At 40.0% G+C, this 72,089-nt stretch overlaps 2 protein-coding genes across 2 annotated transcripts; both read left to right on the top strand.

Moving 5' to 3' along the window:
* Positions 1–17,362: 17,362 nt before the first annotated feature.
* On the top strand, positions 17,363–26,774 carry Ca3 (carbonic anhydrase 3). Its single transcript, XM_032898703.1, has 8 exons — positions 17,363–17,641; positions 18,052–18,185; positions 18,838–19,035; positions 21,280–21,398; positions 22,736–22,828; positions 23,603–23,665; positions 24,424–24,579; positions 25,947–26,774. The coding sequence occupies exons 2-8, from the start codon at positions 18,152–18,154 to the stop codon at positions 26,064–26,066; spliced, it is 783 nt and encodes a 260-aa protein (XP_032754594.1). The 5' UTR covers positions 17,363–17,641; positions 18,052–18,151; the 3' UTR covers positions 26,067–26,774.
* Positions 26,775–39,976: 13,202 nt separating this feature from the next.
* Ca2 (carbonic anhydrase 2) lies at positions 39,977–62,216 on the top strand. The gene is made up of 7 exons (XM_032898702.1): positions 39,977–40,489; positions 41,549–41,746; positions 54,908–55,026; positions 55,446–55,538; positions 56,718–56,780; positions 58,298–58,453; positions 61,416–62,216. The coding sequence occupies exons 1-7, from the start codon at positions 40,456–40,458 to the stop codon at positions 61,533–61,535; spliced, it is 783 nt and encodes a 260-aa protein (XP_032754593.1). The 5' UTR covers positions 39,977–40,455; the 3' UTR covers positions 61,536–62,216.
* The last annotated feature ends 9,873 nt before the right edge of the window (positions 62,217–72,089 follow it).

The following is a 72,089-nucleotide window of genomic DNA, read 5'->3' as shown; positions in this document are numbered from 1 at the left end:
TTATGTGGTACGTGAAAATGAAATATTATTTCACCAAAAAAGTGATGAAATTCTGTCATTTGTTCCAAAACAGCTGGGAAATAAATTTTGCATAATATGCATTTGTTATTTTTTTCTAACAATCCCATAAGAGTGGACAAAATTATTAGAAGCTAGGGGATGTGGGGGATCAGGATGTTGACCAAGACCTCAATTCCAGAGTAAGTCATATTGTGATAAAACATAGTGTGCTTGCTGTAGTTCACAACAACCTAGTAAATAATAGTGAATGACTAAAACAAACAACCTTTAATCACAACACAATGATAAAGGAATAAAAGTAATAAATACTATGATTTTATTGGTGCATGTTGTATAAATGTATTGCAATACTGTATTCCACTCACAAATCTGCACAACTATTCAGTGTTGGTCAAAATTTAAGATTTTGAAATTGATAATTACTTTAAATGTAGCAATTTTATACTATATTCACATGTTGAATTATCACACTTCATATATAAAATTTAACAATTAAAATAAGAACTATAAAAATAATGGCCCGTTTTGAACTGGTTTCTTTTAAGCTGAAGCTAAGTGTTGAGGAAGATCCTGAGCACAGATAGTGTTTGGGAAAAATTGTTCTACATGAATTCAGAAAGGCCAAAGATCTTGCAACTGAGAGACTTTATGGTCACACTGAGTGTAGTACAATAATCTGCTTTACTAGGCCTGTATTATGGTGTCATCAATGAAAAAGAAGCTCACTGGAGATCAGTCACATTTACACAACAAATTGACTTTATACATGCAGTTAATATTCCAGTCACTTCACCTATAATGAGAGATTTTAGAGATCCTACCCTAGTTCTACATAATACCCAGAGATTTTTCAACATATTTCAGTCTTTAATCAAAGCCCTGGATAGAGCAATTTCTTTTCTCTAGTTTGAGAGACAATGTCAGCTCCCCAGGGACTCATCTGTGCCTGAGAAGTTCAGGCTCTCACTCCACCTTCCCCTTCCTGCATTCCCCTCATTCCTGATTGTTTATATGTCAAATAACTATCTGACATTAAAAAACTTATATACTTTGTGGTTCTGAACAAATCAGGATTCATCTCTATGAAGCTTACATTTACCTAGGAGCTAGTTAACTGGAATGTAATTGTATTCTACTTTATGGTTCTTTTTTATTATCTAGTAATTATTGAATGCACATTAAAATTCTAAGTACTTTACATGTATTATCCCTTAATATCTTTTAATTAGTCAGTGTTCTATTGCTGTCAAAGACACCGGGACTAAGGCAACTCCTATAAATAAAAGCAGTTAACTGTGGCTACCTTGCAGTTTCAAAGGTTTAGTCCACAATGATCACGACTGGAAGCCTTTCTGCATGGAAGCAGACATGGTGCTGAACTTACAGCTTAAGAATTCTACATCTGTCGGTCTGCACTTCTTTGCTTCATCCATTTTATCTAGTTTGGTGGCTGTATATGTATGGGCCACATGTGGGGCAGGCTCTGAATGGGTGTTCCTTCTGCCTCTGTTCTAGACACACCCAGAATACAGCAAATACATAGGTGAATGCCAGCAGCAATCCACTGAACTGAGAATGGGATCCCCATTGAAGGAATCAGAGAAAGGACTGGAAGAGCTTGTAGGGGCTTGAGACCCCATATGAACAACAATGCCAACCAACGAGAGCTTCCAGGGACTAAGCCACTACCGAAAGACTATACATGGACTGACCCTGTGCTCCAACCTCATAGGTAGCAATGAATAACCTAGTAAGAGCACCAGGGAAGGGGGAAGCCTTTGGTTCTGCAAAGACTGAACCCCTGGTGAAGGGGATTGTGGGGGGGAGGGCAGCAAGGGGGGGGGGATGGGGAGGGGAACACCCATAAAGAAGGGGAGGGGGGCGGTTAGGAGGATGTTGGCCTGGAAACCGTGAAGGGGAATAACAATCAAAATGTAAATAAGAAATACTCAAGTTAATAAATATATTAAAAAAGAATTCTACATCTGTATATACAGGGAGAAGGAAAAGAGAGACACTGGGTCAAGTTTGAGCTTTTGAAACCTCCCAGAATACACCTCCAGTGATAGAATTCCTCTACCAAGGCTATATACCCCAATTCCTTAGGTCCATCCAGCCAAATAGGCCCACTACCTAAGGACCAAGCATTAAGATATGTGAGCATATAGGATCAGCTCTTATCCAAACCACAACAGAGCTTTTTATTTTGTGTGTGTGTGTGTGTGTGTGTGTGTGTGTTATGAGATCCATTTTCACCTTAATATATACTGTTCACCATATGTATATTCAGTGGGCTGACCTTTCTTGAGCCTACACTGTTCTTATCCACATTCTCATAATGGACACTTACATAATTCATAGATGTTTATAAAGATTCTTTTAAGCTCATGAAACATAGTCATAAAAAGCCCTAGAGTTTAATTCTATCTTGAAGTCACAAGTAACATATACTATTCAGAAATCAATATGGAAAAAATCTGTATCTTTGGTCTCAAAAGACCACTCAGACTAATCCACTTTTAAGAGATTTTATTGAGAGAAACTTGAAGGAAACCCACTAAAATCAGGGACTAGACAAGGCTGCCCACTCTCTCCCTACTTAGTCAACATAGTACTTGAAATCCTAGCCAGAGCAATCAGACAACAAAAGGAAGCCAAAGGGATAGAAAGTAGAAAGGAAGAAGTCAAAATATCAGTATTTGCAGAAGATGTGATAGTATACATAAGTGGCCCCAAAACTTGCACCAGAGAACTATTAAGCCTGATAAAAATCTTCAGTAAAGTAGCTGGGTATAAAAGTAACTCAAACAAATCAGTAGCCTTCCTGTACTCAAAGGATAAACAGGCTGAGAAAGAAATTAGGGAAACAACACCCTTCACAATAGTCCCAAATAACATAAAATACCTCAGTATGACTCTAATCAAGCAAGTGAAATATCTGTATGACAAAAACTTCAAGTCTCTGAAGAAAGAAATTGAAGATCTCAGAAGATGGAAAGACCTCCCGTACTCATGGATTGACAGGATTAATACAGTAAAAATGGCCATTTTGCAAAAAACAATCTACAGATTCAATGGAATCCCCATCAAAATTCCAACTCAATTCTTCATCAAGTCAGAAAGAACAATTTGCAAATTTATTTGGAATAACAGAAAACACAGGATAGTGAAAACTATACTCAACAATAAGACAACTTCTATGGGAATCACCACCCCTGACCTCAAGCAGTATTACAGAGCAATAGTGATTAAAATTGTATGGTATTGGTAAAGAGACAGGCAGGTAGGTCAGTGGAATAGAATTGAAGACCCAGAAATGAACCCACACACCTATGGTCACTTGATCTTTGATGAAGGAGGTAAAACCATCCAGTGACAAAAAGATAGCATTTTCAGCAAATGGTGTTGGTTCAACTGGAGGTCAGCATGTAGAAGAATGCAAATTGACCCATTTTTATTGCCCTTTACAAAAATTAACTCTAAGTGGATCAAGGACCTCCACATAAAACCAGGTACACTCAAACTAATAGAAGGAAAATTGGGGAAGAGCCTGGAATAAATGGATACTGGGAAAATTTCCTGAACAGAACACCAATAGCTTAGGCTAAGATCAAGAATCCACAAATGGGACCTCATAAAACTGCAAAGCTTCTGTAAGGCAAAGGACACTGTCATTAGGAGAAAATATCAACCAACAGATTAGGAAAAGATCTTTACAAATTCTACATCCGATATAGGGCTAATATCCAATATATGCAAAGAACTGAAGAAGTTAGATTCCGGAGACCCAAATAACCACATTAAATAATTGGTTACAGAGCTAAACAAAGAATTCTGAGGGTTATCAAATGGCTGAGAAGTACCTAAAGAAATATTCAACATCCTTAGTTATCAGGAAGATGCAAATCAAAACAACCCTGAGATTTCACCTCACACCAGTCCGAATGGCTAAGAGCAAAAACTCAGGTGACAGCAGATGCTGACGAGGATGTAGAGAAAGAGGAACACTCCTCCATTGTTGGTGGGATTCCAAGCTGGCACAACCACTCTGGATATCATTCTGCAGGTTCCATCTAAAGACCCAGATATACCACTCCTGGGCATATACCCAAATGATGCTCCAACATACAACGAAGTCACATGCTCCACTATGTTCATAGCAGCAGCCTTATTTATAACAGCCAGAAGCTGGAAACAACCCAGATGTCCTTCGACAGAAGAATGGATCCAGAAAATGTGGTACGTCTACACAATGGAGCACTGCTCAGCTATCAAAAGCAATGACTTCATGAAATTCATAGGCCAATGGATGGAACTAGAAAATATCCTGAGTGAGATAATCCAATCCTCCCCCAAAAACATACATATACTCACTGATAAATGGATAGTAGCCCAAAAGCTAGAATTACCCAAGATAAAATCCACAGACCACAAGAAGCTCAAGAAGAAGGACTACCAAAGTGCTGATGCTTCACTCCTTCTTAAAAAGGGGAACAAAAATATTCATAGGAGTGGATATGGAGACAAAATTTGGAGCATAGACTGAAGGAATGGCCATTCATAGTCTGTCTGAACTGGGAACCTAGCCCTGCTCCCACTCTCTATTTGCCTATGTCTATGTCTATGTCTATGTCTATGTCTATGTCTATGTCTATGTCTATGTCTATGTCTATGTCTATGTCTATGTCTATGTCTATCTCTATCTCTATCCAAACATGCATACAGCCACTGAAACTAGATAAGATTGATGAAGCCAAGAAGTACAGGCTGACAGGAGCCTGCCATAGCTGTCTCCTGAGAGGCTCAGCCAGAAAGTGACAAATACAAAGGTGAATGCTAGCAGCACACCATTGAACTGAGAATGGGGTCCCCATTGGAGGAATTAGAGAAAGAATTGAAGGGGCTGAAGATATTGCAACCCCATAAGAACAACAATACCAACCAACCAGAGGTCCCAGGGACTAAACCACTGCCCAAAGAGTACACATGGACAGACCCATAGCTTCAGCTCCATATGTAGCAGAGGATGGCCTTGTTGGGCACCAATAGGAGGAGAAGCCCTTGGTCCCACCAAGGCTGGAGCCCCAGTGTAGGGGAATGAAGGGCTGGAAGAGAGGAAATGGGGTGGTTGTGGAGGGGGAATGCCCTTATAGAAGAAGGGGGGGATGGGATAGGGTGCTTATGAACAGGAAACTGGGAAAGGGAATAACATTTGAAATACAAATAGAAATATCCAATAAAAAGGGAAAAGAGAGACATTTCAAAACTAATTGTTGAATTTATTTTAACAAATTTTATTTTGTCTCTTAAATTCTCTAATTTTTTTTTTTTTTTTTTTTTTTTTGGAGCTGGGGACCAACCCAGGGCCTTTGCGCTTCAAGGTAAGCTCTACCACTGAGCTAAATCCCCAGCCCCAATATTAAATTCTCTAATTCTTGATAATTCTAAATCTTGTTGAAAATTGTGTATATTATAAGAATACAACTTAGCATATTATATACTTTGCTTTCTAATTTCTGTGATAAAAATATTCTGACGAAAACTAATTTGGAAGTTTATTTGGATTATACATCCCAATCACAGCTTCCCACTCTGGTAAGTCAGGTAGGAGCTGAAGCAGATGCCATGGAGGAATGTGGCTTACTGGCTTGTCTTCTTGGTTTACTCATCATCTCTTATACAACCCAGAAGTACCTACCCAAGAGTGACATTGAGTTGGGGTCTCCCTGGTCAACATTATCCAAAGAAAGAAAATCCCACAGACTTGCCTTCACGCCAGTCTTTTGCAGGTTTTTCTTGGATGAGGTTCCTTCTTCCTAGATGAACTTAACTTGCTTCAAGGTGACAGAAACTTAAAAATAGCCAGCAGATACACACATACACATACAGCAATAACCACAGCATAGCATTTCTACATGGTTACTTCTTCTGTACCATTTGATCAACAGCGTTCCATATCTCCCCTACTCAGCAGTTCTCTATTTCTGTGGTGCTTCCATTAGATACTGGGGCTTCCTATTGGAATATGCAGTCTCCCTGTCTTTATGTCTTACTGACTTGCTTGACACAGTTACAATCTGAGTCCAATCAGTGTGGTTTCAAGTGGTAAGATTGTCTTCCTTTGCAAAGTCTGCCTAATTTGCTCGCTCGCTCTCTCTCTCTCTCTCTCTCTCTCTCTCTCTCTCTCTCTCTCTCTCTCTCTGTGTTTGTGTCTATGTGTCTGTGTGTTTGTGCTCATACACTTGTATATATACCATCATTTTTCCATTCCTCTATCAAAGAATATTTATATGAATTCTTTTTTTCTTGTCAATTATAAACCTTTTTTTATTTTTATTTTTTTTATTAACTTGAGTATTTCTTATTTACATTTCTAATGTTATTCCCTTTCCCGGTTTCCGGGCAAACATTCCGCTAATCCCTCCCCCACCCCTTCTTTATGGGTGTTCCCCTCTTCACCCTCCCCCCAATGCTGCCCTCCCTCCAACAGTCTAGTTCACTGGGGGTTCAGTCTTAGCAGGACCCAGGGCTTCCCCTTCCACTGGTGCTCTTACTAGGATATTCATTGCTACCTATGAGGTCAGAGTCCAGGGTCTGTCCATGTATAGTCTTTAGGTAGCGGCTTAGTCCTTGGAAGTTCTGGTTGCTTGGCATTGTTGTACATATGGGGTCTCAAGCCCCTTCAAGCTCTTCCAGTTCTTTCTCTGATTCCTTCAACGGGGGGTCCTATTCTCAGTTCAGTGGTTTGCTGCTGGCATTCGCCTCTGTATTTGCTGTATTCTGGCTGTGTCTCTCAGGAGCGATCTACACTTCTGCACTTCTTGCTTCATCCATCTTGTCTAATTGGGTGGCTGTATAAGTATGGGCCACATGTGGGGCAGGCTCTGAATGGGTGTTCCTTCTGTCTCTGTTTTAATCTTTGCCTCTATATTGCCTGCCAAGGGTATTCTTGTTCCCCCTTTTAAAGAAGGAGTGAAGCATTCACATTTTGATCATCCATCTTCAGTTTCATGTGTTCTATGCATCTAGGGTAATTCAAGCAATTGGGCTAATAGCCACTTATCAATGAGTGCATACCATGTGTGTTTTTCTGTGATTGGGTTACCTCACTCAGGATGATATTTTCCAGTTCCAACCATTTGTCTATGAATTTCATAAAGGCACTGTTTTTGATAGCTGAATAATATTCCATTGTGTAGATGTACCACATTTTCTGTATCCATTCCTCTGTTGAAGGGCATCTGGGTTCTTTCCAGCTTCTGGCTATTATAAATTAGGCTGCTATGAACATAGTGGAGCACGTGTCTTTTTTATATGTTGGGGCATCTTGTGGTTATATGCCCAAGAGAGGTATAGCTGGATCCTCAGGTAGTTCAATGTCCAGTTTTCTGAGGAACCTCCAGACTGATTTCCAGAATGGTTTTACCAGTCTGCAATCCCACCAACAATGGAGGAGTGTTCCTCTTTCTCCACATCCTCGCCAGCATTTGTTGTCACCTGAGTTTTTGATCTTAGCCATTCTCACTGGTGTGAGGTGAAATCTCAGGGTTGTTTTGATTTGCATTTCCCTTATGACTAAAGATGATGAACATTTCTTTAGGATGAATTCTTATTTTGAATAATGCTGAAATGAGCATATAAGTACAGGCATCTCTTTAAAATACTATTTTTATTTCATTTGGATTTTTATCCAAAAATTAGATGGCTGGATAACATAGTAATTTCATTTTTAATTTTTAATTAATTTGTTTTTAATGTTTTTAAAACTTCTGATTTTAATTTTCTTAATTGTGAGGTTTTGAAGTCTTCCTGATTTCATTTCCAAAGTAATCAATTAAATATGCAAATGAAATTGATCATATGAACAAGTAAACATTTGTTCTAGAATTTCTATGTCTTTCTGTAGCTGAAATTCTTAGCTGGGCAGTCTCTGGAGAGATTTGTGACTGTGCATCACTGTACTCTGAGCTATATCTTATAGACGTATTTTAGGTTAAGTCACACAATGAAAGTGACTGAGGGAACCATCGGTGGTTTCCTAGATAACTGTTTGTGACTGATAGCCACTCCTCATCTCCCAGTGAGGATGGAAGCAGAACAGTTTTCAACATTTCCACTATCTATTTTACTGTTACCATATTGAAATTTTGAGTCGAGTTTTAAGTCTTTCACTCTTTCTCTTTTTTACCCGTATCAACCTTCTTAATGACCTATGAAATTGCAATCTTAGACATGTAAAGAAAATATTTTGCTAACACATTTATAATGCAAGCTACTAAGTCCTTCTTGCTTGCTGCTGCCATTTCCACACATCCCCTGCTTCAGCAACAGTTAGTTAATAACACTTGTGAGTCATGTGTCTCTCCTCCCTGTTACATCATTCACCAGTGTGCCAAGCTGAAAGACCAGCTTCTCTGTGGTCTTTAGAGCCTCCATGACATGTGCTCACTGTTGTACCTAAGCTTTCCTTACACCTTCTCTGTGGCTCTGCCTCCTCCGTCTATAGTGTTCTTGGGGTGCCTGCCACTGCGGAGACCTTTCCTTGAACTCTTCAAATGATCAATGCCCTGTTCAAGTGTTAGTTCTTTGACTTTATCTCTTCTGGAGGCTGTCTGTAACTATATTTAAGGGGGATCTCTCTCCTCTGGTCTTCTCAGGTCATCATTCCCTAGCTTCGTCTTTTATTCTAGCATGAATCGCAAACCACAGGCTATCTAAATCTGTGAGTTTTTCCCTCTTGTTTCTTGATAGATTGCGGGTGCCTAGGATAGAGACTGATTCATAAGAATGCTGAGTAATGTGCTGAATGCATGAAAAATTGAGTCTAATTCCTTCAGTTGTATTCTTTTAATATTTATTTTTAGTATATTGTAATATCACTCTATTTGGAGTTGTTTGAATCTTGGTATGATGAGGTAACTATAGAAGCTTCTGTGATAATAGGAACACTATAAGTCACCCCTGCACAGTGTTTGTCAGAGAGGTTAAAAGTTTGTGATTATATATGTGATGTCTGTTTATGTCAACTGGAAAACCTAAATTAGGATATCTGATCAAGTAAAAATGCAGTACATTTATAAAATAGCTTTTGCACTTTCTGTTCTTGGTATAATTGAATGATTTCATTTTCAGATTTTTTTCCTAATTTTCACTTCCAAAGAGAGAAATTCTTTTATTTCCTTCTGTAGAAGACCTTGAAAAATCAAAAAAAGGCTTAGGTACTAGAATTCCAACAGTGGGAAAACATGAAGATTGTACTTGAATCAGAAATACTTTTTTTTTTAAAAATTCAGTTCTGAGTTTATGCCAATTTTTATTTGTGTCTGGGGAAATTGGCCAGGTAGCTTTCTTTCATCACCTTGGTAGCACAGGCTGTGTTACTGGTTGTAGAGTCCCGAGTCTTAGTCAACAATGACCATCACTCATTCTCTCAGTCAGATATCAAGGTGGGAAGTCTTTGACTTAAGCCAAAGATGAAAGATTTGACCAGCTGTGCCTCTCAGCCGCACGTCTGATCCTTGTGTGGACGAAAGCATACCCTAGGAAAGTGTTGTGAGTCTGAACACAATGGCTGCCAACACAGGGAGTCTAGCCTTGTTTATCTTGGAAACGCCGTGTGCATCAGCCTGGCTGTGAGCAAGGAATTCTTATGTGAACTTCTGCCCGCAGAGCTAGCCAGGTTCACCCATCTCATCAGAACAGAACTTTCTTTGTGAATTTTATGATTTTTGTACGTGGCACTTTCTGAATAGAAGGATGTCTTTAAGGTCAATAAAGAAATGGCTTTGTATGTGAAACTAAAAACCTTTGATTTAATCAGAATTATCACTCTTGAGGACCGAAGCTTTGATAGGGACCAATGGGATAAACTGTCCTTAAGGTTAATATCAACAAAACCTCAGCTTTTAATGAGGGACTAATGGAGGGAAATAGCAGAACAGAGCTGCTTCAAGCCAGCACAGGACACTCTGGTCTCTACAGCAGGGTCTCCCGCTCCACTTCAAACACACCCACTGGTTCAGTTTGTCTGATTGATATTTTCTTGGCTCTCAAGTGTGGACATGCTTTCCAACTGTCCCATTTGTTGACATTTATACATATTACCTAACAGTAATTAGGTACTCTATCCTATGGAATGTGACAGAGTGTGTTTGTTTTCCTGAGCCTCATTAGGCCTGACTGTCTGTCTTGAGGACTACAATTCATTTTTGCGTGCCACATGCGTGCCACACAAGTACTTCTCATTCAGTTCTGCTCCTTTATCAATAGGACATTCTGGTAAATTAACATTATAAAAATATAAAAACCAGCTTTTGCTTCTGTCAACTTCTATTATATTTCAAGGTTAAAATATATTTCTATAAGGAAAAAATTTTAGTGTCAACTTTAAAGTCCTCATAATTCATAATACTGATACATGAAAATACCAAAAAACAAAAACAAAACTAATAAAACATTCTACTATAGTTAATTCAGATATGAACTATTATTCCAAAGTTCACAAATTATAGTCCCACACTGTATTGACTCAAGAAAATATTTATTCTAGCATGTAACAAAACATAGGTTTTAGATATTGTCATTCATAGACACCTATTTGGCTACTTTTAGTCTTGCAGGAATTCATGTCAGTAAATATTCATGCTGTATGGTGTTTTCCAAGGTCACAAGAAAATGATACTGTATCATTGTGAAGTGATGAGCTGGATAGCTCACAGAAACTGAATAGTTAATGTTCAGTGATGCTGCTTGCTCTCAAGGCAGAGTCTCTTGGTCTCAATTATGTGTTCTGTACATTTAAGTATATACTAGCTATAGTTACCTATAGACTACATAGCTTAACTCTATTGTGTGCCACAGTTTCATTTTCCTTACAGTGGTATTTTTTAACAAACAAGTCACTGGCTTGAGAAAATTCACTTACAGTTTTCATATTCATTTAGTTATTTAAGTATCAAATACCAAATCATATGCTAATATGTAGTTAAGATTTTAATTGCCTACTCTAATTGCCATTGTTAATATTATATCACAATAATTAATTTCTCAAAAACACTATAGGTTTGGAGGGAACTAAATAGAATAAAACAAAATAACAGATATTTATAAAAATACAATATATAATTTTTCCAAAATGTGCTTCTTGTTATGTGTATGTAAAATTTAAAATGTCAAAATAGCCTGTGGTTCAGGGTGGCTGGAAGAAAATCACCCAAATGCCCACCCTAGTTAGATGGGCCTGGAAGAAATCACCCAAGTACCCTCCGTGGGTACCTATAAGGTGGAAGCATAGGAGAGAAAATGAAGCTGAGGAATTCATACACTGTGGGGAAAGGTGAAAATAGAGACTCAATAGCTACGAGGCAGGCAAGAGGAACCTTAGCAACTATCTGAGGTCATGGTGATGTCTGGCCCAGGCTGCCACCGAGGGCCATGTCTGGGTCTGTGGTCCTGCTGTAGCCGGGGTCTGTGTTGATGTTGATGGCCTGAATTATGACCAAGATGTTCCTGGTCTAGCCTATTGCCTGAGGCCTTGTTGATTTCTAAGCACTGTGCTGAACTGTCCCAGCCCCTTATCTTTGCCTGGAGAGCTAGCCTGATCCTCTTTTGCTGTGAGAGAGAGAGAGAGAGAGAGAGAGAGAGAGAGAGAGAGAGAGAGAGAGAGATGCCCTTTCCTTCCTTACCTCTTACATTCACAAACAGGTAGGAGGGCTGGTCAGTGGCTCATGAGATGTGGCCCACTTCCTACTGGCTGCAGCACCTCGGGTGAGTGGACCCCAAGTTGATTGGGCAGCACAGTTGAGTTAGCCCTGGTGGCCTGTGGGGTAGTAGAGCTGAAGGGCTAACCACCTCAGGTACCACCTAGACTCAGATCCACAGCTCTGAGTTGGCCTACACCAACATCTATCCCATCTATGAACTACTGGAGTGAGTGAAGGAACTGGTTCTACAGATACAAAACTGCAGGATCTCATTGACACAGGACATAGCAGGATAAATGAGAGGAGTCCTAGTGTGGATCTAGTATGATGGTGTGACAGAAGCCAGAGACCTGGAAACAGACCAATGACTTGTTGCAATGAACATTTGCAAGAAAAGATGTGTAGACAAAAGCATATACTGTGGGATACACTGTAACACACTGCAGTTTCCATAATGCAATATTTTTGTTTTGTTCTTTTATTTGTTTGTTTTTATTTGGTAGGGTTGCAAGAGTGGAGGGCAGATATGAAGGGACGAGATGAGTGGGATTGAGGTACCTAATGTGAAATTCACAAACAACCAATATAAAGTTTTAAAATATCTAAATAATTTTTTTAAGCCAATGAAATACAATTAAACATAACTTTGTCTTACAGGTATAGGGAATAATAATATATAATTGGTAGTATTTTTAAAGCATTTGTAGTCCCATTGAAATTACTTTCTTTGCTTGTGGAACATAAAATAAAAAATTATCTTAAAATGAAGAAGGAAAAATGGAGATATACAGCATAGTATTTCTATAGGAATTATTTTTACTCTTACAATATTAAAGTTTCACACATTAGTACACAAAATTTAAAACATTTAAGACTAGACTTTAAATTTCATTGTTTATTTGGATAAACAGAATAAAATAGCAATAAGATGCATTGTACCAATTGGAAAGTCATATTATTGTTGGTTATTAAATTTTAGGAAAAAATAAATGGCATTTTAGATGGTCAGTGAAGATGATTTTTATGCCCTGTCACAGGGTAAGTGAAGAAATTCAGTCTTCAATGTCCTGATGTCTGTAACATATTGTTGTGTTTTGAGGCAGTTTGCCTCCCAAAGCTTTCTGAGCTGGGAGCTTGATCCTCAGTATGGCTGCGCTGGATGGTGGAAGCTGTAAGAAGTGTGGACTAGAGGAAGGTAATTTAGTCCTGGGGTTCTATGCTTATGCGTGGGCTAATGCTGCCTCTTGAGAATGGGTCAGGTTTCATAGGACCGGACTAGTTCTCTGGAGGATGGCAGTTTGTGGTGAGTCTGGCATGCATATAAACAACTGTTTTGTGTGCACTGTTCATCATTGCCACATGTCCTCTTCTACCCAGATTCTGTCCTCCCCAGGGCCTGCCCAGAGCCAAGTCTTTGCAGAAGTTTCTTCTTAAGTCTCTAGAATGCCAGCTCTAGATTTGGAGCCCACCCAGGTATGTCTTGCAGAATGGCATTTACAATTTAAAAGTCAATCCTTTATTACTTAAATTCTTTAAATATATTCAGTTAAATTTATAATACAAGAGTAAGAATTAATGTTACATGTTGATTTTGAAGTGTAAATGCATTACCCTGTTTGCTGTGGGAACCCAGAGAAGGATGGGTGCTATTCTGAGAAGGCATCTAGTCATCTGAGGTTCACAATGCTTTATATTATAACGTATACAAAAAGTACCATCTGGGGATTCAAGAGAACCTCTTCTAGCTCCTATAGAAATGAGGTTGGTGTATTTTTCTTCCTAGGATGCAAAGTACTTTACATGACAGTAGATACAGTATTCTTCCTTATTCCCAAACATGAGTCAATTGCAACACCAGCAAGTGCCTTAGCCTTGAGTTAGAATGGCAGCTGGAAACAAAAGAAGGCCAGTCTAATGCATCATTGACCTTGTACATGACAAGAGCATGACATTTTTATGCATATGACACAGTCTACATAATTGCTGATATAAACTGATTTAAACTATAAGGTATAGAAAAAGGAAGGAACAGCTGAACCAAAGGAAACTGTGTGAAAAGATACACAGCAAGGAAGAATGGCTGCCTTATGGGAGTAGTAAAGGAGGCTCTACAGCTGCAATGAAGGGTGGGTGAAGAGCATGAGCACCACACTTTAGAAAACACCCAAAACTCCATTAAGGGTTTGGGTTTCACTGGAAACAAAAATCCTGATCATCAAGTAGCATGGCAAATTTTAAACCTCATAAGGTGAGGTTTAGGTATTATTGGAGTGCTGAGGGTTTCATTTGGCTTTGTTAGATTAATGCATTTTGTACATACTTGGCTCTCTGTGGATGAAAGGTTTGCTATGATTCCTGCATGTATCAAGCCAAAGCTTGATTGCTCCAAGTAGTGCAAGACAGTTTGTAGGAAAGGGTGAATGCTGTGGGTATCAACTTTTATTTCATATACTGAAGATATGTGTTTAATGTAATGATGTCTATGGGTTAGCACCTATACTTTGCATCATACAAGGAAGGAGCTGTTTATGGCCAACAAGATGACTTTGCAGAGATGTATCAAGGAAAGATACTAATTTGGCTGAGTGCTCACTCTACTATCCTAAGCAATATTTGCTGGCCTTCTCCCTCTGACCCCTTTCTTCCTCTCTCCCCTCCCCCCTCCCCACTTCTTTCTTCATGTGTTACTGCTGGCCTCTTCTCTCTGTCTCTGCCTCTGCCTCTGCCTCTGCCTCTGCCTCTGCCTCTGCCTCTGCCTCTGCCCCCCCCCTCTCTCTGTGTCTTTCTCTGTCCCCTCTCTTTCTCTTCCTCTACTCCCTTCTCAACGCTACTTTCCATGCCTCCAAATAAACTCAGTTCTGTACTAGACCCGTCATTTGGCTGGTACATTGGTGTGGAGAGTGATGCTTTAGAATGAGTCCACTGAGGCACTCCTGCCCCCTCCACACACACACACACACACACACACACACACACACAAACACACACCACACACCATACTGCTCTCTACAAAACATATCCTTGACTCTGTAAAACATATCCTTGATTTTATAAGAACACATCACTATTAACTGCCTTATATATTGTTATATAAGTATCAAAAGGACCTGTAGTAGGCACTATTTCCTCCCTTTCTCATAGGAGGTACCTAAGACAAAACAAAAATGTAGGCAAGCAGCCACCTAAATCCTTCTGGAAATTTGCAATCAAAAAAACAAAACAAAACAAAACAAAAAAAACCCCTACAAAATAAAACTCCACCTGTTAAATTCTATAAACAAACATCATCATTGAATTATTAGAAACAAGTCTTGATTCTAAAAAAACACAGTTGATCCTAAGGAAAAAATTATGAAGTTCAATCATTTCCCTCTATTTAATATTCTATAATATTAATATAATAAACTGAATAATATACTATATATGATATAATCTAAATATAATATACTATATATTTAATATGCTATATTTATACTCTTAAAGTAACCATATAGGTTCAGAAGAAACCAATTTGAGTCAATGGACCTTGATGATGAGCTCTTATTTGGTGGATCCGGGAGGATTTCGTCTTGGGACTCATGCTCCCACTTTCAAGTAAAGTGATCAGCCTGACACATCTCAGTTAGAATAGGCACTCAGATAATTCTCCTCCAGCCTTGCCAAGAACAGTGGCCAAATATAAGATCAGGTCCAAATACCTCAGCTGTCACTAGCAGTAAACTCAGGAATCAAGCTTGTCCTTTTCTATAGCATACACTTAGCCAAGCTTCAGCTGACATTGAAGGGGGAGAGCCAAAGTGAGGCTGCCCACCACAGTCACATAGCGTTATGAAAATTGTAAATTTTGTCACCTATTTTTGCATTTTCTGTCCTAGAACCTACTCAATAAAAATTCTATAAAAATAAACATAGTAAAACCTTATGCTTCAAAACACATTTGAGCTGAATTATAAAATTACTTCAAATCCTAATTCATGTTTTTCTTTTTTATGTAATACAAATCTAAATCTTATCAATTTTAATATTTTACATTCAGTTTAATAACATCACCTAGTTGACTTTGCCAAGGGCGTCCTTTGCCTAACTTTCTCCTTTCTTCCCCTCCTCCCCCAATATCTTCCTCTATTTGCATTTACTCATTTGGGGAGAAAAATCCAAAAAATTGCCCAATGAATCAACTTTCCAATGATTCTGCTGGGAGAATGGCAGGAGACAATTATTAATAGCTCTTTTATTTTACTCCTAGTGTTCTCCTACTTGTCTTGTTCCCTACTTGGAAGTATCTTTCCTTTGTGGATAAGCAATTTTGAAATATATAGTTAAGTAAGCTGCTATAACTCAGTACCATGAAGATGATAATGAGCTGATGAGGTTTTCTGAAAGGTTTATTTGAAGATGAGTTCAGATGAGTTATAATTACTTCTTTCTTTCTCTCTCTCTCTCTTTCTTCCTTCCTTCCTTCCTTCCTTCCTTCTTTTCTTTGTGACAAGGCTTTATTATGTAGCCTTGGCTTTTCTTGTACATTGTTAAGGTGCAAACAAAGCATTTAAAAAGATACTCTAGGCATAAACAGTAGTAACATTATAATTACTAGATTACATTTATAATTCATTGTCGTTCTTACTTCAATACTCAGTATCAAATAAATAGTCTTGGTAACTATAAGATTTAGCTATCAGTCTCCTGATTATCCAGGTCAGAGAAAAGTTCCTGTCACAGCTGACAGCCTGGAATGAGACTATGGCTTACCCATATCAACCATCATGTAGCCATAACTTTAAAGTCCCTCTATTAATCTCACACACAGCAGCAGCCATCATGGCGAGCTAGAAACCCAGGCATGCACGGCCCCTTGACTTAGAGCTTAGTTATTTGTTTCTCTGTGTTTGCTTGGATCTTCCAAACTAACTGAGGGCTCCTGATTCCACAGTGCTATTGTGTGGATCAAGTGATCCCTGGTCACAAAAATACCCTGAGACTGACTCCCCTGGCGTCCAGGTTCTGCGTGTGGTCAGCCATTCCACATACCTAGCCGATGAGCTGTCTTGGCAATGAAGAGAGATTTCCTTCTCGGGTTTTGTTACCCACAAGAAAAAGTAAACTGGAAAAGTCACTTTTTATAAAAGTAAAAGTTATAAGAAAATGCTTGCAGAAATCTTGTTCAAGACATTTCCAACACGAGGTGTATCTTTTTGGTCTCAAGATATTCTTGCCCAAACAAGTTTTTTTTTTCCATAATAGATGCATAGAATTGCAAACATCTATTATACTGGCTTCTTTCATGTGAGGCATAACCAGATATTTCTAATTATACCTTTGTTATGCACAAATGGGATATGCCAGTTTTAGTCTCCATTTATGTGGTTTATTGTATTACAAAACACACTAGGACTGAGAGAAAAAACACAAGACCCAACCGATTTCATAGACCTTTTCCTTTTTGTTTCCCTCCCCTGTCTCTAATTATGTCTTGGAGTGTGAAATTTTTATGTAGCATACTCTTTTTTGGCGCTATTCTTTTAAAGCTTCAGATATTCTTGGTGTCCTGAGGTGAACAGAGCATAGCTCCCAGTGTGGTTCTGTCCCAGACTGCTGCTGAGTAAGGCTAGGGTGCAGAGTCCCTCCCTGGCCGGCCGGGATTCGGTGCTGTGCTCCCGAGTCATACTAGACAAACTAAGTTAGGCTGGATGTGAAGCCTAGGCAGTCTACCTTAGAAACTCATCCCGTTAAGGATATTGGGACCGGAAAGCGTGCAGTCCCAGATTCCTCCTCATCTCTATTTCCAGGATTTTACACGTTTTCCGTAGGGGAATCACGCACTAGTCAGAGGATCAGAAGAGCTCTTTCCACCCTAACCGGATTCCTGCGGGGAAAGGAACTCAAGCGTCCAGAGACTGCAGCGGGTCCTTCATTCCGAGGTAAAAGTTTTCTGAGGAAGGCTGCAAGAGCCGTGGGTGCAATTTTTAGCTGCTAAGTAGCACACGGGACTGCAGCCTGAGCCGGCTGCTCCTCCAGACCCCAAGTGAGTGAATAATGGAGGGAACCAACGCTACCAAAGCCGAGCTCTTAGAAAGCTCAGTTGCTTGGTAGTCTGCAAAGGAAACAGAGGAAAGAGCCAGGGCTTTTGCAAGAGCCAAGAAGGGAGCCTTCTGTCCCCCACCATTCCCCCTCCGTGCCTCCTCCCTGCCCCCTCCTGCCACCCTCTCACCCCGACAGCTGTCCACCGCTTGTAATTCATTGGCTCCCCGCCCCGCCTTCCGAGTACCACCCCAATCCAGTTTAGCCCCCTTCCTCACCCGCTGACCTAATAAGGCCATGCACACTGCAGGAGACCTATATAAAAGTGGGGACTTTTTGGAGCTTTTGCCGGACAACAGGAGCAAGCAAAAGCAGGAGCTGTCCAGCGCTGAGAGACAGGAAAGGTGACCATGGCTAAGGAGTGGGGCTACGCCAGCCACAATGGTGAGTGGGTCCAGGACACTACGGGTGTGCCTGCATTGCACAGGTATGCAGGTAGAAATAGTTAAGAAATAGCATAGACTGAGAGTTTTCTGGTGTCCTATGCTGCTTGTCTTTTAAACATGACTCACTGTTTTCCTTTCCATGGAGGAACCTGAAGCTCAGAGACGCACCCACTATCACTAGCTTAAGGTCCGATAATGTATCCGAGAAGTCATTCAGCCCAAAGTCAGGTTTGGTTGAATCTTATTTTGTGAAACTGAACAGTGAGCACTTGGCCTGTTTGAGCTCGGGGGCCCTGTAACAATCTCTGCTTCAATCAAGTCAGCCTTGGGAAAAAGAAGAAAAGTATCCTTTGCAAGCTACAAAGTATCCAAAAATATGTGATCAGTCTGTGATTCATTTCAAAGATAAGCTTTTCTGGTTACATGATTCTCAAGCCAGGGGAGGGAATGCAGAGATTGGCATGCTCTTTGAGCACAGGAAGCAAGGTTCTAAGTAGGTTTGAAATCAAAGCACTGTGTTGCTCAATTTGAACCGGAGACCTTCCTGTAAACACTCTTTGGCTTCTGTATAGTTTGCTGGCATAGTTCACCAGATAGAGGCCTTGGGCTTTACTATTAAATGAATGAAATCCCTGTCATTTACTTCCTAGGTCCTGAGCACTGGCATGAACTTTATCCAATCGCCAAAGGGGACAACCAGTCACCCATTGAACTGCATACTAAAGACATCAGGCATGACCCTTCTCTGCAGCCTTGGTCAGTATCTTATGATCCTGGCTCTGCTAAGACCATCCTGAACAATGGGAAGACCTGCAGAGTTGTGTTTGATGATACTTTCGACAGGTCCAGTAAGTATAGCACTTAGGAAGGGTCATGTGGGTGTTTTCGGTATCTAATGGCAATATGCAGTATGTGAAATGGTAACAGAATTATTACTGCAATAGGGATGACTTTAGACTTGGCTCTAGTTGTAGAGAACTATATTCACATCATGAAGAAGAATGTCACACCCTCTTGTTGCTGCAAAATGGCCATATGCCCATGCTAAAAGTTAACAAAGCACTCCAGAGACAGAGTATGGATCTAGAGGGGAAGGCAGGGAGCCCACGTGGTCTTTCTGACCACTGAGAGACAACATTCTTATGGTTTCTGAGTGGTATGGAGAACAGGCTCCCCCCACGCTGCAAGAAATAAAATAGGCCCTCCCTTCCCTGGTGACTGGAAAGAGGCTAATTAATGTGAAAAGGCAGGCCCACTATGTCAGTTAAAGTGGCCTGGTTTCAGTATCTCACTGGTGTTAACACAAAGAATCTTTGTAGTGAGTGTTTCTGATGTATATGACCACTTTTCCTTGGGCCAGCGTTAGTGTGAAATTGAAACATTCCTGGGAGGGAGGAGGGTTTTTTGTTTTGTTTTGTTTTTTGTTTTTTGTGGGTTTTTTTGCCTACATCAGTAACCAATCTGTGAAATCAAATAAGACTTATCTGAAATATTTTGAACATTTGAATACTAATTTGAAATAATTTGAAATTTCAGAAAGGCTGAATACTCAAGAGGCAAAGGCAGGAGGATTGCCACAAATATAGGGCTAACCCGGTGTTCTGATGAATTCCAGGCCAGCGAGGGCTATAGAGTAAAACTCAAAAATTGCAAGCTTTATCTCAGTGCAAGTGAGTCTAACTGAGAATTAGTCTTTAGTAATTAAGAACGCAATTTCCTAATTAAGTTAAAATTTCCTTTGTTGATAAACATGAATGACCATTCCGGTGATGTCTTAAGAAATAATGATAGAGTGACATACAGCTCCCCCTTCCAGGGTAGGAAGAGGGCAGAAGCTTACTACTTCTTGAGCAATTGTTATATGTTACTCTTTCCTAATTTTTTCCTTCCCTTAAAAGCTGAAGAGTCATTTAGGAGAAAAAAAAAAGGCAAACAATAACAACAAAAAATGAAATTAAAGATCATTCACCAAGCAGAAACACATAAAGTAGCATTTTTAAAAGAAATATAGTTAAATGTTAGAGATTTGATAATTAGATAATACATAGATAAATAATAAATAATTAACAATAAACTAAACTAATAATTACTAATAAATGAATAGTAATTAGTAAATAAATCAGACTCATATCCAACTCATAGCTATTTCAATGATTGGACAGGAAGCTACAAAAAACCAAACCACTTCCCTCTCATCAAGGGATCAAGCTGGTTCAAGCCTAAAATTATTGCTTAAGTCTGCACTGTGGCGTTTCGTGTGTCATGGAGAGAAATCAAGCCTTTCTAATATAGCTGTGATTACAGTGCTATTTGCATTTTCATCATCCTTGGGAAGATATCTGAACCTTTAAATTACTCTCCAGGGAGAGGAATTGAGAGCAAATTACATGGAAATTAAGATATGTGCTGTAGAAGTCCAAACTGATGCCCTAGAATGATCATATATACCCTTCCACCTTGACTAGCTTCCTGGGAAATTCCTGAACTTTTATCCCATCTGACTTGAGTAGACACAGTCTAAAGCAGATGTGCATGAGAGTTCTGGCTTGTCATCTAAGGAAAAACACAGCTAAAAGTAGGACTCGAAAAAGGAATTCCCGCCTGCTCCATGATCCCTGACAGGGACTGTGAGATGAGCTTAAATCTCAGTTAATCCTCACAGTGGCTCACAAAGTGTAGAATTATTATCACCTTCTTAGAGATTCAAAGACCAGTTCAGAGAAGTTGAGCATCTTGCCTGAGATCACACAACTATGAGGGTGTGAACTCAGAATGGTACCTAAATCCTGTCCAATGTGTGACTCTTCCCAACAGTACTGTACTGCTAACCTGTTCTCAGGGCTGTTATAACATCTCTGCTATGTTAATTTGTTTTCTAGAGTGTTAAAATGACAGCACGAGCAAGCAACAATAAGAGAGAAAAGAAAATTCTTACTTTGATAGGTTCTAACTTCGAGTTACAAGCACTGTGGGGATGGTTCCCTGTTCCCAGTATCTTTTCACGCACAGCATCTTCAGTAGAGTTATGGTTTCAGACAGGGCTCTGCAGAGGCAGGCTGAGCTCACCAGTCACCGTGTTATCTTATTCACAGTGCTGAGAGGTGGGCCTCTCCCTGGACCCTACCGACTTCGCCAATTCCATCTTCACTGGGGCTCCTCCGATGACCATGGCTCTGAGCACACAGTGGATGGAGTGAAGTATGCTGCTGAGGTAGGAGGAACTGCCCGATCCACTCTAGGTCTTTAACAATCAAAATGGAAAAATTAGAAACAACTGCACAACTCTTTCTGCTTCAAGCCTTTCGTTGAAGATATTTTAGCTTAAACACAAAGTAAAGCCACCAAATATCCTAGGTCAGAGAGAAGTGGGCAAGTGGGTTATCGTCCTCCATGATTATTTCACAGATTATACTGAGAAAGGGGTCATAGACTTGAATAGAATCAGAGCAGTAGGGAAGCAAGTTCATGTGAAGCACCTATATGCATTAGCTCATTTGATCCCCACTGCAACCTGTTGTACAATGTTACAAATAGGCAACCAATACACCTAAGGGTTGTGTAACAGAGGCAGAGTGGCTGGACCTGGTGCTTTTTGTACAAGCTACTTCAGATACCACTTTTATGAGCATATATAGTGCTTCAAAAACAGCATCAAGTAATTACAAATAATTCTTTCTGCTTGCTTAAGGATGTATGCTTATATGTGTATGCATCTCATTTAAGGCAACAATTTTCAAATGGAATAAGACAGGTCTCCTCTGTTTTCATTAGGAAGCCAAGTCTGTTTAGCATTGACGAGAAGTGAACAAAATTTCACTTTCTGTGCTTTGGTCTTTTCTGAGGTAGATGATGATGAGCACTGGGATGGGACAGGACTGGGGCTGTGGCAGCACACTGTATCTGATCCCTCGGGGCTTCACTGGCTACTTAACTGTTGGCTAAAGAAAACTCAAAAGAACTCCGAGTACTGACCAGGCCTAGCTATGGTTGGCTTCCAGATTAGAAGAGATCAAGGGCATTTAAGAGAGTATAACCATTCCTCCACAGCCAATCTAGAGAGCTAGGGTAGAGAGCAATTAATTATTAGGAATGCCTTTCTGCTAGACAGTTCCTCCACCACTGGTGAAAAGTTCAGACTAATTTTTTCCAAATGAAGAAAAGACTTTGAATACAATGTTTGTATCTGGAAGTATCGCACATTTTTTGAACTTGAATATAACATTTTAGCAGCCATAAACTATTCTCTTGCCAGTGTAACTAACTCAAAATGGACAACCTCACTATTTAAGCTGTGCTCAAATCCTGAATTAAGATAAGCCAGACACTGAAGCTCTAAGTGGAGACAGGAGCTTTCATACCTTTTTCTTATCTGAACTATTAAAATTTCACCAAAGTGTCACTCGTTAATATTTGGAATGTCAGCAACTTCCGTGAAGATGATCAGCAACAACCTCGAGACCGCACACATTGGGGTCTCTTGTAGATAACAGCGCCCATTTCCATGCGGAAGGATTTATCTCACGACCTGTGCTTGTTTGGTCGTTGCAGCTTCACCTGGTTCACTGGAACCCGAAGTACAACACCTTCGGAGAGGCTCTGAAGCAGCCCGATGGGATTGCTGTGGTTGGCATTTTTCTGAAGGTGAGGTGCACACTGATGACTAATTTTTTCTCACTCAGAATGCAGTCCCTTACTAATGTTTAGTTAATGGGTTCCATTCTTTCCTTATGTCTGAGGCATGTACAAGGGCAGACTCAAAGCTTCCAAAGGCAAGAGCAAAGGCTGATGTGTGTTCATTTTCCTTCTCCATTACTCTATTTCAATCACACTGGAAACCAGAAAGCCAGTGCTGGGAACTTCTGGGTTGCCAAATGTCTGGCTAGACCTCTCCTTGGCTTAAGGAGGCCACCACCCACAGGATCTCAGGCTAGGAATGTGTGTGTTGTTCGGCCAACCTCGGTTTAAAGTGGACTTAGTGTCATTAACACATGAACTTCATGGTAACCCAATCTGAATTTTAAGCCAGCAGTGAAAATCCAGCTTTTTTCATTCCAAATGACCTAGTTTGTTCTAGGTTCTAAATTCACTGACTGTGAGAGGAAAGGCAGTGGGTTTGGCCGTGGATACAAAATCTACTCTGGCTTTTACTCTTTTAAAGAATGGGATTACTTTGCAGAGGATCAAGCACCAACATGCAATTTTGTGGTTTTGCACTTCAGAGAACAGAAATCCAAATTTAGATCAGAAAATGTATACTTTACAATCTTCCAGGGTGCATAAACTTATATTTAGCTTAGCCAGAGAATATGGAAGACATAAATATTGATTACATGTGAATGGGGCAAATCAGTAATTAAGGTGATCTTCAATTATGGAGGAGAGGAAAATATCTCATTGAATGTCATTTTCTTACAGATAGGACGGGAGAAAGGCGAGTTCCAGATTCTCCTTGATGCCCTGGACAAAATTAAGACTAAGGTAAGGGTGAATCATTTTCCCTCTGCAAACCTAAGACAATATCAATTGTCATTTTGAATTTCAGGTAGAGCCTGTCACGGTCTGATGGATAGCATGCAAAAGTAGATGTCATGGCCCTGTTTTAGAGCTGAGACCTTAGAGCACTGTCATAGCTGTTATTTCAATTGTCAGTCAGCCTATTAGATAAAGACTTTCCTAGGAAGAAAGTGAGGGGTTCCAGGGTCTCCTTTCCCCTCTCCTACCACAGTGGGCACGGGATCGCTGAGGTTCTCCAGGCCAGCCACTTTCAATCCTGGTATTGTTCTTTCCTGGTAGCCCCACATGTTTTAAACATTAATAGTAAACGCATCTAATAGACACATTTTAGTTGTCTTTGAGATTATTCTAAGGAGCTGCTTTTCGGTGTAATGCTAGAAGTAAGTATTCTAAGCATGGAATGTACTAAAGTGAGTCTTCACATCAAACTTCCAAGAAGTAATTCTATTCCAGTCTAAGTCTCCTCTGGGAGAAAGGACAGACTCTCAGCCCCACCCACCGTGTAAACAAGGAATAAAATATTACACTGACCATGGCAGATAAAGTTGGAACACCAAGCAGATTCCTTTTCATCTGTGGTTTACTAGTGAAGGGCCTGAACCTGTTCAAATATCTGCTTTCCCTTTCGCTATTGAAATCCGTTCTCATGAATGGATAGATGAGGCCTCTAGGGGGCGCTTGGTGCACGTGTCCGCTTAGAGAACCTGTTTGGTGTCTTTCAGGGCAAGGAGGCTCCTTTTAATCACTTCGACCCATCATGCCTGTTCCCTGCTTGCCGGGACTATTGGACCTACCATGGCTCCTTCACCACGCCGCCCTGCGAGGAGTGCATCGTGTGGCTGCTACTGAAAGAGCCCATGACAGTGAGCTCAGACCAGGTGAGCCCAACTGCAGAGCCCTACGTGTGAATTGTGAACTACAGACAGCTAGAGCTGAAATAGCAGTAGAGAGCCAGATTGGTGGTGTGGTCCTCAGACGTCTCACAGTTTGAGCTGTAGAAATACCCTTAGCTTGTTCTGTTCAATTTGGGGAAGCTTCCCAAGGTTAGTCAGACAATACAATTCCAAAGAGCCAGTGGGATCCTGAACACATACATATTCATTAGTATGAGTGAAGACTGCTAGGTAGCAAATTTGGGTCTGAGGAAGAGAAAGGTGCAGAAATGACTTCACAAGACACCTTTGGAGAGATGTTGCATTCTCCAATTTTTACCAAAAAAAGACCCTGAGGCTCAGGAACAAAACTATTTCTTCACAAGGGCAACCAAGTGCAAAATCCTTATTCCAGGCCCAGCCTGTCTACTTCCAAGATCCCCTAATTTCTCATTTCACGCCTACTTTATTTCCATTTACCTAAAGAATGTGCTGACAACATTTACAAGGCATGACTTCAAGGAAAGCTGAATGGGTGTGGACACGGAGAACATAAAGAAGTGAACCCCACAGGCTTCACAGCCTGGAACAGGATGTCTCACAGTAAAATCAGCCTACCAGCCTGACTCCTTGGCTTAAGAAGGAAGCTTGTATGTTTGTTTCTTCCAGGGTGGACGCAGGAATAAGCCAACATTTCAAAACAAAAATCGAGATTCAGCTTTAATAGTCTGATTAATCTGTATAAAGGTTTTAAAAGTACAATGACAATTTTTAAGGGGGTAAAGCTAAAAGAAACTTTAATACTGACGCATATTATATTTTGACATTAACATTATACCTACGATGTTCAGAGAACAACTTGCAGTCCTGGGTTCTGGGCATGGAGCTCAGGTTGTCAGGCTTGGCCATAAACACCTTTACACACTGAACCATCTCCACTGCCAAGGCATCATATTTTAATGAGAATTCCCTATTTTCTGATCCTTTAAGAAAAAAAAAGTTCACAGTTTAACAGTTTTTTTTCCTAGTCCTTTAAAAAGTAATTCCATAAATACCTGACTTGATTACCCAGTGGGAGCCTATTAAAGTTTTTCTTACTTCAGGCATATGCTAAATCCTCATCTCCTTCTATGTAATATATATATATATATATATATATATATATATTTCATGCTGAACCCTCAATTTACAGTCTAAGAGAAATTCGGGTGGGGAAGGAGTTATCCAGAGAGCAGGGAATTCTGGATGTAAGGAAATGTCTATGTTACGAACGGTTGCTTGCAAACTCAGGACCTATACCTGGAGCCTGGTTTGTGGTTTGTCTGGCCCGGTTAGAAAGCCTGTGGTTTCTAACAGTCTGCTTCCCCTTGCAGATGGCCAAGCTGCGTAGCCTGTTTGCCAGTGCAGAGAATGAGCCCCCGGTGCCTCTGGTGGGGAATTGGCGCCCTCCTCAGCCGATCAAGGGCAGGGTGGTGAGGGCCTCCTTCAAGTAAGGCTCTGGACGAGCCCTCTTCAGGAAAGGAATTCTGCCCCTGAAGAGCTAGCTTGCCTCCTCCTGGTGCTCCCTGCTCCAAGCTATCCTACAACACTGAGAGAAAGAAGAGACGCAGTCAGATGAAACCGCAGTGCCTTTTGACATGATCTAACCCAGAAGCATGAATTTCACACCTAACCTTTTTAATAACTACCTTTTGTAAAAAAAAATTAGTATTTCTAGTATAAGTTCAGTGAAGAAGAAATAGATGGAAAAATTACGACAGTGACAGTGGCTTATTAAGCATATTAAGTTTCTCAGAATCTCAGCACTCCTGTTTTCAGGCTGAGTTACTGACACGTGATGGGTGCATGCTATGTATGTGGGTATGGAGGCATGTGCCCACCTTACCACATTTGAGTGAAAGCACAAGTTAAGACCACTGTAGATTTCAGAAGGTGAATACATAATGTTTACCTCAAATAATACATCGCTACTCTATCACTTTTTAAAAATTCGCCTACTACCAACTTCGCCTGGTTTTAAATTACCGATAAACACAAACCCATAAGGCCAGGTCTTTTAAATCTTTTGATCCAGCATTTAAATTTCTTCTTCATAAAGATGGTTTTCTTTGCCCAATCTAGGGTCATTTATTTTTTATTTCACTACTTTAATCTTTGCATGCCTATTAAAAACAAAGCAAAACAAACAAACAAAAAACAAACAAACAAAAAAAAAGCTGTCTCTGGTGTCTTTTGAGTTGGAAACTGGAATGACTGGTTGCTGAAACAGGAAGGAGGGAATGCCAGCACTGAGGCTGAGAGTTTGTATTGATCATTGATCGCAGAAGCAATAAAGATGGGATGGGAATGAGAAGAGTGTGCATCTTTTTCGTAAACTGAAAATTTAGAGTAAACATATGCAGGGACAAGTTTCACTGTGGCATTTTCATGCATGTTAGTAATTGTATTTAGATAATTCAGCCACGCTTCGATGCTCTCTCCCTGTGACAGCTGCCCCCAACAGTCCCCTCCCCTGCTTTGATGTCACAGAAATTCCATTGTCCCTTTCTTTAAGATCTATCTCTTCCTCTCCTTTGTGAGCCCTTTTCTAGTTTCATGACCCCCCCATATATGTCTATGCACATACAATTTTAATCCTAAATTTTAGCTATGAAAGATGATATTCAGTATTTACCTGTCTGAGTCTGGCTTGTTTTATGTAATAAGATGGCGATGTGTATGCACAATTAATGGGAAAGCAGTATAAATGACAGGATGAAGGAAGGCCAGAGAGAAAACCTCCCAAGTGTGGTTGTTGGGTTTTTTTGTTGTTTTTTTGTTTTGGTTTGGTTTTTTTTGGAACTGAAGTAGCACTAAAAGACTCAAATTCTGAGTTCAGATGCTACCATCTTCAGGAAAGGGGCAAGGCCATTGGTATGGGAGTCTGACCAAACGGTCAGCCTGGGCAGTGGGTGTTGGTCCATCTATCTCATCATGTGAATGCTCCCAAAGTGTCAAGTCAACATTCTCTAGGATTCTGGGCCAGTGAAACAAGCTAGTGTTCCTTTTAGGCATAACATCATCTTTTTAAAAATGTACTTCAACATGACATGTCCCAACAATGCAAAAATGCATACATATTTAACTTTTAATACATTTAATATTTCTAAACACAAAGTCCAGTTGTACAGTCAAACGTTGGTTGTCTTTCAGCACTTCAGTGGCTGAGAAGTTAGCAACTGTACAAAAGGGATAAGCAATAAGCACTGAGAACAGTCCCGGGTCAGGAGAGCCCTGAGACGCCGGAAGTCAAACCATGTGATAAAGTCCTGTGAGGCTGGAGTTATTTAATAGATTACCACTTGGGTGAAGTAAAACCAGGTTGGTCAGTGTGAAGAGGATGTGTTAATTAAATCCCTTGAAATTAGGAGGTGTGGAGCTCTGATCATTAGTGGTAATACACAAGCTGCTTGTCTCAGGGCATTTAGCTTGTAATGTTCAGAGCTCTGTAAAGACTGTATCCATTATGTAAGCTATGTGTGGGAGGCACATGGTTTCACATTGATTAGAAATGGCTACGATTCTCATACCTTGCTGGACAAGGCTGAAGGAGGCTGTCTCCTTGGACCTTAAGCTCCAAGAGGTAATAGGCTCTATTTCCACCATTGGCACCTAATACTGTGACCAGCAGCATTTAACCACTAGCCATGTTTTAGGTGAACAGATGAGGGGTCCAAGGAAGAATTAGCCTCTGGAACCTCTCATACTTACGAATACTGCTTTTATTCATCTCAGTTTATTTTATATCTTCTTGGAATATCATTTCATTGACTTTAGGTAGAAACTTCACAGTGCCCAATCTGCCCACACTGCCAGTGATTAAGAGTGCACAATCTTACCCTGACTCCCAGCTTCTCGCTGTCTTTAAAGTTTGCTGCCACAATAAGCTTCTTTTGGAGTATTGACAACAGACACATGCTTCTGCATTCAAGGCACCATCACTTTCCAGATTAGGTACAGGCCTCCAAACAATTGCACTTCAGGCTTCTGTAGCTTGCAGAGCAGTTTACCATGAGCTGCCATTTAAAAAGGCTCTGGAACCCGCCAACCTTATTCTTCTGGGTATAATTGCAGGTATCTTAATATTGCAGAGAGGGGAGAAGCTGATGTAAATTAAGTGTTTCATAATGTTCAGATAATGGCATGCTTAAAAGCCTACAAGGAGAGCAATGCTGGCAGCAGGTGAGAGGCTGAGGGGGGCAAATACATTTTAGCTCCTATATTTGTAAATTATATGATTGGAGACTCCAATATAAAATGTTTCAAAATGTAAAATGAGTGACTCGTTTTGTAGAGGAATGAGAACTATTACATAGACAGTGCATGTGTAGACAGCTACAGTTCTCAGTATCTAACGCGGGTCATTTATATCATTAAACAAATCTAGGTGAGACAAACAAGCCATAAATAAGTACGTGAGAGACAAGAATAATAGCAAACACAGGCAAAATTGACCTAAAAAATTAACTGCATAGTCCAATAAACACATTAGCTGCATTTAAAGAAAATTAGTTCTAGACTTTCTTCAATATAAGAATGAACTCTAGGCATATATAGTATATTATTTAGCATAAAAATTATAAAATGAGTAAGAAACAAGAACTCTATAAATCAGATTTTAGTTCATACTTAACGTATATAAACGTAATGAATTTTAATAAATGAATCCCTGGGAGTAAGACTTAAATTCTAAGACCTAACCACGTTTACTTGTTATTTTCACTTTGAACACTAGATGGCAATAAACTCTCTGCTACAAAATAATGACTGACCCTTAAAAGCCACCCTGTGTTGCAAACATGTTGATGTCTAAGTTGCTAAGTTTTTCAAAGTTTTTTAAATTGACACCATGCTTCCTTTGCTTACAGGTTTAATACTATCTATTAATAGCGACTGGCCAAAAAGATGAAGAATTTTTACTTATTCTTAAGAATCTTACCTAATAAAAGGGGATTGAGGCTAACTGGAAAGCACTTACTGAACTGAGAGACTGATAAGCACTGAGCATATAAAGTCTTATTTAGCGTGTAGAAGGACGAGAAAAATTACACAGCATCTGCTGGACAGGAGACCACGGGGGACTGTAGTCTGTGTGCCTGTGTGGATGAAAACAGTATTTATAGGGAGAGTTATTTTAAGAATTAAATCAATACACTTAAAATATAAAGAAGTGTCATTCTGACAAATTTTTCAGTAAGATTTAACATTTACCTTTTGAAAATTAATTTGTGTGTGTGTGTGTGTGTGTGTGTGTGTGTGTGTACGCACTTAGGTGGGTAATGAAGTGGTATGAGTGTATGAGTGTATGCACACTTTTGGGCCTCAATTCATTCCTTTCACTATGTAAGTCTTGGAGAATCAAACGTAGGTCTTTAATCTCGGCCGTGATGATATTAAAGCAATTACCCCTGTACTAAATATGCAGCAAAGGAAACAGAACCAACACACTGCCTAAAGAGGTAGTTTGAAGGAAGGTTAAATAATTCTTCCCAGGGAAGTTTCTGCTTTGGGAGCTCTGTTCTTTCTGGAAGACATGTATGATTAGTCAGATAGTCATCCAGAAAATCAGGAAGAAAGCAGAGGCCAAACAATTATAATGTTCATTTCTGTGTGACACTGGCTTTTCAAATGTCATGAAACGGGGTCCCCTACAGTGCTTTGTGAGGGGGAATAATCCATCTTAATACCTAAGGCAGAAAGACTCCTGTTGGGAAATTAATTTTGAGCGTGCCGAAGCACGTCCTAAAGTGAGGATGCCAAATGCGCTGTACAAATCACGGTGGAGGCAAGCATCCATGCTTCTGAGGAGTCTCAACTCTAATGGAACAAAGTGAAGTCAAACAGTGTAAGCATATCATCTAGGATCAAGGGGATGGCCAGCGCTAATGAGATCATCTGCAGATGAGAGGGTGTTTAGCAGGTACAACCTGTGACAGCCTGGCCAGGTAGATAATCACAGGTGATCAGCCAGAGCAAGAGCGACTCTAACAGCACAGTCCCAGGGGACAGGGTGCACTGCGGCAGCACCAGCCCAGTGATCTAAAAGCTAATTTTAGCCAGTTGAGAAGCCGCTCTGCAGTAAACAGGGAACCGGGTTCTCCCTTGTATATGAATCAGTCCCAAGCAGAGGAACCTGAAACCTCAGGGAAAATACATTTTTCCATAAAGTAAACACTTTCTCTGTTCCAACTTGGCCTGTAAATTTCTGTCGCATCCATGCGCTCTTTTGAAATTTGGACAGTTCCAAACACGTTTGTTAGAGGAAAGTCACTCCCTAAAGGCCACTTGATTCCCATGGAAGCATAAAACAAATGGAAGTGCTGGAAAGAACAAGGTTCACAGAAATCACACTTCTGCCTCTCTGTGAGCAACTTAGAGCAAGACCTCAGGTCACCAGGGGCATACCTGGATGGAGCAAGAGCCCCAGAGAAACTGGCAAGGGGGATGGGATTGTACAAGCCAAACAGAGCCAAGTTAGAGTAGGGCCCAGTGCTGGGTAGAAATGAGAGAGAAATGATCCACACAGTTCAGTGAAAATAAAGGGCCTACAGCTCTTCCTCTATATACTGATGGGAATAGCATATGTATTTGAAGTCTCTATGTGAAATGAAAGGTGGTATGGGTTGGTATGAGTGTGATGTATGGAGGGGAATGGGGGGCGCAAGGTTTTATGGCGGTATGAACTTGATCTTGAGACCTGAGGACCTAAGTTAGCATCAGGGACCTGTTAGAACTCAAAAAGTATTTGTCTAACTGATAAGGGATAAATGGATGGTAAAGTGAGACTTGTACAGTATTGTTTGCTAGTCTTTGTCAGCACTCTTGTGAAAGTTATTTCCTCACCCTTTGAAACGCAGAGATACCTCAATGAGGTTTTAGAATATTAGAGAAACCAAGTTTTTTAATGAAGAAAATGCATGGGTAAAAGCAGTTTTACATATATCTAAATGATCATTGCTTTTGAACCGAAAACTGAACTCAGTAGAGAAGAGACGTGTTTTAGGAGATAGAAAAGGGAATTCTGTACTTGGGGACTTATCTCCTTTAGCACCTGCACTCCTGTGTGCACACTGGAACGGGCCTGGCATCGTGCCTGTGGATTAGGCTCCAGTAGCACTTATTTGTATCATCATCCCGATGCTTCTGTCTTCCCGGGCTCTCTTTCTTTCTAGAAGTTTCTCTAAATTTCTTCAGTAGTAACTTTAGTTCCCTAGTTGTTTCCAATTTTGTGTGAGGACGGTTAAAGCAATTCCATATACATGTTAAAGAATCCTCTTCCTAGACCTACTCTTTGCCTCATGGTCAGAAATCAGAGAATAGAATGCTTTGGAAGTAACAGTAAGCACTCCTAAGTGCTACACTCCACTAAGACAGTGAGTTCAGGGACATGACCCCTCTACAGGGAGCACAGACAAAAATACTGTCAAATCGTTCCTGTACTTATAATTACTATTCAATACCTTCTTATTATGTGTGCATGATACTGGTCCTCAACCTTGTGCTCTACCACAAGCTGCTACATCCTGTCTCCTCTCTGTTGTTGTTGTTGTTATTTAATTTTGAGACAGATTTGCATTAAATTATCAAGGTGTGTCTTGAACTTGTGGTTTTCCTACTCAGCCTGTCTGGTGCTTAAGACACTGGGTATAAGCACCACAAGGCCATATTCATCCTTAATTTTTTTAAATAAAGCTTAGAATATTTTTGGAAAAATAAAAACTGATATTTGACCTTAGATAATAAATTCAGAGAAAGTAGTATTATTTTGGTGTGGGAAGGTTGGGTGATCCTTTGTGCCTTAGCTCATTGGTTGATTTGTAAATTTCTAGCAGCCTACTGAAAATCCTTTTCTTTTAAAGAAATATTTTAATGACATTTTATTAAAGAAAGTCTTAATTTCTCCCATTTACTTTGTTTTCTTTAAAGGGCCTGTTGTCAAGATTGCGAGGTATGCTGAGCTTCTTGTCCTTAGCAGCCTAATTGATAGAAAACATAGATTGGGCCCCAGGAGGGAGAGAGAGTTCCAGAGGAGTCGGGAAACAAGCAAGGGCTGAGAGAAAAGACATGGCCAGAAGCAATGCCTCTATCTGAGCAAGCATTTGACATGAGACACATGTTATGAATACATATACACATGTGACTTTGTAAAGCCTCTTCTCAGAATGAGTCTATGCTTTTCTAATGTGCTTATGTGTCAAGAGTACAGGAGATCAAACCAGGTCAATAGGCTACTTGGATGCATGAAGGAGAAAAGAACAGGAAGAAAAGAACAGCCTCTGAGCGTGGCACGAAGGAAAGGCTAATTTGGGCTGTGACTACCAACAGGAGAGCTTATCAGGAATAGGCATGGCCAGCAACACCGGGGAGTGCTCACTAGAGATATCAGCACCCATTGGAAAGGACACTTAGATAACAGGGCTTGGGGCAGGTTACCTAGAGCGCATGGCTGTGTGCCAGCCGACCTGGGACCCACCATGACTCCAGGCATATTTGGGATAGTGTGAGTGAGGCACACAACCCCCAAATGGGACCTTTTTTTTTTTAAAGATACATAGGCATACATGTAACTTATATATCTTTTATATAGTTTTATAAAATAAAAGTAGATAATTTTAGAAGATGAAAAATTAATCATAAACACAAGTCCCATTTTCTTCCTGCCCTGGAGGAAGGAAGCATCATCATGGGTACCTCTGAACTGTGGAGTACTTTTTGTGGAAAGCTGGGTGGAGTTTTCTGCTTACAAGAGTAGCAGTGGTCTCCTGTCTGTCTGTCCAACCTGTTCAGCCCCATGCTTTCTCACTCTGTGATCCATTATTTCATGCACAGCTTTACCAAATGGGCACCTGAAAATGAAATAAAGAGAGTCTTGAATTATGAATATTAGAAAAGCAGCAAATCCTGCTGTGGTGGAAGAAGGGAAGCATTTAGCCTTGACTCTTGAGCAGTAGAATTTGGTGGGTGTATTTTGAATTGGTTATAATAACCCTTTCAGTTTGGCCAGACAATGCAAAAAGAAAGGAAGAAAGAGAGAGAGAGAGAGAAAGAGAGAGAGAGGGGGGAAGGAAGGAAGGAAGGAAGGAAGGAAGGAAGGAAGAAGGAAAGAAAGTTAGTTTAGACGGTACCTGTTGTTGTGAAAGAATGGAGGAAGGAACGAAAGGAAAAAGGAACCGAAGGAGGATGAGGGAGGAAAGTAAAGAATAGAAGAGACAGAAGAGAGAAAACACATTTTGTCATATATGAGACAAGTGACATTTTGTCTGTCCACTGAAATAACATCCAGTTATTCATTCAAATTTGTGTATTTATCTTTTAGACACAGTACTAAGGTGGGTCAGGAAGGAGAGACAGGGGCATAGAAATACTGTTGATAGTTACAGAGTATGATTTTGAAAGTTTTGTGTTAAGTGGTAAAAATGCATAAAATTATTTTATGAAGCAAAGAAAAAATGCTTAAAGAAAATGCTGCCAGAATTCAAAGTCAGACTAATTTTCTTAGCTTATACGCTTTCTTCCTGAAATCCTGATTTTGAGTAGTACAAAACTTTTCAAACAATTTTTGTCTGAATAAAAATATCTTCTCTTTCTGCTTCTAAATTGTCTTGACAAAGCATAAAACGAGAAAACCAGTTATAAAATGTAACGAAGTCCATTCTCTGAAGCCCACTCATACATGTTACAGGTCTGGGTGATGCTGGCTGTGTGTGCTGTCTGCTCCCCTGTGAGTAAAACTGCTGACTCTGGCCTCCTGCCCTTAAGCAAGAGGAAGCATTTAGTTCTGATGCCTTTATTCCTGCATGGAAAGTGTTAGCTTGCTTGTGTTAGTAAGAGGAAGCCAGAAATTCCCCAGAGTGGTGATTTATTGGTAAAAGAGAAGTTTAATCATGCGGTGAAGCTAATGCTCACCTAACAAGCTGTTAGGATCTGGGTGGCACTGGGTGCCCATTCAAGCAGCATAAACTGACAATTTTCCCAGGGTGCAGTGGTTCTATTTTTTTCTCCCCAATGCAATGAACCAAGGGTAAGTGAGAGAATATTAGCATAGCACTCTTGTGGGTCTCAGATGTTTTTAATACAAAGATAATTATCATAATTGTTTCCCAGACCTTTGAGAAAAGAATTATCTTATAGTGTGTGTGTGTGTGTGTGTGAGAGAGAGAGAGAGAGACAGACAGACAGACAGACAGACAGACAGACAGACAGAAGAGACACAGAAAGAATAAACCCAAGACCAAGACTCTGAATGTGCTAGAAAAGCATTCTGCCTCTGGGTTCTATCAAACTTTTACAGTACAGACAGTCTTATGTCAGGATTTCACAGAGTGACATAGTGGGACTTTCCTTATTTGAGGGGATATAACCCAAGACTTCCAGTCCTACCTCAAAATGTAGATAGAAAACACACACACAAGAATATTCTTACTCTTAAATATTCTGCAGCTTTGGCACCAAGTTCCAGAGTTATTCTGTCCTCCCATGTTTCATGCCCTGCTTACAACTTTTGTGCTATGGGTCATCACTATGTAAAATAGGTATTACTTGAACAAAATCCTATGATACCTGGGTAGTCAATCTGGTAAACAAGATGTCTGCTAAATAGATATTGGCAGGTAGTGTTAACAGCATGGATTATATTGGACAAAGGATAGTTCATGACCTGAGTGAGACGAAGCAGAACATTGTTGGATTTCACAAGAGTACAGGATGATAAAAATCTTATAAATTGTCTATTTTAGGAATTTCTTACTTACTACTTCCTGTACGTGGCTGACCATGGGTGACTGAAGCTAATGAAAAATGGGTAAGGAAAGTTATACTAGACAGGTAGCATTGGGGGTTAATAGTTCCCAGTGTCTTTCCTGTACATTGGAGCATACGTAGTGCATCTTTGAATTGTGTCCATTGGATGCCAGCTACATACCACCCCTGTATCCCAAAGTGGGAAAGCCAGAAACATATCTAGTGATGGTCAATGTGCCTTATAAGGCAGATCAGTTGAGAATGGATGTTCTAAAAGGATGTCGGCCTTTATTGTATTTAGAGCATTGTGTGTAGTAAATGGCAATTTCCCTGAATCACCAAATATTAAAAAGGTATAATTTACAGACTTGTCTAATTCTCTCATTTAATTTTTCCTTCCACTTCTGTGTAAAAAGGAAACTTGTTAACATACTTGAGTTCATTGACTACTTTGGATGGATTTAGTTCTTATAGAAGTTAAATATTACCAGGTATCATGAAAAAGCAAAGACATTCTTTAAAGGTCTTTAAATTTAGAAATGTACATACTACAAAAATTTTTTAATCTAAAAAACAGCTTGCTAAGGGCAGTTGAACTCAACTGTTTGTAGATGTAAAGTTAATGTTATCTCTGAGCCATATTTTAGTTAGAAAGACTTTGGCAGGATGATGTAAAAGTGTTTGGCATGTTAACACAACTTGGCTTTCCAGAGTAGGACTGCACATATAGTTCTTACACATTGTTATACCAGAACCATAAAGCAGGGTCCTTGACAAGGAGGATTGCCCTGACAGATCAAACCAGAGTTGCCAGTAGGGTTCACACCTGGCTCTCCTGCTTGCTAACAGAGTGACCTGTACTCAAGAAACTTATTTCTGTCCCCCAGTGTCCCTGCTTCAGTATAAACTGATGTGAAGCAGTTAGAACTGTATCGGTAGATACATACTTTTATTTTTTTAGAGTTGTATTGATAAATTAATACTTTTAGTAAGTTTAGAACATAAAAACTCTCATTAAATGCTCTTTTCCATTCAAGTTACTGGCACAGAAAAGACAATCTTATATTTTACTGAAAAGTATTAAAATAATAATTCTATTATTTATCCAGGCATGAAACCAGACCAGTCCTTTGAGATCGCCCAGACCCTTTTTCTTATAATGACATTCTGGAGCTAGAATTCTCCCTCATCAGTTTACAATGGAGCAAGGGAAGTTTCGAGAGCCTGCCTATTTTTGCTCAGGGCTACACTGAAGCCCTATGGTGGACTTAGCTCACACAGAAAGCTTAATTATAATTTCACAAACGGGCACTTCTCCTGACAATAGCAAGGACACGAACAGAGGAGCCAATAACACAGGAAGCCTCAGCTAAGCCGCATGAATGAAATTTATTGCTCAGCAGCCCTGGGCATGCTAGATACATTGCACGTATGAACACACGGAGGCTTGAAGACTGGAATAAATCATGTAGGCTTATGCAGTAGGTAAGACCTAGAGACTCAATACAAACCCACAGAACCTGGCTTTCATTCCTTTAGAGGAATGCTGGTAGAATCACAAGCCAAAAGGGAAGCCAGAGCTAGAGCTAGATGACTTTCTAGGTGAGAGGGACTTGGACTCTTTCTGGAAGTGATTCTTGGAAAGAAACACACCAAAGGCATGGGTTGCAAGAGTCACACGGACCCTCCATCTTATTCTTGTCTGTAAAATGAAAAGTTGGAATGGATTGCCTAAAACTTTTAAGTGTCTTAGTTATAGTTTGTGTCATTCTCTCCTTTGCATCTGCCCCCTGGCTTCCTCATACACTAAACAGAAAAGCTCTCCCTGGTACAGTGGTCTGTGCAGTTCTTTTGGCTGCAAGTCCTGCCTGGCTGATGCAGCTGCTTCTCTTCTTTTTGTTGATCCCAGTGGTAAAGCTACAAACTTTTCTGTTCTAGAAACGTCTTTGTGCAGGCCTTTATACTTATTTGCTGTTCTTGAGCTGTTCTGTTCCTGGTCATGTCTTACTGACTCTTTAAGGGTTTCCTTCACAAGGGCTTCTAGGACCCTCAGCCTAAAAGTGGCCTCTTCTCCTGTGCCACTCTACCTCATTCCTGGTTCATGTGCTTCATACTCATTGGCATGGTTGGAATTCACTTGGATTGTGTTTGCTTACTGTTCCCTACAGCCTCTATATCCATTCATCATGGTCTACAAGAAGACCAGCATCAATTTGACATGGCAGCAGCCCAAAGTAGCATTTGAAATCTTGGGAAGTGAATGGACTTCCACCAAAATATGGAAAATACGGAGCACTTAGTAGCTGCTCAAGAAATACAATAATAAAACGATAACTCATATTTAATAAGCTATAATTGTTGGCCTAATGTCAACCCCTTTTATACATGTTATATCATTTAGTTCTTACCATGACCTTGTGACATGAGTACCATTATTATCTTAGTATTATGGTTGACTTGCTGAAATTTAATTCAGAGCCACCTTAGGGTACACAGTGAAACCATACATAATATATATGTCATCATGTTCGTGTCCTAAATATTCTTCATTCTCCCCACAAAAAAAGTCCACACAGGTGGAGGCTCTCTTTCTCTTTGGCCAGATGTTTACTTTTTATATTGATTGCATTGTGTTTTATACAGCCCTGTTTAGGACAAACTCTAAAGCCATAATTTACTGACTGCTTCAAGTGGCAGGTGATTAATGTGCACTTGCTAACTGAATTCTTATAACCCTAGCTGGTTGCGATTATTTTCATTTCCCCCATGAGCAGCCAACAGCATATTGGGATGGTGGGTTACAAACCGATGATTAGATAGTTGTGTCAGTTTAGAATGTTGCATCACAGACAGTAGGCTAGGGAGATGTGTACATACAGGACTCTAGCAGTCCTGTGAAGTGAATGGCTCTCAGTCTTCCTAAAACCTTAATACTCTAATGACTATGAAACTACCTACTTATGTCATTAATTATTGAATAAATCATTTATATTTCTTTGTAAAATATATTAACTACCGGTATTTAGAGTAAATCAAATGCTTTCTCATTTTGTTTTAAAATTTTGATCTGATTTATCTTAAAGACTTTTTATTATAATAATTGGAACATGTTTTAGTAATTTTATATGATTTTTCCTGGTTATGTTATATATTTATAAATATGAATATGTGTATGTATATGTACATATGAATATGCATACATATATATGTATATTCACCCCACCTCCTGGGTTAGAAGGAGGTACATATCTTCCCTCTAAAAAGACATAAACACATACACACTGGTTTTATTTTTAAAATCCAGTGTTACTCTCTGGCAGCCAGTGAATGATGACAGCCTGGGAGGAATATGTCCTCAGTACAATAGAGCTAGACAGTGACTGATCCACATAACACTACGAAGCCATCGCCATCATGAAAACCTGGCAGAAAGAAAATGCCTACAACCTACATAATTTGAAAAAGAAATGAATATGAAATATAATACCTGATACACTCTTGACGTCCAAAGGTGGGCAAGGGAGACTCCCTAGAGGGAGCCCGGCTCCCACTAAAATGAACCACACATGATGAGGATTCCCGTAGCTGCAACCAGACTTGGTGGGGTCTGAAGTCTTGAGAAGTGCTTAATCCAATTCTGTTCTTGTTCCGTGCACGATGGTAATGGAACATTGTGCCTCACAGGAAATGGGAGACTCCTGGCAAATTATGCAGCTCTAGTGTCACAGATAGAAGGGACTATTTGTGAACTGCATTTTGTAATGGCCCTAGAAACCTAAAAGTGTGATTGAAGATTCTTTGTCAAAAATTTCCTTTGACGTCAACTTGAGTAGTCATGTATACAGAAGACCAGAGTTTTCTGAATCTTAGAATAAGAACATGGAGATCTACGTGTGCATCATCTCTGTGAGACGCTGGAGGAAATAAAGGCACATGATGATCCTGAGGACACTTAAAATGTAGTCAGATGGTATTTTTCATTATACTAACACATAGATTTTTAATATATGGGTGACGTGATGTCTAGGCGTCCCTATAGAAATACAAAAACAGTTCCCTTCTCATTTTGAATTCTAAATACTATGGCCTCAAGTCCACAATCGATTCAATACAAAAAACTTCTCAAAGTCAAAATAAGAAAAACAAAGGGTTAGATGAAGAGACATGTTTAAATAAAAAATGCACCAAAGAACATTGAGAGGTGTGTCCCCGGGACGCCCAAGGTCCCTGGAAAGTCATAGAGCTACCTTCCTTTTTTATTTTTATTTTTTGAAAGTCATTTTCATTAATTTTTTGGTTTGGTTTAGGCGTACCAAATACAAATCCTTTACCAGGAAAGGAAAAGTTCTCATCTCCTTGGAAGACGTTTTAAAAATCCAATTCCAAAGAGCAAAGCGATTTTTGAGAAATGTTGATTATAAGTCAACATGCAACCAGAAAGCTAGGTGCCTAGGGTTAATTTGTAGGGCAAGTGAGAAGCTGGAGGGAGCCCTGGTGGCAAGGCCGGGTCGTCTTCCCGCAGCCAGGCAGCAGGGGGCCCCCCCGCTTCTCGCTCCGGACTCCGGGATCCCCGCTCCGGGCGCCTCCAGGACGCTCCCCGCCCAAGGTCAAACTCCGCAGCCGCGTGCGTGCGGGCCCGGGTGGCCGGGTGGCCGGTTGACGCTGGGAAGCAGAGCCGCGCTGTGAGGGCTGTGCGGGCTGTGCGGGCTGTGCGGGCGGGTGGCTAGGTCTGTGCTCACAATGGGGCTGGGGGTAGGGGTGCGGGCCCCGGAGGCAGCGCCGCGCCGGGACCAGCTGAAGAGCGCGCAGCTGCTGCAGCGGATCGGACGCAGAAGCGGAGAGCTGCCGGAGGGCGCCCCGCCCCAAGCAAGGAGCGGGGGCCCGGAGCACCGAGGCCTCCGCCTGTCACCTCTGCTTGTCACCTCCGTCCGCCACCTCCACCGTCTCCTCCCCTTGCTCAGGTCCACTCGGTCCCTCCCCTGGGCCGCCCAGAACACCAAGTTGGCGGGAGCCTATAAAAGCTGGACCGTGCGACCGGGACACATACTGCAGGACCGCTAGACAGACGACAACTGCTTCTCTGCCCCAATCACCAGCGTGACCATGTCCCACCACTGGGGATACGACAAGAGCAACGGTGAGTGCAGAGGCCGCGCGCTCCGGGCTGCGCGCTCCCGGTCTGGGCTCAGGCACCTGCCTTGCTCCGCAGATCCCGGAGCGCAGGTTGGATGCCGGGTCCCCGCTCTGGGATGTCCCTGGCGCCCGACTCAGAGCGCTGTCGAGGATCTGATCTCAAACTTGCCTGGCCGGGCACAGGGGCTGGGAGGGATAACCTAACGAAACACCCGAGAACAGTACCTGTGGTGACCACAGCTAGTCACCCAAGGCCAACCGAGGCAGAATCGGGCAAGAGTTATTACTAACATTTTAGTTGTGGGTCGCAAAAAGGTTAAGAGGAGCCCCTTGTCCCTTTCGTATCAGTATCAGTTGTACTATGGCTAGGATTATCAGCGTACTTTGTTGTGGCATCTTCTGGATTCCTTTTGAATCTAATTGCTCTAGCTCTAGAGTTTTCCACTCATCTCTCAACTTCCAGTGTTAGAGGGTCAGTCGTAGATATCTAGATGTCTTCCAGATCAAAGGCCTTGGGTACATGAGGCCAGCTGAGGGAAAAGGAAGGTGCGCCTGGCTTGCGGTTAAAGTGTGTGGGCTTCCCAGCAAAGAAAATTCTAAAGGAGGTGTCAGAGCTTGAGTTTTGGGCTATATGGTTTTTACTGTCACCTAGTGTGGCAGCACGAGGTTCTCGGACCTGTTATGCCTTAGAATCTATATCCCAAACTCAGTCACATGAGGATTTATATCCCCAGGCAGACCACATCGTTGTTTGTCAGTAGCTCTGTCCAGTTTTAGTCACTGAATCTGAATAAAAAGACCTCAAAATTGTTAATGCTTGTCTGACATCTGTTAAGAAATTGATGTATATTGATTCTAATTTTCGTGCTGGCCTTATGAGGTAGACTTGCAATATTATTACCCCACCTTACAAATTAGGGGACAGAGGCACATTGTTTTCATAAATGTTAACTGAGTATCACCTTCGAAATTGGAACTGAGCGAACTGTATCTAGAGCCACCGATGGCTTCCAGTGGCTGGTGTCCCACATGGGTGACCTCACAGCTGTCTTCTCATCTCTAGGACCAGAGAACTGGCACAAGGAGTTCCCCATTGCCAATGGAGACCGACAGTCCCCTGTGGACATTGACACCGGGACTGCTCAGCATGACCCTTCCCTACAGCCTCTGCTCATATGTTACGATAAGGTTGCTTCCAAGAGCATTGTCAACAATGGCCATTCCTTCAACGTTGAGTTTGATGACTCCCAGGACTTTGCAGGTTAGTATTTAGGAAACATCAGGCTTTCTAGCCAGTAGTCATTTTCCGTCCTAATGGAAAATACAGGGACACGGGAGGGAGGTCCCTGCCATGGCCGTTTGTGTCCAGAAACTAAGATGCCACTCTGATTTCTTTCATAGGTCCTAGAAGTAGGTTAATTACTGTGAACTGTCCTCAGGGACTGTATTCTTCCTTGTCAGATTGTCAGATATGTAGGCCATCAGGCAGGGTGGGTATTGAGCAATACAGAAACCAGGGAATTCACGAAACTTTTAAACTTTTACGGTTCTGTTTAAAACATTTGTCCTCCCAGACGATAGCTATTCTCAGTAGGTATGCCTTAATATGTACTGCCTTCAAGTCAGCAGTGCAGAAAGTGATTTTAATCTGAAGATTAAAAAGGTTGACGTTCCCAGTAAACACTACGTCTTTGTCAGTGTCGGCATAGTGTGCATACATAAAGATATCAGAATCTTGTTCAAAAATTTATTCCACAAGTGAAGATTTTTCAGAGTTGTTTGGATATGCTTAGACAGTTACTGAAAAAAAAAATCCAATTACCGTAATTTATTTGTAATAGGGCCTCTTGACACGATGCTGGTGAATGCTTTTCTTTCTTTAGGAAAAGGAGTCCCTGTCCTATTTAGACACAGTGGCTGCCTTTACGGCCTGCTAGTTGATTTAATTGCCAGTGTCCTATTTTCCTGAATGTTTTCCTTTGAAGGTCATTGAATGAAATGGGGCTGTAAACACATTGTTTGCTGGTGGTTTGGAGTAGGGGGTATATTAGAGGAAAAAGACAAAGACAGAGGAAACAGCTTCTATTGCTGTCAGAGTTGGTGCTAATGACCATGCTAAATACCAGCTTGCTATCTAATGTTTAATTAAAGCATTATAATCAGGTTGGCCATCCGTTGAAGAAAGGTGTGTTTATTGGGGGGTGAAGCAATACACATAATGCTACAGACACACATAGAAAAAGACATTCTGCAAAGAACAGGAGAGACTCAAAAAGAAAAAAAAGCCTCTTCTCCAGGGCAGGGGGTTTCAAAGCCTGACAAGTCATTCAGGGTTGGTCAGTTTGAAGGAAGCTAGGACAGTTGATTGGTCCAGAACTGTGTGTGACCAGAGCAGGCTTTGGAACTTGTTGACCGTGCTGCTCCTGGGAGACCGAAGTCCTACAGAGCCTTTGTTTTAAGCTGCCAGGTTTTTGTCTCAAGCCATGAGGGTGACAAAGAAGCTGGCCATCCTGGAAATTGACTACCTTTGCTACCTAGCCGTGCCCCACCTCCCCATCCCTGTCTGCCTAACAGGGAGTCTTTCTCACTCCTAATAATATCACCATCACTAACATCAGTTCAGGGTTCGTAAACTAAGGGTCACGAGGGCAGGTGAGCCAGATTCCTTTCCTGTGTCCTCAGAATCCAGCGTGTATTGAAAATATCTAAAAGAGAAGGATATAGAAATATAGGCTCTGACTGTAACTTTGATACAGGCAAAAAGAAACTGTTCAAGGAACTGGGGCTCTTGATTTGACATCCAAGAAGTCATTGAAATATTGTTGTAAGAATTCTCTGAAAGAGAGTCTGAGGCCCTAGCACTGGAGACAGACAGCATGGGCAAGGGCGGTTTGAAGAGAGGAATGGGGGCTCGGATGGCACAAGTCAGGGTTCCAGAGCTTTTAGAGACTAGGGTAAAGGAGATGGTTTCCTAGCAGGAGACCACAGCTAAGCCCTTGAATTTCCAGGCAGCCTCCAGGGAAGGAAGGGTGTGGGGAACAGGAAGTGTGGCTGCCAATACTTCTTTTGACTTAACTCCCTTCCCTGGTGGGAAATCCTGGATTTGAAAGTCAATTAGCTAGAGATTCACATACAATCAGTTGGGTGACTATCAATATCTGTGAGAAGGAAAGGCTGTCACTTTGGTACTTGTAAAACTTATGTGGTCTTAGAAACTGTAGAAACATGGAGGAGGCTTGGTAATCCACATGATACTTCTGTGAAGGCTTTCCGAGCAAATAAGGTTCATTCAGAGAAATAAAGGGTTTGGGTGTTTTGGAAGAGACTCCAGCAAAGGGCTTTAGGAAGCTCCAGGGGATTAAAGAGAGCACAGGATGTGTGTCTGTGTGCCCTAGATAGCAACAAGGTCTAGGAAAAACAAGGGTCAGCAAAGATTATAGTTCTCCTTTGCCCATCAAAGACTCCTTTGTAATTTGCCTAGTGTCTCCTATCTCTTTCAGTTACTCTGCTTAAACAAGAATCTAGAATGTATTAAAATATTGATATAAAAAAGCCCACTTACAGACTATGTTAAATAGTAATATGTCACATGGAAATATGCTACTTAGATTTTCTTTTGTTTTTTTTTAAAGCTTCTTAGATTCTCAAAGGTTTAACAAATGGAAGTGATACTGTAGTCAGCCCACAACAGGAAGGAGGAAGAAGGAAGGAAGAGACAAAGGGAGAAAGAAACAAGGAAGGCAGGAAGAAGGAAGGAAGAGAGAAAGGGAGGAAGAAGGAAGGAAAGAATGACTTGCTTAGGCTTGTCCTTTGCAACACTACTTTCTAACTAGCAGTGTTTAAAACAAGAATGCAAGTAAAAATCTTCAAATGATAAATATTATCGATCGTCGGTTGTATGTACCGTGTTTTAAAAAGCCAACATAATTTTTCTTTACACTTAAAGTCTAAAAATAATTTATTTTGGACACTTGGTATTTTATTTAGAAAGTTAGCATTTTAACAATGCTTTGTTGAGTTATTTTGTCCATTTGTTTTAGTATTTTTTGAATTTTTCAAATTTTTCTTTTCTGTATTTAAATGTATCATTTACATCTCATGTACTGGAGTGCAGACGCTCACGCACACACACACACACACACACACACACACACACACACACACACACACACACACACACACACACCTGCCCTACTCCCCACCTCAGCACGGAGATCTCGCCTTCTAGAGTTTATCTTGAAGTGAGACCTTGCAATGTGTTCTGAATGTTATCTTACACCCAGGCTTAAGTACCGGGTGTCAGACACTGAGCTAGCTGGGTTTGATGTTGTGTTTATTTACTTGGAGGTAATTCTTTTAAAACAAGGAATTAACAAGTTTTAGACTGGAAGCTCACACTAAAATTGTCAACATTCCTTTAAAGCCAATAATCTTAAATTAATGAAAAATTGCTAATACGTTCTTTTAAAAAGTATTATTAAGAAATAACCTTCTCTGCTTGAGATGTTTTTTTGACAGCTTTTTCTGGTACAAAAGGAGTCAAAGCATTAACCACTCCTAACTTATTAACTCTTGCTGATGCGTTTCCAACTCTCTCTGCTTCATTATAAAGTTAGGGAGGAATTATGAGAGCAATGTCAGAATTCTTGGGTCAGCACCCACTGTTCATCTCAGTTAGCTCTCCTTTTAAAAACTGAAACAGTGCTTATTTGTTTATGTTCCTCCAAGAAGAAAGAAAGAGGCCTAGTGACCCTCATTTGCCTTTGAAGCTGACCATTGTGTGGATAACATAATGGGGCTTTGTACCTGGGTTCTGTTGACTTTCCAGGGACTTAATTTTGAAGCTGTAAACTTACCGTCCACAAGTGATACTAAGCAACCAATGGAGGGTTTCTGTGTGCGGAGTTAGTGATGTCAGAATAATTATTAATACCTAGGACACTGACCAGAGTTTCCTGAACGTTATGAGTAGTGAAACTTACTCCCAAAAGGTGTCAAGCTTAAACCTATGTAATCCCTAAATAGGTTCAGCTAAAACTGCTGTACACTTTTGATTGCTAACTGGTTAGAAGAAACGGAACATGAAGAACCCCTCTCAGATTTGTTTGCATGACTATAGTTCTAGGATTATTGACTGCTGTCAATGCAAAAGTATGCATAATCTAATCAGTAGTAAAGATTGCAAGCATGAATTTTAGATTTGCAGAGTATTTGTAGAGAAAATGTTTTAGCTATTAACATTTTCATCTTATCTGTGGAAAGTATTCATTTGTCTGAAAGGGAATTGCTAAAATTGTAATTTGGGAATTAAGGGAGAATACTTACCCCAACGGTCTTTAGCTTGATGTTCAAATAGATCTTAATTATCAGTAGTGACCAAGAAGAAAAATAGTGAGCAATGGTACATTTTCAGTGATTTTTATATGGGTTTCTAATTTATTTCAGTACTGTAAAAATCTCCTATCTTAATGAAAATACAGCTTAATAATTTAAGTATCCAGTATAAGAAGACATTATTATATAGTGTTACATGGTATTTATATTGTGTTTAACTGATGATAGATTACAAAGTTAAAATTGGGACAAGTTTTGATATGGAATTTAAATTGAAATTTGAAAGTCCTCTTTCTATATCTGCCACCTGGTGGAACATGTTTCTGTGGCACACTGAGAACACGGACTCTGTAGAACGCCTGCCCACCACCAATGCCTGCGTTTTTATAGAGGATAAGCACACAGCCAGTAATTTCTACTACATTGAAAAAATAATTTTGCATGAGAAAAACCGACTTCGTTATAAGCCAAGACAGTTTTAAAATGGTATTTAATAACTCAGAATGAATAAATGTATCTTGGAATATAGTGTAAGCTAAATTTAATCAAAGTGTGGTAATTTTTATTTCTTAGACAAAGTAATACATGTTGCATCTATCTGAGATAAAAGAACTGTATGATTATAGCAATGTTTTCCAAGCATGAAATCAACTCCATGCTCACAATTTTCTGAAACCCAAATTTCTGCTCTCTGTAGCAACTCAGTTCTAAGGATTTAATAACTTTTTTTCTAATTACAATGGCCTTCTAATCTGCATAGCAACAGTTATATTTTTTTTTTTTTTTTTTATTAACTTGAGTATTTCTTATGTACATTTGGCAAACATCCCTTCCCCCCCCCCTTCCTTATGGGTGTTCCCCTCCCCACCTCCCCCATTGCCTCCCCCGACAGTCTAGTTCACTGGGGGTTCAGTCTTAGCAGGACCCAGGGCTTCTCCTTCCACTGGTGCTCTTACTAGGATATTCATTGCTACCTATGAGGTCAGAGTCCAGGGTCAGTCCATGTATAGTCTTTAGGTAGTGGCTTAGTCCCTGGAAGCTCTGGTTGCTTGGCATTGTTGTACATATGGAGTCTCAAGCCCCTTCAAGCTCTTCCAGTTCATTCTCTGATTCCTTCAACGGGCGTCCCGTTCTCAGTTCAGTGGTTTGCTGCTGGCATTCGCCTCTGTATTTGCTGTATTCTGGCTGTGTCTCTCAGGTTCGATCTACATCCGCTCCTGTCGGTCTGCACTTTTTTGCTTCATCCATCTTGTCTAATTGGGTGGCTCTATATGTATGGGCGACATGTGGGGCAGGCTCTGAATGGGTGTTCCTTCAGTCTCTGTTTTAATCTTTGCCTCTCTCTTCCCTGCCAAGGGTATTCTTGTTCCCCTTTTAAAGAAGGAGTGAAGCCTTCACATTTTGATCATCCGTCTTGAGTTTCATTTGTTCTAGGCCACTAGGGTAATTCAAGCATTTGGGCTAATAGCCACTTATCAGTGAGTGCATACCATGTATGTCTTTCTGTGATTGGGTTAGCTCACTCAGAATGATATTTTCCAGTTCCAACCATTTGCCTAAAATTTCTATAAAGTCGTTGTTTTGATAGCTGAGTAATATTCCATTGTGTAGATGTACCACATTTTCTGTATCCATTCCTCTGTTGAAGGGCATCTGGGTTCTTTCCAGCTTCTGGCTATTATAAAAATAAGGCTACGATGAACATAGTGGAGCACGTGTCTTTTTTATATGTTGGGGCATCTTTTGGGTATATGCCCAAGAGAGGTATAGCTGGATCCTCAGGCAGTTCAATGTCCAATTTTCTGAGAAACCTCCAGACTGATTTCCAGAATGGTTGTACCAGTCTGCAACCCCACCAACAATGGAGGAGTGTTCCTCTTTCTCCGCATACTCGCCAGCATTTGCTGTCACCTGAGTTTTTGATCTTAGCCATTCTCACTGGTGTGAGGTGAAATCTCAGGGTTGTTTTGATTTGCATTTCCCTGATGACTAAAGATGTTGAACATTTCTTTAGGTGTTTCTCAGCCATTCGGCATTCCTCAGCTGTGAATTCTTTGTTTAGCTCTGAACCCCATTTTTTAATAGGGTTATTTGTCTCCCCTGCGGTCTAACTTTTTGAGTTCTTTGTATATTTTGGATATAAGGCCTCTATCTGTTGTAGGATTGGTAAAGATCTTTTCCCAATCTGTTGGTTGCCGTTTTGTCCTGACCACAGTGTCCTTTGCCTTACAGAAGCTTTGTAGTTTTATGAGATCCCATTTGTCGATTCTTGATCTTAGAGCATAAGCCATTGGTGTTTTGTTCAGGAAATTTTTTTCCAGTGCCCATGTGTTCCAGATGCTTCCCTAGTTTTTCTTCTATTAGTTTGAGGTGTGTCTGGTTTGATGTGGAGGTCCTTGATCCACTTGGACTTAAGCTTTGTACAGGGTGATAAGCATGGATCGATCTGCATTCTTCTACATGTTGACCTCCAGTTGAACCAGCACCATTTGCTGAAAATGCTATCTTTTTTCCATTGGATGGATTTGGCTCCTTTGTCAAAAATCAAGTGACCATAGGTGTGTGGGTTCATTTCTGGGTCTTCAATTCTATTCCATTGGTCTATCTGTCTGTCTCTGTACCAATACCATGCAGTTTTTATCACAATTGCTCTGTAATACTGCTTGAGTTCAGGGATAGCGATTCCCCCAGAAGTCCTTTTATTGTTGAGCATAGTTTTAGCTATCCTGGGTTTTTTGTTATTCCAGATGAATTTGCAAATTGTTCTGTCTAACTCTTTGAAGAATTGGATTGGTATTTTGATGGGGATTGCATTGAATCTGTAGATCGCTTTTGGCAGAATGGCCATTTTTACTATATTAATCCTGCCAATCCATGAGCATGGGAGATCTTTCCATCTTCTGAGGTCTTCTTCAATTTCTTTCTTCAGAGTCTTGAAGTTCTTGTTGTACAAATCTTTTACTTGCTTGGTTAAAGTCACACCGAGGTACTTTATATTATTTGGGTCTATTATGAAGGGTGTCGTTTCCCTAATTTCTTTCTCGGCTTGCTTCTCTTTTGTGTAGAGGAAGGCTACTGATTTATTTGAGTTAATTTTATACCCAGCCACTTTGCTGAAGTTGTTTATCAGCTTTAGTAGTTCTCTGGTGGAACTTTTGGGATCACTTAAATATACTATCATATCATCTGCAAATAGTGATATTTTGACTTCTTCTTTTCCGATCTGTATCCCCTTGACCTCCTTTTGTTGTCTGATTGCTCTGGCTAGAACTTCAAGAACTATATTGAATAAGTAGGGAGAGAGTGGGCAGCCTTGTCTAGTCCCTGATTTTAGTGGGATTGCTTCAAGTTTCTCTCCATTTAGTTTAATGTTAGCCACTGGTTTGCTGTATATGGCTTTTACTATGTTTAGGTATGGGCCTTGGATTCCTATTCTTTCCAGGACTTTTTATCATGAAGGGTGTTGAATTTTGTCAAATGCTTTTCAGCATCTAATGAAATGATCATGTGGTTTTGTTCTTTCAGTTTGTTTATATAATGGATTCGTTGATGGTTTTCCAGATATTAAACCATCCCTGCATGCCTGGGATGAAGCCTACTTGATCATGGTGGATGATTGTTTTGATGTGCTCTTGGATTCGGTTTGCCAGAATTTTGTTGAGTATTTTTGCGTCGATGTTCATAAGGGAAATTGGTCTGAAGTTCTCTTTCTTTGTTGGGTCTTTGTGTGGTTTAGGTATAAGAGTAATTGTGGCTTCATAGAAGGAGTTCGGTAGTGCTCCATCTGTTTCAATTTTGTGGAATAGTTTGGATAATATTGGTATGAGGTCTTCTATGAAGGTCTGATAGAATTCTGCACTAAACCCGTCTGGACCTGGGCTCTTTTTGGTTGGGAGTCCTTTAATGACTGCTTCTATTTCCTTAGGAGTTATGGGGTTGTTTAACTGGTTTATCTGTTCCTGATTTAACTTCGGTACCTGGTATCTGTCTAGGAAATTGTCCATTTCCTGCAGTTTTTCAAGTTTTGTTGAGTATAGGCTTTTATAGTAAGATCTGATGATATTTTGAATTTCCTCTGAATCTGTAGTTATGTCTCCCTTTTCATTTCTGATTTTGTTAATTTGGACACACTCTCTGTGTCCTCTCGTTAGTCTGGCTAAGGGTTTATCTATCTTGTTGATTTTCTCAAAGAACCAACTTTTGGTTCTGTTGATTCTTTCTATGGTCCTTTTTGTTTCTACTTGGTTGATTTCGGCTCTGAGTTTGATTATTTCCTGCCTTCTACTCCTCCTGGGTGTATTTGCTTCTTTTTGTTCTAGAGCTTTTAGGTGTGCTGTCAAGCTGCTGACATATGCTCTTTCCTGTTTCTTTCTGCAGGCACTCAGCGCTATGAGTTTTCCTCTTAGCACAGCTTTCATCGTGTCCCATAAGTTTGGGTATGTTGTACCTTCATTTTCATTAAATTCTAAGAAGTTTTTAATTTCTTTCTTTATTTCTTCCTTGACCAGGTTATCATTGAGTAGAGCATTGTTCAATTTCCACGTATATGTGGGCATTCTTCCTTTATTGTTATTGAAGACCAGCTTTGGGCCATTGGTGGTCCGATAGCACGCATGGGATTATTTCTATCTTTCTGTACCTGTTGAGGCCCGTTTTTTGACCAATTATATGGTCAATTTTGGAGAAAGTACCATGAGGAGCTGAGAAGAAGGTATATCCTTTGTATTAGGGTAGAACGCGTTCTATAAATATCCGTTAAGTCCATTTGGCTCATGACTTCTCTTAGTCTGTCACGTCTCTGTTTAATTTCTGTTTCCATGATCTGTCCATTGATGAGGTGGGGTGTTGAAGTCTCCTACTATTATTATTGTGTGAGGTGCAATGTGTGTTTTGAGCTTTAGTAAGGTTTCTTTTACGTATGTAGGTGCCCTTGTATTTGGGGCATAGATATTTAGGATTGAGAGTTCATCTTGGTGGATTTTTCCTTTGATAAATATAAAGTGTCCTTCCTTATCTTTTTTGATGACTTTTAGTTGAAAATTGACTTTATTTGATATTAGAATGGCTACTCCAGCTTGCTTCTTCCGACCATTTGCCTGGAAAGTTGTTTTCCAGCCTTTCACTCTGAGGTAGTGTCTGTCTTTGTCTCTGAGGTGTGTTTCCTGTAGGCAGCAGAATGCAGGGTCCTCGTTCCGTATCCAGTTTGTTAATCTATGTCTTTTTATTGGGGAGTTGAGGCCATTGATGTTGAGAGATATTAAGGAATAGTGATTATTGCTTCCTGTTATATTAATACGTGGATGTGTTATGTTTGTGTGCTTTTCTTCTCTTTGTTTTGTTGCCAAAACGATTAGTTTCTTGCCTCTTCTTGGGTATAGCTTGCCTCCTTATGTTGGGCTTTACCATTTATTATCCTTTGTAGTGCTGGATTTGTGGAAAGATATTGTGTAAATTTGGTTTTGTCATGGAATATCTTGGTTTCTCCATCTATGTTGATTGAGAGTTTTGCAGGGTACAGTAACCTGGGCTGGCATTTGTGTTCTCTTAGGGTCTGTATGACATCAGTCCAGGATCTTCTGGCCTTCATAGTTTCTGGGGAAAAGTCTGGTGTGATTCTGATAGGTCTGCCTTTATATGTTACTTGACCTTTTTCCCTTACTGCTTTTAATATTCTTTCCTTATTTTGTGCGTTTGGTGTTTTGACTATTATGTGACGGGAGGTGTTTCTTTTCTGGTTAATCTATTTGGAGTTCTGTAGGCTTCTTGTATGCCTATGGGTATCTCTTTTTTTTTTTAGGTTAGGGAAGTTTTTCTTCTATGATTTTGTTGAAGATATGTACTGGTCCTTTGAGCTGGGAGTCTTCACTCTCTTCTATACCTATTATCCTTAGGTTTGATCTTCTCATTGAGTCCTGGATTTCCTGTATGTTTTGGACCAGTAGCTTTTTCCGCTTTACATTATCTTTGACAGTTGAGTCAATGATTTCTATGGAATCTTCTGCTCCTGAGATTCTCTCTTCCATCTCTTGTATTCTGTTGGTAAAGCTTGTATCTACAGCTCCTTGTCTCTTCTTTTGGTTTTCTATATCAGGGTTGTTTCCATGTGTTCTTTCTTGATTGCTTCTATTTCCATTTTTTAATTCCTTCCACTGTTTGATTGTGTTTTCCTTTAATTCTTTCAGGGATTTTTGTGTCTCCTCTGTATGGGCTTCTACTTGTTTATTTATGTTTTCCTGGAATTCTTTCATGCATTTTTGCGATTCCTCTCTGTAGGCTTCTACTTGTTCTCTAAGGGAGTTCATCATGTCTTTCTTGAAGTTCTCCAGCATCATGATCAAATATGATTTTGAATCTAGATCTTGCTTTTCTGGTGTGTTTGGATATTCCATGTTTGTTTTGATGGGAGAATTGGGCTCCGATGGTGCCATGTAGTCTTGGTTTCTGTTGCTTGGGTTCCTGCGCTTGCCTCTCGCCATCAAATTATCTCTAGTGTTACTTTGTTCTGCTATTTCTGACAGTGGCTAAACTGTCCTATAGGCCTGTGTGTCAGGAGTGCTGTAGACCTGTTTTCCTCTCTTTCAGTCAGTTATGGGGACAGAGTGATCTGCTTTTGGGAGTGTAGTTTTTCCTTTCTACAGGTCTTCAGCTGTTCCTGTGGACCTGTGCCTTGAGTTCACCAGGCAAGTCACTTGCAGCAGATAAGTTAGTCTTACCTGTGGCCCCGAGGCTCGAGTTCGCTCGCGGCACTCCTGCCCACCGGCATCTCCGCGTCTGCAGCGACCGAGAAGATCTGCGCCGCCTCTTCCGGGAGCCTCCGTGCACCAGGGTTCCAGATGGCCTCCGGTGTTTTCCTCCGGTCTGTTTCCTTCAGGATCCGGCGGTGTCTCAGGCAGGGCTCCTGCTGCTCCTGGGCCTCCCCACAGGAACCCAGAGGCCTTGTACAGTTTCCTCTTGGGTCAGGGGATGTGGGCAGGGGTGGGCAGTGTTGGTGGTCTCTTCCGCTCTGCAGCCTCAGGAGTGCCCACCGACCAGGCAGTAAGGTATCTCTCCCACGTGTTCTGGGAGCAGAGAGCTGCTGCGGGCCGGGATCCGCGGGTGTGGGACTTCCGGTAAACACAGGACGTGCCTGGTCCTAGAGGGATTCTGCCTCTGTTGTCCCGATTCCACCAGGCAAGTCACTTGCAGCAGATAAGTTAGTCTTACCTGTGGTCCCAAGGCTCAAGTTTGCTCTCGGGGTTCTGCCCACAGGCTCTCCGCGGTGGCAGCGACCGGGAAGATCTGCGCCGCCTCTTCCGGGAGCCTCCGTGCACCAGGGTTCCAGATGGCCTCCGGTGTTTTCCTCAACAGTTATATTTTAATGTGAGCTAAGACAGCTGTCTAGTGTTAAAAATTACCGCGGGGTATGTTAGATCATTGAATCGTTTCTTTTGGTGCTCACAAATAAAATAAAGGTATATGTGGACTCAAAACATATCTGTGCTTAAAATATCTGCTAAAACAATCGAAAGACGGTGGAACTTCAAGGTCTGAAAGGAGGGAAAAAGAACTAGTGGGACTGTTTGTTTACTTGACAATGTGAGACGCTAGTTTGATTCTCTTCTCCGGAAAAGCAGATACTCTTACACTGGTGATGTCTGATGCTTAGGGTAGGTTCACTGAACTGGATTTGCCCCATGGCAGAGCTAATGACTCTTTACATGGCATTTTCTGTATATGATCAGTCAATTGGTCGTGAGCTTTGAGGCAGTAACATAAAGAATTTTTTTCCCTAGTACTAAGTTGCTTTATAAAGATGATTTCATTGTTACGCAGGTATTATTAAGAAAATTGTTCTTTCGCTTCTGAAAAAAAGAAACAAACAAAACTCCAAATAAACTAGTATAGGAAGCTGGCCTTAATTTTTTTCTTTGCTGGCTCATCAGATAAACACAGATAGTAGCTCCTGCTCTTTAAGGGACTTGTTCTCTGTATAGTATATACAAGATCATATTTCTTCATGTATGTGTAATATGATACCATTTATGATTCATTCTTCTTGTTTCCTCTTGGCTTGTTGGAAGAGTCTGCATCCAGTGATTGTATAGGTGCTGTGGAAAGGCCACACTGCATGTCTCAGCCAGATTTCATCCTTTACTTTGAATAGATGAATAGGCCATGCTACTGACTAAACATATTTGAGTGAAATGAAGCAAATAAAGTTTATTGTAGAGACTCTGTCTTATGTTTTACAAAGCCACCATGGAGTTAAGCTCATTGTTTTATAGAACTATAGTCTAAGGACAAAAAAAAATGTACCCAAGTAAGAGATGCTTTACTCTCAGTCCTGAGAAAAGAAATGAGCAGAACTGAGTTACTTCTGAGAACATTTGACTATGTTGTTTAAATATCATAGATGCATACGAGTAAGCAAAAGTTTTAGTTGTTTACTTCTATTATAATCCTCTTCCAAGTCATACTGGTCAAGTACCTATGAATGGAGGAATTGAAGCATGTGGCCTCTATGATGATTTAGTAAAGCCTTCCTAATTCCAGGAGAGAGAATCCAGTATAGTTCCTGTACTTAGAATTTTAGTTTGTAGAAGACAAAGCACCTAAAACATACAGATGCTAGAGATGATACAGATGATTATTAGTGAAATAAATAACTGGGTGCACACATTTTACAGGTTAGGAAGGCCTAGAGGTTTGATACAAGTTTTCAGGTGACAGAGCCAGTTAGTATAAGTATAGTTAAATTTATAATATTTACGGTGTTTAACTGGCAGGAAGTCAGGACAATCTTTGGGCCACATAGAAAACAGGTCCTTGGGTTCATAGATTGATCGTTCTACTAGTCCTTTTACTAATTGTAAACCTTCTCTCTCTGGATCTTTATCTATAGGAGACATACCAGTGATAAAGCCCAGCCATGATGGACAAGGCATCCGTCTTCTACCAGCTAGCACATAGGAAAATAAAACAGTTGAAATAGCTTTAGTTGGCACTATATTAAATCTGTCTGGTTTTAATTTCTGTGTGTACGTGTGCGTGAGTGCATGTGTGTATGTTATGTATACAGAGACATTACATGCACGCATTATAATTCTAGTGCTGAAAGAGGGACCCCTCAGTGGCTCCTACAGATTGATCCAGTTTCACTTTCACTGGGGCTCATCTGATGGCCAGGGCTCTGAGCACACCGTGAACAAAAAAAAATATGCTGCAGAGGTAAGATCATTTCTTGTTTACAGGGAAAATCCATTTTTAGTATTAATTTTCAAAGTTTTTTGTAAGTCCATCCCGTACTGAGTAAACAAACTCTCTGTGAAGGATCTTCCATCGTTTCTTAGGTGTTTGTCACCATCCAGTTAAGGCTGTAAGAATAGCATTGAGTTTATTTTATTATAAATTCATAAATAAAATCTGCCTTTTCTAAAAATTCTACATGTCCTTGTCTTAGCAGTGCTCTTGAAGTGATGTGTATAACCAGTATAACCAGTATAGAATTAAATGAAGTTTTGCTTAAAATTATCCACATTTTATCTGTAATAACCTTTACCTATAAAGGAAAGAGTAGTCATTAGGTAAGATCTGGTGGCTTTTATCCTGTGAATCATTTACTGTGGTTTTGTCTCCCATGACTTTAGCTTCACTTGGTTCACTGGAACACCAAATATGGGGATTTTGGAAAAGCTGTGCAGCACCCAGATGGACTGGCTGTTTTGGGTATTTTTTTGAAGGTTAGTTAATTGCCTAAACCCTTGGGTTTTTTTGTTTGTTTGTTTGTTTGTTTTTTGTTTTTTGTTTTGTTTTGTTTTTTTGTTTTGTTTTGTTTTTTGTTTTGTTTTGTTTTGTTTTTGTTAAGGTGATTGACTAGACAGAATGTTTATAACAGGAAGAACATTCTACAAAAAATCGGAGGAAATGCTTCTGGTACTTAAGTATTTTCAGGTTTAATTCTCCCTCCATCATTCTATGCCTTCCTTATGGATATCTGAGAGACATTTTGGGATATGTCACTTAGAAATCAGTTAGATATTAATGTGAAGAATAGACAAGGTTAAACTGAAGACAGCTGATAGGATATAATTTGTTTAAATTGAAACTTCAGTGAAGATTATTACTCTGTTTTTTTGGGATAGACAATGCTAAATTGAAATTGAGTCCTGATGAGGTGGTTCTAACACAGGACTTCATCGCTGGCAAATTTCAGAAACTATGGGATCTGAGTTGAGCTGCCCCTAGCAAGTTGTAAAGGGGAGTGTAGAACACTGTGGGGTGGACATTCGAGTATCTCATGCTGAAATGGAAGCTTCAGAGCTCCTTAAGTCATCCAAAGGCAGCGGAAAGAGAAACGTGATAAAAGTGCTTATGCTTGGGATATAATCCTGAGAAACTGCTAGTGTGGGGCTTCCCAGCACTTGGGCCATGGTTACTAATGATTGAAAAGAAACAGGAGTCAAGAGACTGCTAGAAAGGCCTTGGGGGGTGGGGACAGGGAGAGAGTGTATGTAGTAGGGCAGACAAGAGCGTGAGCTCCTCAAAGGCATCCACTGAGGTAAGATGTTTTTCTTTGAGCTTAGCAGTTGGTGGTGATAGGGTGATAGCAAGCTAATTCAGGGAAATGAATTACAGAGTCAGAAGCTGAGGTGGGTTAAGGATTCAGTGACAGCTGCCAAAACACGTGTTGTCAGTGTTTACAAGCCACAGATGTCTAGGGGTAGATTTTACTTGTTCTTCTTTGAGCAATTTTTGATAGTGTTGGAGGGGTTAGGGGGTTTGTGGTGGGGATACTGGGAAGAGGGATAACATTTGAAACGTAAATACATAAAATAACCAATAAAAACAAAAACAAAAAACCCAAAATTGTTGTGGTACCTGTTGACTCATAAGGCCTTATAACCCCTGCTTTTCTGCAGATTGGACCTGCCTCACAAGGCCTTCAGAAAATCACTGAAGCACTACATTCCATTAAAACAAAGGTAACTCATTCAATATCTTGATTTTAAAAACTCCCTTTGATCAGACTTATTGATGACATAGTATTTGGATGAACAGTTTACTGAAGTAAGAAATTGCTTATATATAATGATTTTTTTTCCTGCGGAGTAGGCTCTAATTCTGGTAAATAGTGTGGTTTATAATGATTTACTATTAGAAGCATACATATGCAAGAACAGAGAACATCAAAGAGGCAGAAAAATCCTCTGAACAAACCACCCTATGATTCATGTAGAAAGTGCTGTGAGAAGCTTGCTGTGTTGTGATCACGATGCTAACTAACCCAAGAGATCTGGAGATGTGTGGGATGGACAAAGGCCTGCTCCATGGAAACTCATATTCCATGACCTGAGTTCATCCATCCTAGACTTAAATCCACTGTGTAGCACTAATGTGCTGAGGCTTTTGAGCATCCACTTGCAATGACTGGTCACATGGCAGGCTGGCTACCCAAGGCTCATCTTCAAGCTGACGTAGCAGCCAGCTTACTAAATGTAAATCTTTACTCTTAAACTTGTGATAGACATCCTGATGTGTCGCTCTTTACAATTTATGTGACTTCTGACAGCAAGGGTAGTGGGAAAGAACTCAGGTTTTGCTATTGTTGTTGTTGTTTTTGTTGTTGTTGTTACAGAGCTGGTCATTGGAAGTTTAACCAAACTCAAGTGAGTATATAGGCAACACAAATTAGATTTGTTTTTGTTTTTTGTTTTATTTCCTCCTTTTCTTTCAGGGAGGTCACAAGAGTGGGCTGTGGACCTGGAAAGATTGGGAAGTGAAATTGACTGGGTTGTATTATATGGAATTCCAAAACAAGCAATAAAAATATTGTGTTGAATACTAAAAAAAAAAAAAAAAAAAAAAAAAAAAGTAAATCTTTGCATCTATCATTCCTCTCATTGAATCACATGTGATAACCCTGATGCATTTTCCTTATGGTCCTATTCTCGCTCCTGATTGCTAATTATCTTTAGTTCCCTTTATTTATTCTCATCTTACACTGCTTCGTCTCACAATGGCCTTCTAAAGAAAACACTGGTGTGAAATCTCACATTTCCACCCACAGTTACTGCTTTGAGAGTGCCGTGTCCAGAGCTGAACAGTGTGCTTTAATTCTAATGGATCTGTGGAATGTCATTGCAAAATTATCACCTTATTGTCAAAGATCCTATATTTCTGTTATTGCAACCTAATTATATTTACCATTTTAGTGGTAACAATATGGCTTAAGATGCCAGATGTAATCAGTTAAGGGCACTGAAAAACCTAAGGAACTGTTTGGATGGCAAGATGAAACATAATATGTAATTTTTCATGCTCTCGCTTGCCAATCTGTTTCCAAACAAAATGTCTAGTGCTAGTTCTCTTCATTTTGTTTGTCAGTAGACCAGAAACCTCTGCACAAAAGTCCTGCAGTGAGAGGCGACTAGACCTGTGAATGATAATCTTTCCTAGTGCAGATCTAGTGCTGACTGTTTTCCGTGCATTTGGTCTGCAGGGGAAACGTGCAGCCTTTGCTAACTTTGATCCTTGCTCCCTTCTTCCTGGAAACTTGGACTACTGGACATACCCTGGCTCTCTGACCACTCCGCCCCTGCTGGAATGTGTGACCTGGATAGTGCTCAAGGAACCCATTACTGTCAGCAGTGAGCAGGTTGGTTTTCTAGGGAGAGTTTTCTTTCAGTGGAGGCAGAAAAGCTGCTCTTCGCAGTCAGGTCTGGGATTTAATCCTCCTGTGATGTCTCACCCTGTGGCTGGTGTCACAGAGTGCTTGGCAGTTAGTAAAGATTTGCTGGTATTAGTCAACACCTTCGGCAGAACTCAGATAGGTTCCTAATCTGTGAAAGTGTTGGTTATTGTGAGGATTATATGAGGATGATATCTGCTTATTAGCTTGTTCTTTTTTTAACAGACAGGAGGAAATAGAAGCTTTGAAAAATGAGATTTCATGTTGGAAGTTACATAGATGTCAGTGATAAGTCCCAGCCTGCTGCTCACTGACATAAGAATTTAGCTCTCTCTTGTGAATGTGAGATGTACTTCTGAATCCTGACAGTCCTCCTGACGCTCTGAGCATAAAGCCGAAATGTGGGGAATGGACATTTCTTGAGAATGACAAAAGGCAGATCCCAGTAATATAAAAGACAGTTTTCAGTGACAATTAATTGAGTATCTGTGTAACTTAAACCTGGAACTTTTTGGAATCATGAGCATTCGGACCTGTAAAATGCAAGAAAGTTCACATTGCCAGAGTTTATTTCACGGTCTGGAATTTGCTGATAAAAACTGTAAGCACCGGAAAATGGAAGTGCATTCCATGAAGTTCCTTGGGCAGCACCAGGTGTGGCTGGCAACATATTTTCTTTTCTGTGCTCTCTGTTAGAATATTGATGTGTTGATCATAAAATTAATTCATACCTGTTCTTTGAGGAAATCAATATACAATTAGAAACTCACATGTAGTGTAGTCAAAGTGGGCCACAAAACAGTATGTTTGCCTGGTATGTGGCTTGAAAATTAAACCGGGAGTTTTAACAGTTGAGCAAGCAGCATGAAGTAGCACAAGGAAAAGATTAAAATGCCACTTCTTGTTGTAGACGTGGTGCTTGAGATATGGTGCAAAATATCAGCATTCCTTTGATGTCTTCACTAAGAACGGCTCAGATATTTCAAAGTCTCCTATCAATAGCTCCTTTGATAGGTAGACTTATTGTCTGTACACACTCTAGACCAAATACACATAGAGAGCTATGGGAAATGAACTTGCCCTTTATCTTAGAAAATAGTGTGAAACTACACATATGAATTGCGTGTTATGGTGCACAGGATCTGAAGGTCTTCTGTATAGCTCACAGTCACAGCTCTGGTTCTTCTTTTGAGATTCTGTTTGTTTTGCTATGCTTCTTGGCTCTGTTCAACCTAGGTGGTTGAAAATACTCTTGAGTGTCACATCCAGGCACTCCCACCTCTGAGGCACCTTCCACTGATTCCCCAGGAACACAGAAGCCTTGTTTTAAAGATCAGCGATGCTCAACAAATCTTCCCCTCATGCTGACTAGCATTTTGCTCCTTGCCCATTTCTAAGTCAGATTTCAGCAAGAGACAGTGTTAGCATGAAAAATTAAAACTTATTGCAGTTACGTATTGTGATGCACTTTGTCTTCTCTGGGACAGAAAACTGATATTAGTTTAAGAGAAAGTATGAGTGGTAGGAGTGGTTGGTTGATATACAGGATAAACAATCTGTTGTATTCTGATACCTTACTTTTCTATACACAGCCTTGTCTCTGATCCTAAACTGATGAGTCATGTTATTGACATTTGAATATAATGTGAGTCATGGAAAGGGACCATAATGGAGATATCTATATCAACTGATCAAAATGTTTTAGGACTGGGAAGTGGCTCAGTCAATCTTCAAAGTACTTATCTTAGAAATACTAGGACATGGGTTCAAACTCCAGAGATCATGTGACAACACTGGGTATATTCATGTTAATTTGTAATCCCAATGTTAGGAGAGTGAGGACTGATGGATTCTTAGAGCCCACAAGCTAGCCAGCCTCCCCTAGGCAAGCTCTAGGCCAATGAAAGACCTTCTCTGAAAAAGCAAATGGCCCCAGCACTTACTGAACAATATTTGAGGCTGATCACTGGCTTCCAAGCGCATGTGCACCCACATGTGCACATATATCCACAAACACATGAGCACACACACACACACACACACACACACAGAGACAGAGACAGACACAGACACAGACACAGACACAGAGACAGAGAGAGAGACAGAAAGAGAGAGAGAGATCCGTTGAGTGTTACAGCAGAACTTTTCACATTTGAATCTGCCCATGTCTATGTTGAGCCAGGACACCAGAACTGGCTCAAAGGAAAATAAAACACAGCCAGTTCATGGGTTCAGCTGTCTCAGAACCCCAATGCAACCTGAAGGTCTAAATGTCTAAGTGTGAGATCAGTATTTCATTCTTCCTGGGAGCAGGAAAGCCTGCTCCTTTACCCAACCCAACACTTGATGTACTTTGTCTTCTCTGGGATAGAAAACAAAACCTTAATATGTATTTAAAATTATACATTGCTTTACATGTCATAGGTATTTACAGATTTTTATTCAACTTAAAAGGAAAGCAAGAAAAGCAAGCTCATGAAAATTTTTATTTAAAGAAAGACCTAAGTGGCTTTCTATATTCTACGTAAACAGATTTCTCATGTAGGGGTTGTATTTAGCTGGTAATTTTTTTTAAATTTTCATTTCTTTTTCTTTTCCTTTCTTGTCTGCCTTTGCCTCCCAAGTGCTGGGATCAAAGGTGTGCACCACCACCATCCAGTTTTGGAGGCTGAATTTAAATTGAAACTTAATTTTTTAAAACTCTATTTATTTAATTTTTTAAAACTTTATTTATTTGTATATGAATACACTGTTGCTGACTTCAGACACACCAGAAGAGGGTATCGGATCCTGTTACAGATGGTTGTGAGTCACCATGTCGTTGCTGGGAATTGAATTCAGGACCTCTGGAAGAGCAGGCAGTGCTCTTAACTGCTGAGCCATCTCTCCAGCCTGAAACTAACTTTGTAAAATTACATTATGTTTTTAGATGTCTCATTTCCGTAAACTGAACTTCAATGCAGAGGGGGAGGCTGAAGAACTGATGGTGGACAACTGGCGTCCAGCTCAGCCGCTGAAGAACAGAAAGATCAAGGCGTCCTTTAAATAAAATGACCCTGCAACTGGGGTCCAAAAAGCACAAGTGTGGCTGCCTCTCTGTAGCTAAGCACAGTTCCGCCTTGGTGATTCAGATCCCGACTTTGCATCTGGTATTGTAGGCCGTTTACCTCTCACCCATTGTGCTTACTAATAAAATGTGAAAAGGAAGACCCAGGTGTCTCATGTGGTGGTAGCATGGTGGCAGGCTGGTGGTTGACTTAGGGCATCCTTTCTCAGCCACAACAATGCAATGCAAAGAACAGATATGACCTCTTGCTTCACTTCACAGCCATAGAATAATGAGTACTCAGGCCTGTTTATTAAAATGCTATTTTTAAAACCATATAAGGTAGAATGATTGATTACAAATCCACATCATGAGACAAACTGAGGTAATTTAGGCAAATCAGGTAAAACAGTCATAGTTTTATGGTTATAAATTAGATGAATGTTCACTATTCCAAGATCTTATATTAAAGAAAAACTTTTAAAAAGCTTATATATTTGTAGCAAAGTTATTCTTAAATATGAATTATGTTGTAACTTAGTGACTTTTGATTTCTAGAGGTGTAAATGAAGATGTAAAAATTGATATAGTTGTGATACAGAGTATATTTCCCTTCAGATAACATACCATAACCTAATGGATAATGTATTTTAGATATATTCTCTAATAAAATTCAGAACTCTATTTTGGGTTCCTTATTGTCTGCGCCACAGGGACAGAAATGGGTGAACAAATGACTGCCTACAGGGTTCATATCAATTCATTATATATAGTCAGCCATTACAATTGAAGCAAATCCCCGAGCACTGGTGTGATCCTTTGAGAGTCCTATGAAACTCGTCCAGAGAGTCAGAACTGATGGTGCCACAAAGGGAGAAGCTTCTTCCCTCAAATGCACCCCCATAACATTTTCCCTTCTCACATGCCCAAAGTCATGGGAGAGAGATCAACTAACCATAGACTCAAGATCTCTGCAATTGGGAGCCAAGCAAACGTTTCTTCTTTGAAAGTTGCATGTCAGACATTTTGTTGTATATAAGGCTAATTACCATGCAGCTTCATTGCTTTTTATTAAGTAAGCTGTTCATTTTATAGAGCAAGACAAAAGTGAGCTGATGGTTCTGGAAGTGAAAAATCCATTTTTCACAAATAGAAAACTACACAATTTCCTTTCTAGACCCTGCCATGCTGGCTCTGGCTGCAAATTGCTCCTCCTGTTCACGATTAAGGGATTTTCTATAGAGCCTCAGGGTGTGACATCAGTAAGTAAGGACTTACCTCAGACATTAGAGAAGACTAGGAAGGATTGGTAGTAGAAGGCATTTTTCTTGTCAGAGGCTCAAGATTACATATGAAAAAAGTTTTACACAGTTCAGGCAGCCTCGCTCACTGTAGGCAAGGCCAGAGATGTTGAGTTTCCCATCCACATCTATCTTTGATAAAAAGGTTGCTTCTTGGAGAAGATATGGATCCCAGTTCTTAGTACATAGTTTTGGATTGTTTGACAGAAAGCACTGCCTTCCAAGAAAGACTGTCTAGTCTTTTCCATAGTCACTGGATCTCTCTTCGTCTCCCACATTCCCAGTTCCTAAAAGCTTTGAAGTCTGTATGCATTATGACCCAAAGTCAACCTTCAGAAACGTCATTTGTGCCACAGACCTAAACACCGGATACATGGAGAATGCCAAACAATTGTATACACACGCACACAAACACACACACACACACACACACACACACACACACACACACACACAGTGTGCTGGCAAAATATACGTTCGTTGACATGTAAGATTTTATATAGTATATGATCTATTGGTGACAACTGGTTTTTTCAAGGTACAATGTAGTATGATTTACTGTTGTGTCCATAACCCTTCCTAGTCATATTCTACAAACAGAATGTGTATTTTAAAACAGAGCAGTATGGGCCAGAGATATCAGAAAGTAGTATTCATTTACCCCACCCATGCGCAATTATTTTTGGTCCAAATTTCACTCGCCAACAGCCTCTTTTCTCCTCAAGATCTCTGAATCTACCTTTAATATCATACTTAGAGCTTTGTCTTGGTCTCATTTTTATCTACTTGTAAACACAAAGCCATTTTTTTTACTTCCACCTCTAGCTACATCTCATCTATGTATACAACTATGTGTACTCAAACTTACATGCTATTGCACACTTATATCGTGCAAGAGCACATGCATACATATACACATGTGTATGTAGAGTCCATCATCAATGCAAGCTATGGAAGTTCTTATGCTTTCAAATCAAGACTATTCATCATGATGATAGCTAGAGAGTTATAACTATTTTTCTTGTTATTGATGATTTAAAATTATTTTCCTATACATCTATGATTTGTCATATACCAAATACAATGAAATAAAAATTATTCAATTTTAGAGATAAAGCTTTGTTGCCATAGAATTAGTGTTCATATTCTCTCCATTGTACCTCCTACAGGGTGACAGTCCCATGTGTCGTGCTCCAATTGTATCAAATCATTACACCCAACCCATTTCTAAGCAGCTGGCTTTAGCCACCAAAATAAAATACCAAGCTTGTCTGAACATCTTGACAAAGGAGATTTGAGAATATGACCAGACTAAGCCCAGAAGAAAAATATTCAAATAGATACCTCAAGGATTGTTGAGTACATAGATTTTTTTAGAGAATTTATTTTTGAAATTATAATTATATTATTTCTCCCATCCCTTACCTCTTTCCAAATCCTTCCATCCATACCCCCTTTTACTCTCTTTCAAAATTGTGGTCTCTTTTAATTGTTTTGTGTGTGTGTGTGTGTGTGTCTGTGTGTGTGTGTGTGTGTGTGTGTGTGTGTGTCTGTGTGTGTCTGTGTGTGTATAAGTATGTATGTGTGTATGTATTTCTAAATACATAAATATAACCTTTTCAGTCTCTATAATGTTACCTGTAGATCCTTAAGTGAGGTTCACATGAGCTTTTACCTGTCTGACCTGTGTGTGTCAGTTTTTATGAGATTGGTTCGGACAGGCTGCAATGCTGGGATCCTGGGCTCTATGATTACTTACTGTGTGACTAGAAAAGATATTAGACTGTCTGGGGCTTCAGTTTGTCCACCCCCTAAGGGAATGTAGTAAGGAATTTTCATGAAAGTTGGCTTGAGGATGTAAAAAGGCAATCTGAGTAAAACTCTTAATTGTATTTTATCGTTTGATTCACTGTACATTCTGATTGAAGCCCCCCTCCGTCATCTCCTCCCAGTCCTACTCTTGTACCCCTCTCCTATTCCTCCATCTCTCTAGTCTCAGATGCCCCCCATGGGTACCTACTCACCTTGAAACATTGAGTCATAGCAGGACTAGGCACAAAATTTGTCCTGCCTACAAGTAGTTCAGGGATAAAACAATGGAACCAAGATGGAGGAAATGGCCAAGCAACAACTGGCCCAACCTGAGACCCATCTCAGGAGAGAGCCAACCCCTGACACTATTAATAATACTCTGCTATGCTTGTAAACAGGAGCCTACCATAACTGTCTTCCGAGAGGTTTCATCCAGCAGCTGAGTAAAACTCTTAAATCACGTCTTTTTCACAGGAAGTGATCAGTTAAATGCATTAATGTTTGAAGCAAATTCATTGACTCATGATGTAGGAAGTAGATTTTTTTTCCAGGCTTTTGGAAATGAATAACCAAATAAGGAAATACATAGCTGATTTTACCATCCAACAGACCTTGACATGTGGTGAGCCTGTGGAATGCCTGATGCCTCTGGGAATAACTTGGGGGAAAATTCACAACGACAACTCCTAACTCCAAGAGATACATTATTCATTAACTATCTGGCAGTCCCTGACATAAGATTGTTAAGACAGAAGAGTCTATCTCTCTCAGTGTGAACATAAGCATGTTTGTCAAGATGTTTAACTTGGATTCATTTCTTTCTTTCTTTCTTTCTCCTTTTCTTTCTTTCTTTCTTTCTTTCTTTCTTTCTTTCTTTCTTTCTTTCTTTCTTTCTCCTTTTCTTTCTTTCTTTCTTTCTTTCTTTTTCTTTCTTTCTTTTGCTTAATGTTTTAGTTGGTTTTGACGAGTAATTGCAAAATAGTCAAAAAAGCCTTTTGTTTACAATGCGTTGTTTTAAATGCCATTGCCTTTATAATAATTAATTTTACATCTAACATTTAAATTTTAATTTTTATAATCATGTCTATGCTTACATGAGTTTATGTACACCACATACATGTGGGCATTTTGTCCTCTTGGAACTGGACTTATAAATGGTTGTGACCTGCCATGTAGATTCTAGGAACCAAATCTTGTTCATCTGTAAGAGCTTTTAACTGCTAAATGATCTTTTTGTACATTAATATTTATGTCTTAAGTGTACTTAAAGTGTACCCTAGTATTATATCCAGCTTTGCATACAAATCAGAAAACCATTTATGTTAGTGTTTATATTTTTGATGTTTTCATTCTCCCTAATCGAATATCAGGATGTCTTGTCTGTGAAGATTCTTCACAAATAATTGTTCCAATCTGTGAGATATGTATACATCTATTTTAAAGACACTTCTTGGTCATAATTCAAGGTGATTGCTTGCTGAAATATGGAATCAAGAAACTCAATGTACATAAAATCCATAAGTGATGGGTTGATACAAGTTCCTGATTCTGGGTCCACTTCCTTTGCTGCTCATCAGGAACTGGGATTAAGAACAGAAGTCTCTGCCAACTACATGGGCTTCATACATACATCTTTCACTCAGCTCATGTGTGTTGACAAATAATAGTACCATCTCTCTTTCAGGCTTAGAACTGTATGTGCTCCAAAGTGCTACAGGTCAGGTTCTTACGCACGCACTCACACAGGCACAGGCACATGCACACACAAATATATGTACACAAAACCAATGGTTTCTAAAGATCTCCCATAGCACTGGGCCCATTGGATTCTCATGTCGTGTGTAGCTTAGACTCTTATTTCTCCTCATGGTACTTTTCCTGTCTTGGTACATTCTGATTTTCATCATATCCCCCCTAAATTTTTTTGTGTGTTGGAAAATTGGAATCCTGATGAAGTAAGTCAGTGTTCCCAGGTCTTTCTCCACAGGGAGGGACATTCAAATTTAATTGATTTTAACTTATACATATAAGTATATACAACTTTGCTCCACAGTATATCAACTTACATTCTTATGGATTTACCAATGGGGTAGCGTTTCCTTAACCCACTCACCAGCAGTGCTTGCCCATCTGTACTGGCTGGGTTTGGCTTCTGCAACAACAAACCACAACCTGTGTGAATTAAAAATACAGCTTAATCTTACAACTCTCTACCAATCTGCAGTGTTAATGTATTGAGCAGTCCTCCGAAAGATGATCAAGGGAGGGACTGTCTCCTAACCTCCACAGAATATTTTTAGCTCTATGAACTTTTGCGCAAATTCATTTTTAATAAGCATACTGTTTACATTGGATTCCAAACATACCTACCCTGGAATAAGCACATCTGAACAAATTGACACTATTTCTAAATAAGGGGACACTGGGAGAAACTGGCAGTTAGGACTCCAGCTCCAATACATCTTTATCTTTTAATAATAGGATGCAGGTCAACTTCTAACCCTGTTCAAAATAACCTTTTTATAAGAGGTATTTTACATGAAAGTGAAGTTATAAATTATAATCTCCATTAATTCTGAAGTAACAAATGTTACTTCTTGCGATTGCATTTTATGGATTATGTAAAATAACTTTTAGTCATGGTAATAAAAGTCCAGTATAAATTTAAAGGGGAGATGTATAATGTAGAACCTTGTATGTTTATATTGTATAAACTCAAGTCTTCTACAATAGACAGGATTTTTCAACAATTTTTATGTAGGTGCCCAGCAAGAAATAACAGTTACCGAGCTATATTCATATCCCTGATGTCTTTAAATGTATTTGCTACACATTTTCAGTTTTTTTGAAGCATGTATCTCTTGTCTCTATCTTGTGCCTCACTAACCTGTCAGTTATCCTAGACTCTTTGGCTAGGAGATAGGTTGTTTCTTATCTAATGAGGAAAAAGCTATTTCTATGATATTAGCATATGATAATGCTGCCAGTTTATGAAGGAGAACCCTAAGAGCCTTGTTAGTTGACAAAAATAGTTCATGTTTAAACATGAAAGTCAACATAAATTCGGTTTTGTACCAACTCAGTCTAGGAAAGCAGGTCTTTTGAATTTCATTAAAACCCCAATGTACTGGCACATCTGGACTTTAAACATTAGACTTCTTTCATAAACAGTTCTGAATAGTTTACATAGCTTTCCTTTGCTCCATAAGAACAAAAAATAAAAATTTCAAGCATGTACTGGGGAGCACGTGCAAAGAGTTGTTGAAACTAAATCTGATCATGAGGTCAGAGATCAGAAGAACAATCAGTGCCTTAGCCATGGTCCTTTGGTCAGATCTTTCCAGTTGATCTTGTATTTCACTTTCCAGTTTATGAAAGCTGATTCCTCTCATTCTCTGAGCACCTATTGCACTATGTAAGTCTTACCTCAGATTTTGAACAAGCAGCATCTGAAATAAAGATTTATACTTCACAGAACTTTCCATGAATAAGTGAGCATGAATGTGCTGGACAAACCTCTTGTGTATGCTGGGCTTGGGTTGCACAGAGAATTGTCTAAGAGAGAGAGAATAAATCAGCTTTCTGTGTCTGTAAGACCAGGGAAGAATCATACAGGTATTCAGGGAGAAGCTCATCCTTAGAATTGTCTGCCTTTGTATTCCTCTTTGTGAATTAAGGTGGCCTGAGTTGTCAGTGTTCCATGTAAAGTGTCTACTCATACAAGATACTGTTCTCTAACCATAGTCAGACCTTCCCTGGGCACAGAACTCCTGAGAACTGCTCTCTGGGCAGGGATGGCCAGTCTTCTAGGTATAAAACCAAGCAAAAACCTATTAAGATTTTTTTTTTAGGAACAGAAGTCACTTACGTATGTACCTTCCTCTAATAGAGCACAGATATGCTACTTACATCCTAGTCCCATGTTCTTCACAGTTTGGATGAATTTCAAACTGAGTCGGGGTGGGCTGTTTCTTTCATTCTATCTCGTGCTCTCATGAATGCCTATGACAAGCACTCACACCTAAGCTTAAGTGGACACGGTTTAGCAGAAGTTTAAGAATTTATACAAAATTGATTTCTTTTAAAAGCAAACAAACTTATCACCACTACCAAACTCACCAGGAAGTAAAGGAGCACACCAGAGCCTAATGCCATTTTGCTAGTTTTGTGATCACGTTTACTTTATTGCTGTAGTTAGAACTTGGTTAGGTCATACATATACTGAATCCATATATAATGTGTTATTTTAAGGAAATGACTTGTCTGAGCCTGCCTTTTACCTTGTTGTAAAAAAAAAATTAGCTTTGAAAGACCTCTTATGAGAACTGAAAGATGATGCCTTTTAAAGCATTTCGCTCTGCAGGCACACATGTGAGCAATCATTTTCATGCTCTCCTTCCCCCTCCCTTTGTTCTTTCTGTTCTTGGTATTAATAAACCATTATCTCAAAGCTCAATGGCAACATAATTTACTATTCTGAAATAGCTCTACTTGGTGTGACATTCATTTCATGTACGGTGTATATACTGACCTTGAACAGAAGCCATGCAGAAATGTGTGTCACACGAGTTTTCAGATGAAGTTAGTTGGGATCACTTTTACCTTGGCTTCTCCTATAATAAGTCATATGATTATGAAAAGAGAATTTTCTTTTCCAGAAGTTCTGTTCCTTATGAGAGGTGAGAATCTCATCACAAGCCTGTATTATACTTCTAAGGTCATCTCTGTACCCATTTTAGCTCCCAAGCTGCTGCTCCAACAATTGATTCTGACACTTTTCCAATACCCAAAACTGTGTGAACTGCAATATTATTGCTTTACAAAAATTAATAGTGTGAGGCTAAGTAACACTTAGAAAATACTCTAGATAGCATCAAAATGTAATTCAGTTATTTTGTAGCATAACTTCTACTTGAGGTTGAGGGTCTGACCCATTGCCCTGAGCTCTTAGCACACCTGGCCGTCCACGTGAACTCATAAATCTATGTCTTCTAGGCAAATCCTAGTGGTGCTGTACATATTTGTCTCCACTTCCTCATTCCCTTCCTCTTGTGGCTCAATTGAGTCCGCACTCTGCAGCACTGGATCAACTAAATGGTGCTACTTACCATTAGAGGTACAAATACCCAAATCACAGACTCATAGAAGAAACCAGCTCTTCTTTCTTTATCCTCTTCTTGTCATGGTATACATCTAAAAAAAACCTTCCCCTTTTGCTCATAAGTGAACATGTCCTTTTGGCTTCCTGTTTTACATTAGCCTCCATGGCTAGCCTCCTGTTTTAGATTTGTTTTGTTTGTTTGTTTTGAGGTTTTTGTTTTGTTTTGCTATGATAAAATATCCTGCCAAAAAGCAACATAAGCAAGAGAAAGATTTACTTGGCTTATAGTTACAAGTTATAGCTCACCATTTTGGAGAAATCGGTGCAAGACACCAACAGTTGGTCATCTCATATCTATAGTCAAGCTGAAAGACAAATACATCCTGCTTGATTGCTCTCAGTTACCTTTTCTCCTTTATTATACTGCTTAGGGCCACTTTCCTAGGCACTAGGTACCACCCCAAATAGACTAGGTCACTCATGTCAATAAAAAGACAATTTACCACAAACATATCCATGAACCAGTCTGATTTAGATAATTGCTCCAATAGGACTCTACTCAGGAGATTCTAGGTTGTTGCAAGTTGACAGTTAAAACTAAGCAGTATACTTCTTCCTTGGTTGGGCCTCTTAATGATGGAGTTCTCTATAGACCTTTGTTTCTTCTCCAGTCACATTTCTTAGCTAGGTGATCAAGACTTTTAAAAGTGGATTTCAAACTCCTTTAAAACATTCTTTCTAGGACTATGAACCCTCATCAGTAGGGGTGAAAACTCTAGGTAGGCACCAGCTTGACTTCTTTTTGTTCAGAGAGTTGTGTGGGTGGTGTCTTAACATCACTTTGTGGAGAGCAAACAACAACCTTAGAAATAGCTGGGGTTGTTGGTAGTTGGGGGGAGGTTCCATGGTGCTCCTTTGGCCAGCAACTCCATTAGATGTATGTAGCCCACAGGTGGAACTGGAGTTTTTATTTGGTGATGAGAGACATTTTGTTTTTACTTTGTTTTTCCCTCCCCCATTATTTGATGGTTTCAGTTTTATTTGTATATATCTTAAGAAGCTTCTACTATATTAGGTTTCCATATGAACCCTCCAAATGGCTTTAGTTTTAGCTCTCCCTCCCTGTATTCCCTCTCTTACCAGCTTTTCCCTTTCTTCTTCCCATGTTGATGCTCTTCTAGTCCATACCCAACACATAACTAACTATGCCCCTTCCCTAGGGAGCTATATCCCTCCTCCAGTCACTTGCACTGTGTGTCATATCTGTGGTTATATGGATTGTAGAGCTTGCTTAGTGAAGATTTAAAAGCTAACATCCACAAATAAAAGAATATACATAATATTTGTCTTTTTTTTTAGTCTGGGTTACCTGATTCAAAATAGTTTTTTTCTAGCTCCATTTACCTGAAAATTTCAGTTTTTTACGAGCTGAGTAATATTCCATTATGTAAATATATAACATTTTCTTCATTCATTCAAGGTGCTCTGCCTGGTACCAAAAAGGAGAGAGGTAAATGCCAATGCAGCTACCAACCCTTCAATCTATAATAATGACTTGTCTGCAAAATAAGATGGTGCTATACTCCCCCAATGCTTATAGGAGTAACCATCCAATATATGATTGGATTTAAAGTCTACTCCACGAGATGGAATCCATTCCTGACAGTGTTTGAGTGCCTAGAATCTGAAACTAGACAGGCCAAAGAAATAGGGGAAAAATCAAATACTACTGTTCTGCTAAAGAAACTGTAGCCTTAAAATGATCCCTAAAGATATTCTGCTATGCTCATAGACCAATGTGTGGCTCAGCTATCATCAGAGAAAGTTCCTCCTACAGTAGGTGGGAAAAAAATCAGAATCACAACAGTATAATGTGCAGAGAGTGAGAGACCTTGGAACACTAAATAGGCTGTCTCTGTAAAAATCTTTAAGAGCTCAGGGAGCTCTGTGTGGAAAAGGAGGCAGAGATACTGTAAGAGTTAGTAGGGATTTATGCCAGAAAGGAAACAAGGCCTTCTAAACACAGCAGGACTGGCATCACATGGATTCAGAGACTGTGGCAACATGCACAGGGCCTGCACAGGTCTAAGTCAGGTGGTATTCAGCCCTGAGAAGGAAAGTGAACTCAAACCACCATCCATCCCGAACCCAGCAGCTGTCTCCAGTTGATAGCCATTTTCTGCTATTTTTTCCCAATGGTATCTCTTTGGGCATACAAACCACTTTTAAGGACAGGTTTCATGCTCAGCAGTAGATGCTCAACACAAAATACACTAAATTGCTTTTTTGAAAGTTCTTTATTTCACAACGCTTTGTCTGAACAACTTTAACTCTCCTCCCCCA

Source organism: Rattus rattus, chromosome 3 (genome assembly GCF_011064425.1).
Source record: "Rattus rattus isolate New Zealand chromosome 3, Rrattus_CSIRO_v1, whole genome shotgun sequence".
Classification (NCBI taxonomy): Eukaryota; Metazoa; Chordata; class Mammalia; order Rodentia; family Muridae; genus Rattus; species Rattus rattus.
This window is presented reverse-complemented; position numbering and strand designations above follow the sequence as displayed.

Excerpts from the sequence above, each read along its gene's own strand:
- Ca3 (XM_032898703.1), top strand. The coding sequence starts at position 18,152 with ATGGCTAAGGAGTGGGGCTACGCCAGCCACAATG. Across the intron at positions 18,186-18,837 it reads GGGCTACGCCAGCCACAATG|GTCCTGAGCACTGGCATGAA; the intron begins GTGAGTGGGTCC and ends TTTACTTCCTAG. Across the intron at positions 19,036-21,279 it reads TGATACTTTCGACAGGTCCA|TGCTGAGAGGTGGGCCTCTC; the intron begins GTAAGTATAGCA and ends TCTTATTCACAG.
- Ca2 (XM_032898702.1), top strand. The coding sequence starts at position 40,456 with ATGTCCCACCACTGGGGATACGACAAGAGCAACG. Across the intron at positions 40,490-41,548 it reads GGGATACGACAAGAGCAACG|GACCAGAGAACTGGCACAAG; the intron begins GTGAGTGCAGAG and ends TCTCATCTCTAG. Across the intron at positions 58,454-61,415 it reads TTACTGTCAGCAGTGAGCAG|ATGTCTCATTTCCGTAAACT; the intron begins GTTGGTTTTCTA and ends TTATGTTTTTAG.